The 72,089-nt window shown below is 40.6% G+C and overlaps 1 protein-coding gene, 1 long non-coding RNA gene and 1 other non-coding gene across 11 annotated transcripts; 1 reads left to right on the plus strand and 2 right to left on the minus strand.

Annotated features, from left to right (window-relative positions):
* Positions 1–9,544: 9,544 nt before the first annotated feature.
* trnav-aac (transfer RNA valine (anticodon AAC)) lies at positions 9,545–9,617 on the minus strand. The gene has a single exon. It is a non-coding gene; the product is annotated as a tRNA-Val (tRNA).
* Positions 9,618–9,843: 226 nt separating this feature from the next.
* On the minus strand, positions 9,844–22,454 carry LOC128629738 (E3 ubiquitin-protein ligase UBR2-like). Of its 3 annotated transcripts, none has more exons than XM_053678490.1 (6): positions 21,464–22,453; positions 21,125–21,297; positions 20,510–20,713; positions 20,324–20,417; positions 19,284–19,328; positions 9,844–10,925 (listed from the first exon to the last, which is right to left on the minus strand). In XM_053678490.1, exons 2-6 carry the CDS (start codon positions 21,126–21,128, stop codon positions 10,865–10,867), a joined length of 408 nt encoding a protein of 135 aa, XP_053534465.1. In that variant the 5' UTR covers positions 21,129–21,297; positions 21,464–22,453; the 3' UTR covers positions 9,844–10,864. The 3 variants fall into 3 exon arrangements, with proteins under 3 accessions (XP_053534465.1, XP_053534464.1, XP_053534466.1); XM_053678489.1 differs by lacking the exon at positions 9,844–10,925 and adding an exon at positions 13,263–13,370 and having other exon boundaries at positions 21,464–22,454; XM_053678491.1 differs by lacking the exon at positions 9,844–10,925 and adding an exon at positions 14,905–14,937 and having other exon boundaries at positions 21,464–22,451.
* Positions 22,455–47,053: 24,599 nt separating this feature from the next.
* LOC128629752 (uncharacterized) lies at positions 47,054–65,432 on the plus strand. Of its 7 annotated transcripts, none has more exons than XR_008394128.1 (17): positions 47,054–47,155; positions 47,251–47,385; positions 48,301–48,354; positions 48,458–48,573; positions 51,528–51,606; positions 51,706–51,805; positions 51,889–52,062; positions 52,306–52,417; positions 52,616–52,833; positions 52,939–53,098; positions 53,561–53,616; positions 58,147–61,699; positions 61,835–61,918; positions 62,007–62,099; positions 62,743–63,071; positions 63,199–63,677; positions 64,436–65,432. It is a non-coding gene; the product is annotated as an uncharacterized LOC128629752 (long non-coding RNA). The 7 variants fall into 7 exon arrangements; XR_008394126.1 differs by lacking the exon at positions 53,561–53,616 and having other exon boundaries at positions 58,147–58,296; positions 61,591–61,699; XR_008394125.1 differs by lacking the exon at positions 53,561–53,616.
* Positions 65,433–72,089: the final 6,657 nt, after the last annotated feature.

Raw genomic sequence — 72,089 nt, forward strand, 5'->3', positions numbered from 1 at the left:
ACATCAGAGTGACTTGCAAATTGAGAGTGTCTTGCAAATTCTTAATTCTCTCCATCGATTTTTGACGGATATCTCCGAAGGTTGCGTTTGATTTGGTAAGAGGATGCGGGGTCATTGAGGGAAAACACACATTTATCCTCATAAGACTTTGATTAAGTTCGTGTATCATATCATGAGAACATAACGGTCTAGGTTCCTGAGCGTTTTCTGGAGTCGAGACGATATTCTGAACGGGAGATAATGACATATTTTCATTGATTTGATTCACCACGTCTATTAAACATGGATTTATCTGCATAGATTCTCTTTGTTCAATTAGGTTATTTTGTAGCTCTAACAGACGTTGATTTAATTCGAAAAATATGTCGTGCGACGTCACCGGCGTACTTGATAAAGTTTGAATGGAATTTCGACTGGGGTTTTCATTTTGAGTATTGCTCTGTTCTGACGATCTTAAATTTTCATTCAACTGATTGACTGCATCGATTAGATCAGGGTTTATTTGTACTGAATGACCGTGTTCATTTAGGTTATTATGTAACTCTAACAGACATTGATTTAATTCAGAAAATATATCATTTGGCGTCACCGTTGTGTTTGATACGACGTGATTTGGACTCTGATAAGGTCTCTCACTAACGACTTGGTGTGACGGAATTAAACTTTCGTTCAGCCAGTTGATCGCTTCAGTTAAACATGGGTTCAGGGGTGTGTGCGAATCATTTGAAAAACTCTGGTTTCTGCCATAAAAGAAATCATGCGATAATGGAGATTTTTCGGTTCTCTTTTTTTTAGTCTCCATATCCGAACTGCATTTCAGTCGTTTCTGCGCCATATCTATCATACAATTTTCTAATCAACTTTATGCTCACTGAGAGACATCTATTCACATTTTCAAGCGTGCTGTACAGTAAAGGGATAAAATCTGTACCTCGACCAGATTCAAGTGTATAATCAATCTGTCCAAAGTTTTCCAATAAATCAGTCTTTGCTTCGAAGAATTCACACCACACTGCAAAGATATGTTGTAGTTCGATGTCTTGTTGAATGTCGGTTTCTGAGATGATTTCCTCTTGGTCTTCTATTGCATCACTCGTATCTATAAGTCACAGAACATGTGAAAGTGCTTTTATTTATTTATTTTTTGTGCTGTGTAAATAGAATGTAAATATACTACAACTCACCTGAAATATCTCCGTCATAATCACTGTTAGTCACGTTTCCCTCAAATTCTGAATATGATGCAAACAATGTTATATTCACGTATGAAAGACTTTTACAGCATGAAACATTCACAATTTTATGTTGTGACTTACGTGTGGAGCTCAGATTCAAAAGGTCCTGAGTGGTTGTTTCGGGAATTAACTCGGTCTTGCACTGTAATATAAATGTAATGAATATTTACATTTTAGATAAAGTATCGTACCAGATTACATAATGACCAGATAAGGATGATGATTTTTGTACTCAGAATGATTAGTTCTAAGTTTATATCAATATCATTGCCTACTGGATAATTACATAAACATTGTATTTCAATTTATATTTAACTATTAATTGATTAAAATACAAATTTTTACCTGCCGAGAAATCCATGGTGTCTGGAAGTAGTGAAGGATAGACTCTGGAAATTCTGTTGAACTTTGCCGATGTTCAAACTTTTGAAGTAGTGAAGAACTGACTCTGGAAATTCGGTCGAACCTTTTCCGATGTTAAAACTTTCGAAGTGCTCGACTTTATAAACAGGTTCGTATGCATTCGAGTGTGTGTGTGTGTGTGTGTGTGGGGGTGTGTTTGTGCTCGGGAATGCATCAGAACGGGGGTTTTACGTTGTTGACCTTTTGACCTAGGCCTGACTCGGAGTGCTTCATATTCTACGTGAAAGGAAAAGATCGTGTGTTCCCGGGACCGAGAACTTGAAAAGCAAAACGGTTCCTTTTTCTGCATCGAAAAAAACCCGGCTGTACATCCGTTTGACATTACCCAATATTGAATCTTTTCATGTTCTAACATTTTTTCTATTCTTCCCAAAAAAGGGTGAGCTTTTTTCGGCGCGTTAGGACAAACATCAGCCATGTTGTAAGATCGCACACATTGTTCTAAGTACAGAGTATTATAAAGCCTAGAGGGATGCTCGACTTTTATAAGCAGGTTCGTATGCATGCGTTTGTCTGTACATGCACGTGTATGTTTGTGTGTGTGTGTGTGTGTGTGTGTGTGTGTGTGTGTGTGTATGTGTGTGTGTGTGTGATATTTTTGTTTGGATGTGGGATACACATGGCCGTACCATGTATGGTAACGTTTCTGTCACGAATGGATGTGAACCAGATTTAACATAACTATATATATTTTTATGACCTACCACAGAGAGTGTTAGAAAAAAACATGAGTGTGCAACTTGTGTGTGTGTGTGTGTGTGTGGTGGGGTGGGGTGGGGTGGGGGGGGGGGACACATGGCTGTACCAGGTATGGTCACGATTTGGATGTGAACCAGATTTAACATAACTATATATATTTTTATGACCTACCACAGAGAGTTTCATATTCTATGTGAAAAGAAAGAATATGTGTGCAACGTGTGTGGGGCGGAAAAACACATGGCCACACCATGTATGGTCACGAATGGATGTGAACCAGATTTAACATAACTATTAATATTTTTATGATCATGACCTTTGATCTAGATATAGAGAGTTAGAATGTGTATCTTTTTGACCTTTGACCTATACCTGTCAAAACTACGGTTACAATATATACAAACTATCTCTCTCTTGTGTGAAATGTCAGAATGAGTGGACTGTCCTCTCACCAGGTGAGGAGGTTGATTACCAGGCACTAGATATATACAATGTTGTTGACAATTTACTTATTAGCACTAGGTATTCTTGCTGAAGATAAAACAGCCCCACTTTATATTGATTTTACTCCTCACCGTTTAATCTATCTTTCCTCTTCTCCTTATTATTATTATTATAGAAGTAGTAGTAGCCTAGTAGTATTCATCTTAGCATAGGATTAGGAAGTGATTTCTAAAAACTGTCAATCACACCTTCATGCTAACTCTGTACATGGTGTCAATGGTTCACTGTTCCTCTACCCCCCCCCCCCCCCCCCCCCCCCGTAGATACTTACAGGGATCCTCAACTTTAAGTCTTTTTATTGCAAAAGCAGCTGCTAAAATAATTTTGTGCAGATGGAAAAAAACATATTAGGCTAAGCAAATGTTCTGAGTTTTTTTTCCCTAGCAGTTTTTGTTATGTATATGTATTTCGTCAGCGCTGTACGAGTTTCTTTTTTTTCCCCCCGGTAACAATAATATAGCCTTATTCTGTTTACTCAGAAAGACTATAACTTTATTTACAGTTCCTCTCCTTAACTTCAGTCACTTCCTCACTGAAACCTATAATCAGAATAACTCCAAAGCTCAGGTCTAAGCCTAAGTCTCCACTATAAATCATGTGTCTAGAACACAGGCTCTGAACTCTTATCTAACACATTTGGTGTTTTATCTGCTCTAAAGCACCCACCTCAGCTCGTGCAGGCCGCTTAATTAGCTGATGACTTGAATCAGGTGAGTTTGGTGCAGGTTCTAATTGAACATCCTCAGGAGTGTAAGGAAGCCTCTCTCTAATATCTTTCTTACCAGTTCAATTTCAACTTCAGCACCACCCCAAGAAAGCACTGCATGTTAGTAGTGTTCTGGGTCAGTATCTAAACTGACAGTCTATTCACACACACTAGCACTACTACACTTAACATCCAGTATTTCCTTCTCTAATGTAGTGGGTTCACTGGTAACAGATTTGTCTGATTAGTATTCTGGAAAAGGTTAACAATGTCGGTGTGTTGGTTCGGAGTTGTAGTTTGTGTTTGCCATGTTTGTAGTCTGAGGTGCATTCTGGGTAACGGAGTCGCTGGTTTGCTGTGACATGACAATGACACTTGAGAGTTTACTGTTCAAGTCTCAGAATTACTATACATTACTATAATTACCATCAAGCTGCACATGACATTTTATGAAAGTAGTACTATGTTTTTTCTCATTTACGGGTACCTCATACAGTCAAAAGGTTATTGAATTTTAATTATTTTTCTTAAAAATAAAATGAAAAAATTTAAAAACTGAGTTGTGTCGTGGAAATTAGACAACACTTGCAGACTCGTCCTCTGAGGTGAAAAAGGTTTATTACAGAAAGATGGTTAATACAGCATAGAAGAAGTATCCCAGAAGACAAAACAATTTACATGATCATTCTGTTTACAACGTTTACAGCCAGGCTCTTAATGCATGCTGTTACCTTCTTCAGCATCAGTGAATGTTTGCACCTTTTGGAATAGTCGTGTACGAGTCCTTCGATTGTCCTCAGTGTGAAAAGATGGATCGGAACATCATATAACCGCTACTGGAAAGGGCTAAAATATGCAGGAAAAGCAAAGTATGTGAAGGACCTGGAGGATTTTTCTGAAGAACAGTGGGCAGTTTAACTGCTCAGGACAAACAAGGGACTCATGAACAACTATCATAACACATAAAAAGAGTCCTGGATCATTCAGGTAACGACACACAATATTAAGAATCAAACGTGTGTAAACTTTTGAATGGGGTAATTTTGATTAATTCAGCTATTGTGGACTATATGTAAACATCTGTTATGTGAAATAGCTTATTCATGGCAGTACTAAATAAGAAACTTAGGATTTTTATGATCAATCTTATTTTGTTAAGAGTATTAAGATTTTGTAGATTCTGCAAGGGGTATGTAAACTTCCGACCGCAACTGTATACCCACCCAGCCACACACACACACACACACACACACACACACACACACACACACACACACACACACACACACACACACACACACACACACACACACACACACACACACACACACACACACACACACACACACACACACACACACACACACACACAAAAATTCAACCATTTAAAAACAGCAAGGACTTTTATAGACAATCAAAAATAGACTATAATATGTACATTTTAACAAATTAACAAAGAGTCCACAGTTAAAACACTCTAAATACCTTCTTTTTGCAAAAGTTTTCAAAAGTCTCCTCTTGCACCCGCACTCTCGATCTGATGCCAGCTGGAGCCACCTCTTCATGGTCCCCTCAACCTCCATCTCTGCAGCATTAGCCGTGAAGAGGTTTCTATGAACATTGGAAGAAAGCAATACATATCATAAGGTTATTATGAATCTTAAGCATTAATTACGTTTATACCATGGTCAGTGTGAATATTGGATTCTGATTTTCTGGAAGGTGTGCATTATAACCGTTTATTGCACAGGTAGTTCCAGTCAGTTTGATCACTGTGAACATTTCTAAATCAACGCGCAGCCTACATGCACACACAAACACACACACACGCACAGACACTCGAGCATACAGAGACATTTGTGAACACACATTCGTACACACAGACACTTCTTGCCGGCGCTGTCTGCAACTTTAAAAAAAATATATCTTTGCTGGTGAAAAGTTACATTATATTTCTCAGCAATGAGGTGTTACCATCACTGTTTGTGAAGTAATTCAACTCACAGTTTTACTACACTACTGCTGCGCAACACTGACTATGTTTACATGGACAGCAGTAATCTAATTATTGACCTTACTCTGAGTAAGATAATAATGTGATTAAAGTGTTTACATGCGTCGCTTTTAGAATACTCCTGTCATGTTCCCATTTTACATGTTATAGAACATAATTAGATTAACAGCCCACATCATTACGTCACCGCGCCACGCCGTCCGACGTCCCTCCAGAATTTCACGCATCAACATACAGTTCGTCTTCGTTATGGTATAGTATACAGTTTTGGGTGTTTTTATTTAATTTTTTTATGAACGCTTTAAGCGCAGTTTTTTTTTGTCATGCTGTACGTGCAAATAGACGACTGCTTGAAGCCGTGAGCTGCATCCCAAACCGTGCACTTAGCGTCTCTATAGTAGCCGAGATAGATGTATTTTCCCAACTACAGGCCTATAGTCGGCAAGTATGCAGTTTGGGACGCAGCAGTGCTCTCTTGTTCGGCGTAAAATGTTGAGCACTGCCATGTGTGTACATGTCCTGTCGCAAAATGAGGTGAAAACTCACACGACGTTAATAATGTGATTCAGGTGTTTACATGTCTGTAATACACGTTGATAATGCGACTGAAACAGGAGTACTACATGTCTTAATTCGATTAGTGCTTACTTCGAGTAATGACTTTAATCAGATTAAGGTAATTAAAAATTGCTGTTTACATGGTAGTTTCTTAATCAAAGTATCGTCTTAATCGGGTTAACAGTGGATTATTGTTGTCCATGTAAACGCACTGACTGACTGCTGAGAGGCACATGATGCAGGAAATTCATACATGATTAATCTCTCTGTCTCTGATAGATATCTGTCAATTCATTCAAATAAATGTAATCTCATCACACTACTTTATCTCTGTGTCTGATTTATATCGGGCAAAATTCCAGATCTAACGACCTAACTAATAGAAATTAACTGTCATTTTAAACTTCTAATCAAAGTTTGAGCTTCTAAAATCAATGACAGCTTTAACGTTATTAATTGTGGAAAGACCATGGTATAGGTGGGGTAATCCATGGCTAGGTGTGAATTAAACGATTTGAACGAGTGGTTCATTTCCTCCACATCATGCACTAAGATCGTTTAATGTACATCTAGCCGTGGATTACCCCTTACATATCATCTGAGAGAGACAGCTAATTCTGTATGTAAACAGATATACTTACCAATCACGACCTCTCCGAGTTGGAGAGCGGACAGTGAAGTCTTTCCATTGACTCCCCTCCAATTGAGATTCTTTGCCAGGGAGTTAGCAGTCACCCTCTTCAATATGCGCCAGGTGCAGTCACGCACATACACCCCGTCAATAAGCGCCAACCAGTTTACCCGAAACCGATGATTTTTAAAACAATAATATAATATAAAATATAAATAATTAATAAGCATGTATTGCCTTGTCAACTGTGTCAGTGCTTCTCACTACTCCTGCAGGTACCCTGCCCTGTGTGCTTTCCATGTTTTGCTCCTCTAACAAAGATTAGGTCATAACTGTTCCCTCATTTCAAAGTGGTGTTGAATGTTGTGCTTTGAGTACGAGTGTGTCACCTTGAGAAAACAAACACTCTCAGTAGCTGTGTAATTGTGCAAGCAATTGTTAACAAAAAAAGAAAAAAAATTCTCACCAGTTTTTGCTTGTAATCTGGGCTCTGTTGCATCCTTCGCTCCAGACTATGCAGTTGAGGAAGATCTTGCAGGGCAGTAAATCTTCATCAGTATCCAAAGACTGCACCTGGAACACCTGTAGTTGAAGCAAGCTCAGTGGTTTGTTGGTCCAGCACCATCTCTAATTTAGTCAACACCTCCCTCAGCATGGCTATGGTAAAGAAGTTAACAATATTTACAAATGATACACACTACAAAATTGTACAATTCCATCCTCAGTCTTATTCCTAACCTACACAAATTCCAGTAAGATGGCTGAGTGGAAATCACGGTTAATTAATACCTACAAAAGAAGTCAATCAGAAAGCAGGAGAATACTTGGTACTGCCGGTACTGAAAAAAAAACTTATCGTATCATTCTTTTTAAAATTTTAGTATCAACTTGATACAGATACTTTTGACATCACAACTTACCAATTACAACATCCTTGAATTGCAGGGATGCCAAGGATATTTTCCCATTCATTTGTAACAGATAGCTGCACAGTGACAGGGGCGGCTGTGGATCAGGTGGTAGAGGGGGTTGTCCACTAATCGTAGGGTTGGCGGTTCCCAGCCAGCATGACTCCACATGCCAAAGTGTCCTTGGGCAAGACACTGAACCCCAAGTTGCTCCCGATGGCAAGTTAGCGCCTTGCATGCCAGCTCTGCTACCATTGGTGTGCGAATGGGTAAATGAGACACAGTGTAAAGCGCTTTGGCTATAACTGCGCCATTTACCATTTTACCATTTAGTGACGCAGAAGCGGAGTCCGTTCCATTCCGTGGTGTTTTAATTAACGGAAGGAAAAAAAAGAGATGAAGAGAAGGGTGGGGTATTAGGAAGCAATAAAAAGAACAGGTGACTAGATGAGAGAAAGCGGGACGCGGAAATGAGAGCCAGGTGGGAATGGCGGAACTGATGGTGTGCATTTGCCAAGGACCATGCTAATGCTCTTACTGTGGATTATAACCTTGTGGATATTGATTCAGGAGGCTGACGAACACTTCGGGAATATTCTGCCAAGGTGAATAAACGAGTGAGCGGAGTTTTGAGGGTTCGGAGGCACATCATGGGTTTGAGATCCTTTCTTTAATACTTTTGTGGAGAACCAGTATGTTTAAATCGTTGGATGTTACTGTCTGTAAAGAACTCCGAGTGTTAAGCGGAATCTGACTGCCGGTTTCCCATGCTTTCGGGTTCACGAACTCCCGTACGCCTAAATCACCGCCATTGAAGTGCAGCTTTTAAAGTGAACAACTTTTTTGTTTTGGTTAAGAATTATTTTGGGGTTAAATGTTTATTTTCTGCCTTTTGTGTGTGAAAATTTTCTTTTATGAATAGAGCCTTGTTTCCTTATGGGTGCGTTTATTAATCCCACGTAGGGGAACATTTTGGTTTTCATTATTTCGGTTTCTATGACTGATATTTTCTTATGTTTATTGCATAAATAATAATAAACTTATTTTGTAAGAATTGAGTAACCTTATTCTGAGTGATGTCCAAATTATAAGTTATAAGTGACTGTTAATTTGAACTGTCTGGCATCCAAACCCCATAAGGTACCACGCTACAGAGTGGCGCCCAAATGGGGACCGAACCGTAAGATTTAGAAAGTTTAGTTGGGGTACTGAACTTAACAGACTTGGACATTTGCGTTATTGATGGACTTGACCATTGTTAATTATTGTGAAATACAGTGTGTACATATATTTTCAGTTTTTCTGGTTGATGTGTACATGAAATGTATGGTTATGGAGAACATTCAGGAGTCTGTGTAACTACTTGCTGCTCTGTATTGTTTCTCTTCTTCCCTGGCCATGTCTACCCCTACCCCTCAAATCAAGCGCATCATTACTCTTGTCTTCTTGATGAAGGAAAGAGCCAGGCTCCCACAATCAGTGGAAAAGCAGAAACTGCCTGTGATTTTGCAAGCAGCTGTTATCTGCCTTGCTACAAAAGGCTCAATGGAAGGGAAACCGCTCCCAGCCTTTTTCGGGCGTAGACCTCTTGCTGATAGGTGAACTTGGTGACCAGTACTTTACGGAAAATTTCCCAGTCACGTTCAGAGTCTTATTGAGCAACGAAAGAGCCAGGCTTCCACTTTCTGTGGAAAACCAGAGACTCCCTTTCATTTCGTAAGCAAATGTTAACTGCTTTGCTACAAAAGCACAAAAAAAGGAAATCTGCTCTGTCCAAGGTCTCGCTTTCCAGCTGTTCCTAGAGGACCTGATCCTACGGTGATGACAACCGGTCAGTTATTAAAGCAAAATTCAAAATTTCTAACTTGTTTCTGCCCGGTCTCAAACCAGGGACTTTTTGCGTGTTAGGCAAACGTGATAACCACTACACTACAGAAACCACGACAGAATCTCCCTTTAGCTGTTGCCTATGGTCTGCTGATGAGAAGAGCACATAATTAAACTTTGCTCAGCAGCGTTGCATTGCCCAGCATGGCATAGGTGGTATAGAGGTGAGCATAGCTGCCTTCCAAACAGTTGACCTGGGTTCGATTCCCGGCCAAAGCACGGATTGTAACTTGGAGGTGCTTTATGGTAGTTGGCACAAAAGGAAGGCATCACCTGCCTGAAAATAAATGGGTCAACCTAATGTGCCTTAGGCCTCCCACAACTCTTTCTGCTTCCCACTTGAATTCTTAGTGCTTCTTTGCTGTTTGTAAACACAGAATATCCAATATGACATGAAGTGCATTCACACTTATTTACAGTTAATGAGCTGACTGACACTGCATTGATTCCACAAGGGAGGTATATGCTGGTGTGTATGCACTTAGGTTCACTCTTATGCAATTATTTAAATGTTCATCTGTCAGTCTTGTTCTGAATTTAGATTCTATCACGTTCATATCAGAACACGCTGCTTCACAAAGGTCTGTAGATCCAAATAAAGCAGATGCTTTGAGGGCAGCTTGGTGAATGTTCTTGTAGTTTCCTGGGTCTACAAGTCTCCAGAAATGTTGTGAATGTTGCTGAGATTTCAGCTGGATATGATTTTGGAGATTAATAACCTCCAAGTCCATCTCTACAGCATTGACATTGAACAGTTCAGCCATCTGCTTTGAAATGTGATCCATGTCTATCTCCATGAAAGACTTGGCAACAAATGCCACACATATCTCAAGATTTTCAAAATCACTGAACCTTTCCTCAGATTCCTGCCCAAGCCTGGACAGGAGGTCACAATACTTGAGTACATCCAAAACTTTGGTTGCATTTGCATGGCTTTCTTTCTATCTTTACCAATGAGGGGAAGTGTTGCAATCTTTTGTTTTTCAATTGCTGAAGGTAAAATGACAGTTTTGCTTTAAATACCTTCACAGCACTGATCATATCACATATGGTTTTGTCTTTACCTTGTAACTGAAGATTGAGCTGATTCAGTTTCTCTGTCACATCAGCCAAGAATGCAAGATCAAGCAGCCATCAGACAACAGGTTAGTGTCCTCCCCCCCCTGGTTCCATTAAAGCCTTAATTTCACTCACCAAGGAAATAAAACAGTGAAATACCTTACTCCTACTCAACCATCTGACTTCTGTATGAAGGAGATCGCCGTACTCTGCAGAAATTTTGAATACAAATTCTTACATTCAGCCATAATCCAGTCCAGACATTCCGTCATCTGCTCCGTGCAGCACTGCTTCATACACGCTGTAGGAGAAAATAAAGACTTCAGATCATCATCACCATCATCATCATCATCGTCCTCATAATCGTCATCATCGTCGTCATTGTCATCATTGCCATCATTGTCACCCTCATTGCCGTCATCATCATAGTCACCGTCATATCATCGCCATTGTCATCATCATCACCATCGTTATCATCATCGTCGCCGTCATCATCATCTTCATCGTCATCATCATAATAATCATGTCATCAACATTGTCATCATCATGGTCATAGTCATCATCTATCGTCATCATCATCATCGTCAACATTGTCACCATGATCATCACACTCCAATGCCCTCCAAAACCCTAAAAAAAATAATTTAAAAAAAAAACTCAGAAAACCTCTGAAACCCTCCGAAATGCTAAAAAACTCAAAACCCAAAAAACCCGCCAAAACAGTCCAAAAAACCCATCAAACCCTCCAAACCTGAAAAAACTCTCCAAAAAAAAAAAAAAAAACCTCAAAACCCCAAAAGTTGCAGCTTTATTACAGATGTGTTGAAAATGTTTAATTTCTCAAGGGTTTACATTGGAGATCCCCTAATGGTCAAAAGAATAAAGACATGTAGAACTGCAGCACAGTAAACCTTTACTGTGTGTAAAGGCCAAGAAGAAATAAGCAGCTGATATACACATCAGATAAAGTAGTTCCTGAAGGAGCCGGGCCAGACTGGGACAGAAATTGGGACAGAAACTGGGTCTCACACCCACCCGGTCCTCCCCATACACAATAATACATGTTTGATGTGAACATTAATAAAGCTATTGACCTGTAGCTGCATGATTTCATGTACAGTGCTGCTGTCACATGATTAGCTGAGTGTATATGGGCCATTGTTCCAGTGATACAATAGAGACTATAATAATTAGAAAATATATTTATAATTAAAATCTACAAGTTAATATAGGAAATTTAAGTAAGACTAGTGAATTTAAATTCAATTTGCATATCCCTCATCAAAAAAAAGTTGAGCAGACACGACAGTACGTTTTTTTATTCATGAACACATATGTACATAAAATTAATCAGATCTCTACACTTAAAGGTCGTAAACCCTGTTACCTCAGTGTCAAGCCTGTTACCCTTGTGTAACCAGTGTTACCTCAGTGTCAAGCCTGTTACCCTTGTGTAAACAGTGTTACCTCAGTGTCAAGCCTGTTACCCTTGTGTAACCAGTGTTACCTCAGTGTCAAGCCTGTTACCCTTGTGTAAACAGTGTTACCCTCATGTCAACTATAAAGTTTGTATCTCCATGTGCTCCATGTACTGTGAAGTATCTGGTGTTAAATTTTGGGAAAATGAAGAAAACTAAAGTACAAGTTACACTCTAAACACAAGCTCCATTAAATCATCTTCAGAGAAATGCTGTTACTACAGACTTCATATAGTAACTGATACTCTAGATAAATATCCCCGCTCATGCCAAGGGACCAAGTGGACACACACATTCATGATAAAAAGAGACTTTATTTACAGTTTACATTTTCATATCACTATAATTTGATTAAAATTACACCTCTTATTTAACAGTTCAGATCAGTAGTTCATAGAGTACAGAAGATACCAATAAGGCCACGTTGTGAAGCACACACACATAAAAGGACACATTTTGATATTTTGTAAAATAGTTAGTAAAATTAGAATAATTTTAAGAATTTATTTATTTATTTATTTATTTTTAAATAGCAAGCTTTTTGTGCCAATTGACAGGCGTGTCTGAGTCAGTGAGGGCAGAGCTTAAGTATAATCTGAACTGTATAACATTACCACTAGCTTCTGTTTTTATTTCTTTAGTATTTGTGGGCATAAAAGCCTGCCTATAATTAAACAGTATAATAGTTTAGTAATATCAGCTGTGCTAGCCCGTCACCTACCCACAGCACTAGTTAACATAGCGAACATTAACGTTACCTCCCCAGCAGTCGCTATACAGCATTAAATAGATGATCAAGCTGAACAAGTGGAAAGAAAAGCTAACGGATGTCACATGATTAAGTTGAAAAAAAATTCACATAAGCTCCACCCATACTGAACCAGGAACACCCGTCACATGGCAAATTCAGTATATACTGACTGTGTGTGCGAGAAAGAGAGAGGTAATGCAACACATGTCCAGCAGAGGGAGCTGGTGAACTGTGTGTTTCTCCAGTACACACACCCCAGAGATAAAAGAGAAGAGAGATTTTCCTCCCATTAACCACAGCATGAGGTCATTAAATAACACAGAAATGAAATAAAATGCATTTTTAAATCCAAACCTGTGACTGTAAATGTATGTATAGTGTATGTGAACATGTACGCGTGTGTGTGTGTGTGTGTTTACAGTCACAGTGTGTTTTGCTGGTCTCCTAGCTGCGAGTTTCACTCTCAAAGGCGGGCTTATCGTAGTGCAGTGGCACTTCAAACACACTGCCTCCAAACCTGCAAGCCAATCACAGCACAGCGTACAGTCATTGAATAGAGCCTCCATATGGAAGCGTACCTCTGCACTGAGGAGCACGCCCTCCTAAACAGTTAGGGCAGCTACGAGAAAACAGGTTCCCAGTCCATCACTGAATGCAGAAATACATAACCAGAGCCATCTCTCCCTACAGCTCTTGCCTGGCGTCCCACTGAAGATAAGCAGGGTTGAGCCTGGCCAGTACTGGGAGACCTCCTGGGGAAAACTAAGCTTGCTGATGGAAGTGGTAATAGTGAGACCAGCAGGGGGGGCTCACCCTGTGGTCTGTGTGGGGTCTAATGGCCCAATATAGTGACGGGGACACTACTGTATAAACAGCACTGTCTTTTGGATGAGACATTAAACTGAGGTCCTGACTCTCTGTGGTCATTAAAAATATAAAACATAAATAAAAATAAATAAAAATAAAATAAAATAAAAAAAAGAGTAGGGGTATAACCCCAGTGTCCTGCCCAAATTCCCTCATTGGCCTTCTCGATCACCCCCTAATAATCCCCATCTCTGAATTGGCTACATCACTCTCTCCTCTCCACTAATAGCTGGTGTGTGGTGGGAGATCTGGAGCACTATGACTGCTGTCCCATCATCCATGTGGAGGATACGCACTAGTGGTCTCCTCCCAGTGTAAAGCACTTTGAGTGTCTAGAAAAGTGCTATAGAAATATAACTGTAACCAAGTAACTTGAAGATGCCCCACCTGCCAGAGAAAATCACCATGAAACCTGCCCTGGATCTCCACAGGTCAACTCAGTGACAAGACCAAGACCAAAAACTGTCAGCCACTGTGAAGAACACCGCTGCTGAGCTATTCCCATTAGATGGAGAAAAGTATTAGAACAGCAAGGGCAATTATTTTGGTTTGCTATATACTGGAAACATTTGGGCTTGAGATCAAACGATGAATAGGAGTTGATTAACAAATTTAGATGTAAATATTAGGAAATTAAATTCTGGTCAAACAACTTAAGATATGGCACCTTGTGTTTAAACCTACCCATTTTTCAAATGATCGAAAATATTGGAACATGTTTGGAATGTCCTAAAAATGACCGACATATCTCAAACCCAAATGTCTTCAGTGTATAGTAAAACCAAATCCTGGGCTTCAGAGGAAACTGTATTGAGAGACCAGCGCACGTCCTGACACCATGTTTCCATCGAACCATACAGGTGTGTGCTTCCAAAATAATACCCCCCCCCCCCCCCCCCCCACACACACACACACAGTGAACAAACTAGCTTATTAGCAGCAGCTTCTGGAATTCAGCAAGGCAGGCTGAAATACAGTGTGTGTGTGTGTGTGTGTGCGCACTTCTCACCTTCATGTGTGTGGTCAGCAGGACCCAGCTGCTCTGTTGCATGCAGAGATTCATATCCAGAAAAGGCAGCATCGCTGTGTGAGAGACTCGGAGTTGGGGTGTATGCTGGAGACTGAGTCACAGTGTGTGTGAAAGTACTCAGTGCTGCTGGGAAATGAATGCAAAGCAGAAGTGACCGTCTACATGTGCTGCTCCTCAACATCCGTCTCTAGAGAGATGAGAAACTCTCATGAATCCATTTACGCACACACCTCACCTCTACTCTGAGGGATTTGAGGATGTCACACGTACATCGGGCAGGTCCTATGATCCATCAGCCATGGCTCAACACATGCCTTTTGGAAGAAGTGACCACACAGACAGACAGACAGACAGACAGACACACACAGGGTAAGACTGATAATGTGCTATGGACACAATTCTGTCTTGCAGGGTTTCAGAATGTAAAGTTTCGAGTCCAGAGCTCTGAGGTGTACACTGGCACTGCAGAGAATCCTGTACCCTCCTCACTCTCATCTCATGCAGTGCATTCTGGGAATTACAGTCTTACTGATAATCCACAAACTCCACATTTCAAGTCCACCAGCACTGTAACAGAGGTAATTTCCTACTGCCTAACTCATATTCTCTACCCCTAACCCCTTAACTCCAAAAGCCTAACCCCTAGCCCATTAGCACCAAGTGCTTGTGATCAGGGTGTGGTTCAGGAGGTATGGAGAGTTCAGTTCCTCGTTCTAAAGATATTGAGACCACAGTGTCAGAAACTGAAACTCCTCCACCTGGATTTTCTGCTGTCTGTGTTGTAAACAACATTAATCTGAATTTGACTAAACCAGAAGAAATAAATGTCACAGCGTCTCATCAGATTGTTTCCAAATAAGCAATCAGACCTCCCCACCAAACAATCAGCTTTAGGGGTACGGTACACTTTAGTATTTTTACTTTTAACTATATGTTTTCTTACTCTTCCTCAAATAGAGATGTTCTATGCGTAGTAAAAGGTCGGTTGTACCGGAGCTGAAGTTTCTCTTTTCTTTTTCTTGCTGAGTAAGAAAAGTCCAGAAAGCAGGAGGGCAGTTCTCAATAGAGGAATTGTTTTTGAAAGTTTTTGCTAGAATGCTTGCAATTTCTTTTTTGAAGTCAGGAGTGTGCCGTGCTGTTGTATTTGTATGTGTTGTATTTACAGTGACCAGCGTGTGCAGAAAGCGCAGGACCTGGTCCAGGCCGAGTCACAGCTGCACAGCCTCATGATGGACAGCGTTAATCAGAACTCAGGACCCAGTTGGCTCCCGCTGTCATGGCAACAGGGCCCAGACCAACACACGACGATGGATGATGTCAAAACCACGCCACCCTGCCATAACCTCAGCCCACCTGCCGTGGTGGATCTCACCCAATCAGGATCGGACGAGATGGAGATGATGAGAATGGATGGAGGGATGGAGGTGAAGGATGAGCATGTGATGGATTTATCTACACAGGTGACAGGACAGTTATTTTGGACAAGTGTTTAAGAGCATAAATGATGAGGAGCGTTTAATCATAGAGGAGAAATCCGATCATACACACTCACTCAAATCAGACCTTGCACATTTCTCCTTTCATGCAATCAGATTCATCTGTAGTTCTGTTGGGAATTGAGTCAAACTTACCAAAAGCATTATCAGAGGTGGACTTTGATTCAAAAGCCTGCATCGAGTTTGATGCTGATGCATCTAAACCTCTGCCATTGGAGCTATAGATGAATCTGACCCCACACCCAACAATGATAGTGGTAGGCAGAAATCAGTATATTTCACTGCAGCAGACGAGTCCTTGCTCTGCCCCACCAAGAAGAAAAAACTGAAAGTCATCTATGATGGTGAGGAAGAGGGGCATGAAGAAGAAGAGGTGGAGAAACCTGTTTTGGCTAGCAGTCCATTAGCTCGCAGCTTCATGGGCCTCAGATCTTCCACACCCGAATCCATGCTGAATAATGGCACCAACCGCAGATGCAGCATGAACACATCAATCGCATCACGACACTCATGAGTAGAGTCACAGCTGCAGGATATGGAGGAGGAAGAGGAGGAACCAGAGATGAAAGAGGAAAAATTAGAGGAGTGGGAGGAGCCAGAGGACGAGCCAGAGCCTAGTGAACACATGGTTGAGTGCGAGGAGGAAGAGGAAGGTGATGGTAAAGAGCTTCACTGACGTTCAACTGGCCTCTAGTGAAGTTGTGCATCAGTGTGCAGCCACTGAAGTGCAGAGTCCAAATGATGTCAAACATCAAGAGGAATCGTTTGATTCACTGGTGCATTCTGGGAAACAGTGTTTGTCTGAAGGGAGGAAACAGGAAGCACTGGACTTTTTTCTGAAGGCCATTGACATTAACACTGGAGACAGTGAGATACAACTGCTCATCAGCTTACTGTACAGACACCCGAGTCACTGACACACACACACACACACACACCTGCTCATAATCCAACCATACAGACACAGGCACTGACACACACAGTGTGTGGGTGGGTCTTCCAGCTAAAGTGGTTTAGAATTAGGCCTTGATTTGAGGAATGCTGTATGGTGCGTGCTCTATGCCATATGAGGAGTTTTGTACATCAAAGCAAGCACTGATCATGTTTGGGGACACAAGCTCCGCCTGCTTGCCCTTTATGTATGTTATACAACATGGCTAAATTTTTTTGACTTTTTCTTCAATTAAAGCACTGAGATGAACAGCCACATCTGTTTCAGATTCATATTTACACTTACTCTTGCACTATTAACACTAAATCCCATTACCTGTATTTATGAATATTAACATTTGCTATTTTCATTACTTATGCTACTCCAATTAATAATCTTGCTGTTCATATTGTTATTTAATAATATAACTGTCAATCCAGCATCTAAAATTTTCACACTCCAACCAGACATCCCAAATAGCAAGTACGTTTGGGCCACATGTGGGTATTATCCGTCACATATGGCCTAGATATAGCACCGCTGAACAGATATGGGCCAAATTGTGACCATATTTGTCCTCGTCCTGCAGAGTATCCTCATTAGAGAACAGCAAGTCATGACGGGACACGCCAAACACATTCATGCCCTTCAGAGAGGAGATGTGGCACTGCAGCTCAGGGTCGGAGCGGCACGCAGATGAGTGGAGCGACTGCAGCTGCAGCCGAGTGGAGGACGAGTACGTGTCCTCCAGTGTGAAAAGCTCCTTCAGCTCCTGCTTAGAGAAGTACCGAAATGGGTCCTTAAACACCTATAGTAGGAAAACACACACGTGCACATACATGTGCAAATACACACACAAGCACACACATGACGAAAATATATCGTATAGATGTACCGGTTCAAGTAAGAATTTTAAATACGCAACCAGGAAAAAAAAAACAAAAACATTTGTACACCCTGGCACATGTGTTTTTTTTTTTTTTTTAAGTTTTAAAATAATAATAAGAACATTAATACTGAAATAACATACACACAAATATGCTGTGAAATCTTAAACTTTTTAAATGTTATATTTCAATTTTTTGCACATACTCAACATCTCCCAGATTCATCAAGAGCTTCACCCAGGTTACTTTTCTTAAAGTTCTCAAATGAACAGAGCTCCTTACTGCTTCCCCTGAGGTCCACAGGAACACTGCTCTTTTTAGGGCTTCAACAATTAGTTTTATAAACAAATACTCTCGACTATTTTTAATCAACTACTCCTGGGTAGCTGGAATACTACTCCACTAAGCTTTTGTGGAGTGCCTTAAGCAGAATGAACTTAAGAATGCATTTAGGCGACTTATTAGAAGGAATGTAAAAAGTGAGTTCTTAAAAAAAAAAATTAAAAATAAATGAAGATAAATAAATAAAACCTGAGATGTATCTTGATCTCAGGTTTCCCTTATCGATGGCTTGTAACTTGCTTATCCAAGTCGATGGATGTAACTACCACCCCAAAGTGACAGAGAAAGGATACATGGCGTAATGGACTATCAAAAATCAACAGATATTAAATGAAAACCTGACTGCCTCTGACAGAAAGCTTCAAATGTGCCGTGGTTGGATCTTCCAGCAGGACAGTGATCCAAAACATACATCAAGATCAACACAAAAATGGTTTACTGCTACTTTATTTGTTACACAAATACAAACACACACACACACACACACACACACACACACACACACACACGCACACACGTTTGTAGTGCTTGTGTAGTTTCAGTTTGAATGTGTAAGCTCTGGGAGATTCACACACTAGAGGGTTTGAGTGGTTTCCCCCTGCAGTGTCTCCAGTTTTACAAATGCAGTAAAAATGGGAGACAGGAGTTAAGTGGTGCAGAGACACACACACATATACACACATATACACACATATACACACATATACACACATATACACACATATACACACACATATACACACATATACACACATATACACACACATATACACACATATACACACACACACACACACACACACACACACACACACACACACACACACACACACACACACACACACACACACACACATACTGACTGGTATGTAAATACCTGTTATATTTCTCCTCCCTGTTTGCATCATTGATATTCAAAGACCTGCAAATAAACCAGACACAAACACACATAAGCTCAATGATACACACCTCTCAGCTCAGGGGTGCATTAACACAGCAGCCTGCACTCTGACCCCCACCTCATTATACTTTAATAATGTCCAGTGGATATATTCTGATGTATATATATAACAAGTTCAATCACCTGATTTCTTTAGCTTTTGATACTCTCTGGCTGCTCCTAAGGTCATACAGACTTCATATGAATCCATAATGAACTTTTTCCACACTATCTGTTGTTACCCAGATGAGGATGGGTTCCCTTCTGAGTCGGGTTCCTCTCAAGGTTTCTTCCTCTTAAAACATCTTAGGGAGTTTTTCCTTGCCACCGTCGCCACTCAGTGGCTTGCTCAGTTGGGATAAATTCACACCTTTAATATCTGTATACCGTGTTGATATTTCTGTAAAGCTGCTTTGAAACAGTGTCTATTGTAAAAAGCGCTATACAAATAAAATTGAACTGAACTGCACTTACTCCTAAGGTCATATCAGGTTAACGTTCTTTGCTTCCCCATGAGGCGCAATAAGTTTACAGACTATGAAAGTAACACTGGCTTGATCTAAGACAGTGAAAAATAGTCAAGTGCACATAGCAAGCTTTGTTTCATGCTTTGTGTCGATGATCAGCTCACTGTATTGGGTCAAAAAATAAATAAATATCTGCAGATCGCATATTTAAGCCAAACACATCCAATTTCTATCTACATCTTATCGATCACCACACATCCATGAAGACTTTCCTGTACATCACAGATTAGATTTTTGACTTTTCAGTCACAAAACATCCAGACTGATTGATTAATATTAGCTAATTTATTGTGATTGCTCATATAGAGGTCATATTATTTTCTAGACAAACTATTTACTGTTAGCTGCTGATCTATTGCCTATATCCACAAACATTTGAAAGCAGCAAAACTTTTTATTTGGGATTAAGTAGAAGGCTGTCTAGAAGTAACATTTTGCCCAACTCCTCACCTCTGCCAGCAGTGAGAGTGCATGATGTGGCCACAGCTGCCGGTATGGGTACCAAAGGACAGGTCAGGGTGCATGAAGAGGGGATCATAGCTCTCTGGAACACACATGTATCCTCCAGAAATAAGCACACTGGCTACTCAAACCTATCCAATTACTGGACTTGCACACTGTAAACCATAAGCTTACCTGGATTGTGAGGGGGTCTTTTGCGGTTCTTGGACATGACCGTAGAGCGTTGGACAAAGGCAGCGAGCACCATGGCGGTGCCATCAGGTAGGATCTCCTGCGCTTCGTGACACAGGATACACATCTCCATCTGCCTCCTCTCTCCTCCTCTGGCACGCCAACGACGAGGTCCCACACACCAGAGCACCATCACATGAACTGGGGCTGTACCAAGCAGAGACGGATGGTTACAAGTACACTATAACCTTAATTTTATGTTAAGGTACTTCTGAATTTGTTAAAATAATCAATGTTGAATAAATGGGTTCATCTTTTTTTAATCACCAGGAAATTGCTAAAAATGGCCTAGGATCCTCTCTACTCATTTACCCCAACAGAAAATGCTCGAAATGAATATGCAAGATAAAGAGTTTAAGGATGGGAATTTACTTATGTTATGTGAAGACCACCATTATATGCAAGAACTTTTAGGACAAAGAACAGACAACTGCTCAGCAAAGTCAAGGAAGTGTTGATGCATGGATTTACTGACATAAATGTACTGATTGGATATTGAGAATACAATACAAGTTGACTTATTAAAAACACTGCGTCACTACGAGCATGCTTAGGTACCCATGCTCTGCTGATGTAGAGGCTGAGGCGTCCAGATCCTCTGAATCCTGCGTGAGCAGATCTATGTACTTATTGATAAAATGACTCTGGCTCTGTAATGTTTGAGCCATGGTCTTTTTCCAGCACAGTTCAGCTTTCCTTTTTCTCTCTGCTTTGTCTTTGTCCCACACAGTCTGCAACACACACACACACACACACACTCACACACACACACACACACACACACACACACACACACACACACACACACGCACGCACGCACGTAGATTTAAGCTCTTCAACACTTTAAATGGTAATGTTTAATATGTTAGTGGAATAGAAAGTTGCTCAAAGTCTGACCTCCTTGTGACAGTGCCCTGTTCCTTCACAGGGAGGTGCAGCAGCTGTGCACTCGCGCATCGTTTTAATGCTAACCACCATCTGTGTAGAAAAAGACACATAATTTAGGAAAATACTTCTACAAGAAAACGATACAGCAGTGCAGTTAGAACTACATGCACACACAATCAAAGTCTGCAAAACTAAGCAGATGTTCAATAGAACACATTTGTGTACTAAAAAGTATACACACACACCATACCATTAAATACTGAAGATGCATTACAATTTTACTAACATTTAATTTGCCTGTTTCTCTTCAAAGTACATACTGCAATACATCATTAGCCTTGGCCTACACCATGGCCTTCATATGTACATGTTCTGCCTGGTGCAGGTGTCCTGACAGTTTTCATTATATGGAAAATAAAATGCATACATCACAGTGCATGGAAATTCAGTTTGTGTAGTAAGCATTCCTTACATGTCATTTAAATATTCATGTTGACATACAGCTTTTAATAATACGCACAATAAGCCACATCAAAACACCCCTAGGGCCACCTACAGATGATCAGCAGCAAAACCGCTTTGGGACAGTGAAGCATTTGTGCTTCTCCGTGGTGAGAGGTGCTGCTTTGCCTACCGGCCACGCCACCTTGAGTGGTGTTGCACTGCTTGGATTTCAAACAGGTCTTGATGCAGCACTGCTTTAAACTTCATGGTAAAAACGCTCATCTTTTGTATGTTGCACCTACCTTCAGTGAGCGAATTGTAAAACATGCTAGGCTGCCACCTGCTGGACATATTAGGTGCACGCATAGAGAGAGTAAGGCAAATTGCAAACTTAATCAAGATGTAATTTTACTTTAAGGATCCAGCGAATCATGTCTTTGTGCACTTCCAAGTGAGGCGCGCACTGCAAGGTCTCTAACAGAGCCAGGATGCTTGTAGTGTTGCCGGGGGCTTCACCGGGACCTGTGATACAAGAACCACAGATCTAACTACAGGCTTGAGACTTTCTATTGTGTGAGATGATGTACAAAACTTACGGGAGATTTTGAGGGTGAAGTTGAAAGTAACTTCATCGTCATCCCCAATGTTCTCTAGCTGTTGCTGCTCCTCCAGCAGAGCCATGCCTATCAAGTGCAGCACCTGTAGCAACACACACATACAGAACTGTGAGCACTACTCAGTCATTAAAAAGTGATGCTCATGAACACTGCATAGCAAGTGGAATTTTGTTGAATTTACTACACTATCATGTCATTTTAACAAAACATCCAAACATTTACCCTCTGCAGCATGGACTCAGACCAGTGTCCTCCACTGCGCTCCATAGCCCACTGCAGCACAGCTCCCAGCATGCCAAGCAGCACGTCACACTGCAGAATGTTTCCCAAGCTGGCAAACAGTGGGCAGAATGGAGGCAGGGCTACGACACACACAGACACTCATACTTTAGCAATCTGCATTCAACTGACCAATCATTTTCAGATATGACTACAATCACTGAAGAAATAGCTTACCTGGGTCCTCTCCATTCTGTCTCTTAAGCTTTCGCTGAGCTTCCTCTGCCTGTATCCAAAATAAACTACATAAAAATTTAGAAAAACCATTAGTGCTCAAGTGACTAAAGAGAATTACTAAATCTGCCAAAAGCAGCACATCACCTTAAGGACATCCTCAGCACTAACAGCCAAATCAAAATGCAAATGGATAAGTGCATATATTGAGCTTCCAAAGAGCATTTCCTCATTAGACCACTAGGCACTCAAGCTGGTATTTTGTCATTTATGTGCTTTTCTTTATCAATCACACAAACTGACAGAGGCTCTACACTTAAGAGAAGGAACTAAAGAATGAAGTAACACGTGAGTTGCAGACAGTTTTAGTTACTGCATAGCAGGAGCTCGGGTACATGCTTTAAGTAGTGAATTATTATTTACAAAAACTGTTTTCAGCATTGTAATGCTGTTCTCTCCAGGGAAGGGGTCACAATGTTAACTGATGTCTGCCCCAGAGACAATAACAGCACCGAGACTCTTCCCGTAATGTCTAACCTGAAATCTTCCTGTAATGCTGCAGACCGAGGGGTCCTGGTCCAGGATTTAAGAGAAATTAAGAGAAAAATCAAAATGCTGACTTCCTGTTGAGTTTAGGGTTGTAAACATACAGTACACTGCAGCTCTCCTTCACTAACTCTAATTCACTCCATTTAAACTCACGGTTGCCAGATATCACTAGAAAAGTCAACTCCAGTTTCCATGTTTTGATTTATCCCCCCAAAACACAATATTATCAGCAGACATGGACACTGTACTGGGGAAACGATCTAAAACTGATAAACAAAAATAAAACTACTAAAATGTAAAGACAGAAAATGTGCTTAGTTATAAATAAATCATTTAATATATAAAAAAACTGATATTATAATAACTTCATAAAATATGAATAAAATGAGAAATGAAATAATGTTTAATTACTATGGGTTGCATTTAATATCAATTTGACCTTAACCTTAGATCACTATTTCCTTAGAAAGCTATCAGCCTTTTTCCTAATATGGATCATTTTTGTGTTAGTCTACTCTTAATTAGGACTCTTTATTGTTTAAGATATTTAAAAATAAATATTTTATACTGTATATTTATCAATTAACCAACAGTATTTCTCATTGCTATTATTTTATTCAGTTAACAGTGACCATGAGCAGAGAGGTAACATTTAACTGTTTATGACAGAATTCCTGATTAAAGTTTAAATAAAAAAAGATTGGTATCTGGATCGTATCGGCTGTAAAAATCCTGATCGGAGCATCCCTAATGAACACCATTAAACTAAAGCGCTTTGCATCTGACGGGTAAATGAACTCACCCAATCACATCCTATATGAGATTATTCAGATATACACACACAATACACACAGAGCGGTTTCGAGAACTGACTCCAGCCCAGAACCAGGAGAGTGGAAATGTCTAATAGTGCAGCTTTAAATATATTTAAGAGGAGCAGACTTCAAACAGGTTAACAGTTGTTTTGTGCATACAGTCTGTAAAATGAACTGAAAATATTACATTTAGTTCATCAGAAGGTAAATTAATGTCATGACTCACACGATGTTCCTAAATTCTGTCATAATTGACCAGCTCAAGTTCTCATGCCTACTTGTGTTATATTGTGGCATGAGAAAACTTAAATGTGAAAGTGCAATAAAAAATGTTGTCACTAAAATCAATTAATAATCGTGATAAATAATCGAGATCTCAATATTGATCAAAATATCGGGATTATCATTTTGGCCATAATCGTGCAGCCCTAGTGCACATGAACACCTATAACTTACACAATGTCTGGGGTAACTGTTCTGCTAGAACTGACCAGATTTTCTCATTGACTTCATGGCAATAAAGGGTACAATCAATACCCAGACATCTGAATATTCGAATAATATGCTCCTTTGACAGTGGGACAATCGAGAGCGTCCTGACCAGCTGTCTCACGGTGTAGTACGGGAACTGCACCGTCTCCAACCGCCAGACCCTACAGCGAATTGTGAGGACAGCTGGAAAGATCATCGGGTCTCTCTACCCACCACACACCTCCTTCAACTACCGGTGCATCCGCAAAGCCACCAGTATTGTGGACGACCCCTTTCACAGACTATTCACCCTCCTGCCATCTGGCAGAAGGTACAGGAGCGTCCGTGCCACCACCAGCAGACTCTGCAACAGTTTCTTCCCTGAGACAGTCAGATTACAGTGCTCACCTGGGCTAGTCAAAGACCTCACCCAGTAAGACTCATACCACTGCACACCGCACTAACCCAGTAAGACTTTACATAGCTGCATCAGTCACTTTATACTAGGGAACTATTTCTGCTGCCAGTATTGCTGCAATACATGTGCTGCTACATTACACAGTAGCTTACAGTGTACAGTCCATGTCCTGTGTATCTACTGTCCTGTGTATTTGCTGTTTTGTGTTTTTATTGTGTTGCACTCGTCTCACACAGAACAGTACGCAAGACTACATAAAGTGTGTTGCAGCATGGTCCGGAAGGAATGTCACTTTGTTCCAGTGTATACAAGCTATATAGAGGAATGACAATAAAAACCCACTTGACTTAACTAATGGCACCTCAAAAGGTTAAATGTGTATTCGAATACCGGGCACATCCCTAATGAGAAAGACTATTAACTACTAAACTCGAAGTGTAATACATTCTGCACTAGGAAAGAATAAGGATTCTTGTTAAATGAACTTCACTTAGTGTTGTGGTTTTAGCACATGGAGCCCTTGCTTATTATAAAACTGAACAGCTATGAGAGTAAAAGCACTGCAAACCCACATAAAAATTAAAGCATATTTCTAATTCTGAAAAAAAATGACATACTGCTGTACCTGCAGTGAAGATTTTCCCGGCACCCGAGACCACACGGCACTCTGAGTCTTCAGCAATCTGATTAAAGCATTCGATCATTTCACCGTAGGGAAAAAAAGCACTAATGGTGTTATTATGCAAAGTTGCCTATAACGGAGTATAAAGCCAACGCCTTATATAACAAAACAAAGACGTCCAATGCAACAAAGCAGAATTATACATGGGGGAAATGAACCTTTTTTTTTTTAACCTAAATGTCTTCCAAAAACATTTTTTTTTTTCATATCTTCATTTTTTCCCCCCCAGATAGCCTTTAAGAACGCTTATGACAAGAGAAGAACGTATTGAAATCATTCTCATGCCTGTATCAGGAAGCTGTGGCAAGGTTGCGATGGACTAACAGGAAACATGGCGAACACAGCAAACATACAACACAGTTTCCAAACTTATTAACAAATTCAAAAAAACTGCAAGTGTTGCAGACCAACCGAGAAGTGCACGTCACTGACGAAGGCACAACCAACCTGGTACTGGCAGACATGGTCCCTTATGTATGGAGACTTTTGGAAAACCCAGTAGTTATGTCCTTTATTTGATGGAAAAACATACCTCCAGTAGGCCTAGTTCATGGCGTTGTGTTGCTCTGGTCGGAGCAGCTCTACAGGAGTGATGTGATTGGCCGGGTGGGTGACTGACAGGGTGGTGAACGGTGGAGTGGGGCCTCCTGAAGTCGACATGGCTCGAACAGCGTTCAGAGTAGGAAACCACAGGCTCCTGTCTGATAAACACCAGTCAACAGGTTAATATGATGACTGTTTACGGAGATGAATAAAGGACACAAGACTATGGCCCCATACACAGTGATGGACAATTTACAGACAGACAAGTGAGAACAGGAATGTGTTTTCATTCTACAACATTAAATGCAACTATACACCGATCAGCTACAACAGTAAAACCACTGACAGGTGAAGTGAAGAACATTGATTATCTCGTTACAACAGCACCAGTGAAGGGGTGGGGTATATCAGGCACCAAGCAAACATTTGGGGAAAAATGGGCAAGTGTAAGGATCTAAGCAACCTCGATAAGGGCCAAACTGTGACGTCTAGATAACTGGGTCTGAGCATTGCCAAAACGGCAGGTCTTGTACCTACCAAAAGTGGCCCATGGAAGGACAACTGGTGAACTGGTGACAGGGTCAAGGGCGCCCAAGGCTCACTGATGCGAGTGGGGAGCAAAAGCTGGCAGAAGCAGTGTGATGTTCTGGGCAATGTTCTGCTGGAAAACCTTGGGTCCTGGTTTTTGTGTGGATGTTAATATACTTTTACAAGTACCACCTACCAAACACTGTTGCAGACCACGTACACCTCTTCATGGTAACAAAATTCCCTAATGGTAGTGGTCTCCTTCAGCCGAATAATGTTCGCTGACACACTACAAAACATGGTTCAGGAATGGTTTGAGGAACATGACGGAGTTCAAGGAGTTGACTGCCAACAAATTCTTTGAGCAATTGAGCATCTGTGGGATGTTCTGGACAAACAAGTCTGATCCACGGAGGCCCACCTTGCATCTTACAGGACTTAAAGGAACTATGGTCTTGGTGCCAGAAACCACAACACTCCTTCAGAGGTCTTGTGGCGTCCATGCCTCGACGAGTAAGAGCTGTTTTAGCGGCACAAGGAGGACCTGCACTACATTAGTCAGGTGGTTTTAAAGTTATGGCTGATTTTTATTAATTTTTTTAAACAAATTGTTAGTGCTGCCAAGCTGCGGTTTTGCAAGTGGAATAAAACACTTTTGCATGTGCTGTTAACTCCACGTTGAGCTGAAGAACAGGCCACCCCATCAGTAAATATATTTTCCTAGAACAACTCTGTGGTGTTTTATTCATTTGATGATTTTGTGGTCAGTAAACCATTTGTGTGTTGATTTTGATGTATGTTTTGGATCGTTGTCCTGCTGGAAGATCCAACCACAGCCCATATTAATCTTTCTGGCAGAGGCGGTCAGGTTTTCATTTAATATCTGTTGATATTTGATAGAGTCCATGATGCCAGGAAGTGATGGACTTTTAACAGCTTGACCACACCACATCGCTCTTATGCCAGTTGACTTTTGCAGATGAAGCTCTTCCATAACATTCCAGAGCGTATTTTACCACCTTAACATCACCTCTAATTAAAACTGTGAGATCATCCGCACATGCAGATAATTTGGCGGGTTGTTGACAGTTTAGAGTGTCAATTTGTAGACCTGTTAATTCTTTCATAAGCTTATATAGCAGGGGTTAAATAATTATGCCGTAAAGTTGGCCCAACAGGGGGCAGCCCTGCCTGATACCCCTCTGAGCCTTCACAGCAGTACTTAAGCTACCGGCCACTTTTATCATAAATGTAGCTTCAGAGTATAATAGCCTCATCATTGAGATAAAATTTTCACCAAAACCAAAAGCCTTTAGGGTGTTTAAAAGAAAAACATCTTCGACCCGGTCAAAAGCTTTCTCCTGATCTAATGGTAAAAACCCCATTTCAATCTTGTCGTCATACGCATGGTCATACAAGTGCCTTACTAGATGCAGATTCTCTGTAATAGAGCTGTCTTTTATACCGTATGATTGGTCTTTGTGCAGTACATCATTTGCTCTGTTTACCAAACATTTTGAAAAGATTTTGTCTCAGAACCGCGCTCTGTCCTCCCCACGCACGCACTCCCAGAGAGAGAGAGAGAGAGAGAGAGAGAGAGAGAGAGAGAGAGGGGCACAGATCAATAGAGACAGAAAGGCAGTCAGACAGAAAGAAAGTGGGAGAGAATAGAAATTGAGAGAGAATGACAGACAGAAAGTGAGAGACCGAAGATAGAAACGACAGTGAGACACACATACACAGAGAGTGAGACAAAGACAGATCAAGAGAGAGATGGAAAGACAATCAGGCAGTCAGAAAGAGAAAGAAATAGAGAGAGAGAGAGAGAGAAAGAGAGAGAGAGAGAGAGAGAGAGAGAGAGAGAGAGAGAGAGAGACTTGTTTCTCTCAGGCTCTCATAGTGATTCAGGGCTCAGCTGGTGCTGTCCTTGGTGCTGAAATCAGTCACCAGCCTGCAGTTCACTGAATCTTCATTGCAGCATAAACATGATATGGGATGTTCAACAAGTATATACTGTACATGTGTGATGGTCAGGTGTCCACAAACTTTTGGCCATATAGTGTGTTCTTGAAAAAAAAGGAAGCTGGGTTCTAATGTTCAGACTTGATGACAATTTTAATAGAGCTGTGATGGTTTAGCCCGAGACGGGACTGAGAACACTCACTCCACCCTTGCACAGAAAGTGATAGGGGGCAAAAAAATAAAAAAAATTTAAAATAAAATAAAAAAAGACACTTCCAGCAGGGTTTACTGACTGCTTGGTAAACAGCTCCCCAGTGCAATACATTATAATAATGCAGATACAATGAGGGCCTCAGAAATCATAAACTATTACGGGAATGGTCACTTAAAGCGTTCCCGTATTATGTACACACGCATAACAATAACAGGTGGTCATGGTAACGCATCACACAACCCCATCCTTGATTATCAGCTACTATAGGAACGATAACATATTAGAACAAGTGCAATAATATACGAGGGTGTATCAAAGAAATGAAAACCTTATAAAAACACATTTGTTTTTTCTTTACAGACTTTTCTCAGCATTATAACTCTATAACTCTGATTTTCCACCAGATCTCTTCCCTTTAGCACACAAACACTTTGTACTCGATCAGCCTGACTCCCCTGGAGGTGTCCATCCTAGAACATCCTGCCAGACCTGAACGTCAGCACGTCTCGGAGCCACGGACGGGAGAAAAGGAAAGACACATGACGGTGTGGAGAGAAGACGAAACGCTGAGTGACTCAGAGAGAGCCTCAGAGAGAGCCTCAGAGAGAGCCTCAGAGAGAGCCTCAGAGAGAGCCTCAGAGAGAGCCTCAGAGAGAGCCTCAGAGAGAGCCTCAGAGAGAGCCTCAGAGAGAGCCTCAGAGAGAGCCTCATCGATCCACTGATCACATCATACCACTTATTATTATTATTACTGATGTGCCGAAGCTCGGTTTCCATTTTTAATCCCTTATAAGATTAGAGGTATAATCTGCTTATAATCACATATACGATCTGATCATAATATACATCATGCATGTTATTGTTTTACACACACACACACCCCTTCGTTGCCAGAGATCTAATTAAAGACTGAGATTGAACGTGTCTCTCCTTCTGATAGCGTAAAATTACATGTTACAGATTTGGAATTGCATTCTCGCTGTGATGTCTCACACTCTTTACTCTGGGAAGTGAGAGAGAGAGAGAGAGAGAGAGAGAGAGAGAGAAAGTGTCAGAGAGAGAGAGAGGGAGAGTTGGAGAGATAGAGAGCAAATTTAATAATATTATTATTAATAATTTAAAAAATGGAGCAGATCCAATAGGGCTTCACAGCAGCAGTACTTTACCTCAAATGCTTTGTAACACACACAGTGGAAATGGTGTAGCAAAAGTCATGCAACCGTTGTGGGGGGAAAAAAAAGTGTGTGTGTGTGTGGGGGGGGGGGTCTGATACTTTGTACCTGATGCTTCCGAGCTTCCATCTTTTATAATTGTGATTAATGGTCCATTAGAGAAGAAAAAATTCAGTTCCATTCTTTGATTACTTATTTGGCATACAGTGAATATTCACACTTTAAGGCCATGTGGAACAATTTCCAAAATGCATTTAAATGGGGTAAATTGTGTACATTGAACCGAGAGTACTAGACATGTTTGCTAAAAGCAACACAAAGGCTTTATTCACACTGCAGGAATTTTATATTGTGTGTTTAGATTTTTTCTTTTAGACAGACTGTTCAACTGCAAATTTGTTCTGGTGAATGAAAGGCATTCAAAATCTTTCTGCAGAACTCTGTTGAAGATTCTGTACATCAGAGATTCATCTGTACTTCAACAAAACATTTCACATGTATAGAGTTTTGTCTACGTTCATCAAGTAATCACATTTATAAGTGTATTTATTATCTCTCCCCTCCCTGATGGATATTTACACCCCCCGTTGCCTCAGCAGAGGAAAAACCATCATTAAGGACAGCTCTCACCCTGGCTCTGATCAGTTTAATCTGCTGCCCTCAGGGAGACGTTACAGGTGCATCAGAACAAGGACTAATAGATTCAAGAATAGTTTTTTTTTCCCCAAAAGCTATAACCATTCTAAACACACACATGTACTGATTTCACAGTATAGGTATATAGTGTCTCAGAACTGTGCATTTTATAGTACCCCCCACCTCCCATAGTTAAGACCCAAATCTCCACCATTCTGAAGGCATAAAGTACGTATTCATGTGTAAGCAAACATTTGTTTTATCTATGGAAAATAAATGAACATTAGAACAGATTTACTTGTCTCTGACTGAACAAAGCAGGCCATATTAAACTGGGTTAAATATACAAATCCACACAGTTCACCAGTCCAATAGAATCTGTACAACACATTAGCAATACTTCTGCTCTGTTTAGACCCAGAAAATATAAAATACTTACTTTAGTATGAAATTTCTGTCGAGTGTCTACCATGGGGTCGGGATTTATGGTCTGTGAACACGTGCTGATTACACGTGCAGGAAAAGCAACCCACACGTGCAACCCTGACCGAGTGAGAACGACTCAAACGATTCAAGAAGAGGATTCTGAATCGGTTCATTTAAAGAATCATTACCAAAGCTGCTTATCCTACTTGAATGAATTAACTGAATCAGTTGAACCGACTCTTCATCGCTCAGTAAGCCAACGCCGATGAGAATTTCAGGATTATTTTAAAACATTTATATTTTTTGAGAGAAGTTTAACGGCTTGAGAAGTGACTCAAGCAGCCTTTTTATTCACAAATCTCACACAAACAAACAAGAACACGACAAACAAGAACACGATACTCGCTAAATATATATATATATATATATATATATATATATATATATATATATATATATATATATATATATATCAATTTTGTTTCTCCTGCTGACATTGTTGTGGATAAAAAATGTCATAAAATAAACATAAGGGAGAAGAAGGAAAAACGGGCACCTTGACACGTAGAAGCGGGATTAGGCAGACATTGACAGATTGGAATTACGAGCAATTTAAGAGCAGTAATAGTCAAAAAAGTCAAAAAGAAGTGTACGAGCTGAGGAGTGCTAAAAACACACACACGCTCGTACAGTCAAGGGCGGGCAAGTAGACACAACATACATACACACACACTCTCTCTTCCTCATACACACACATGAATAACTTTAATAGAATCTTATAGTAATAGAGAAACTCTATGAAAAACAGAATTGTAGGATATGCAGGACAGTAGAACTGTAATGATATTAAGAAGTTGGAAGTACAGTAAACCGCTTTTCAAGTAGTATAAATATATATAAACTAAGAAATATAGTGCGAATATGAAAATAAATTATAAACGAGAAATACAGGAAAAAAAGGAAAATATAACTTACTCATGATTCAGATGGTGAAGATTCTCGTCTCGCAAGGAAAGCCTTAATTTTTAGAGAACCATGAAGAAAGCCAGTTATAAGGGTGGCTGCCCCCCCCCTCGAGATAACGATAAGACCAAGGTCCCTCCCGGTTGTTTAGTCGTCTTGCTTACGTCATTTTTATTACCTAGGGAAATGGGAATCATGGTTTCTGAAGACCTAGGTAAGGGAGAACCCTGGTTTTTGAAGACCTAGGTAAAAGAGAACCCTGGTTTTTGAAAACCTAGGTAAATAGAAACACTGGGTTTTTGTTTCCTGGGTTGTTGGAAATGCCTGAGTTCTGATTTATGTGTAAAGTAAAACCCCGGGTTTCAATTCTATGGGTAAGTGAAATAGGCCTTTTCTGGAAACCTATGGGTTATCTAGTGTGTAAATACAGTATAAATACTGGAGCTTAAGCTCAGGGTATGGGGGATCACTTCTGAGAATTCTCATCGGTGTGGATCTCGTGTGGTGGAATGGAACAATAAAGCTGGACCCTTGCTTCTTCTCACTCACGGCTGGTGTATTTTTTCTATCTCCAACTGGTCTCAGAGGTAGATGTGAGTATTGGCTTCTAAGTTGAGTTTTAAATGTTTTTGGGTAATAGGCTAAATTCGAGCCAACATTTGGCACCCCAGATGGGACTGGGCTAAGATCTATATGTCTGGAATCTCTCCCGTGGGACTTCGCTCTCTAAGCAACAGACAGGCCGTATAGGAAAAGGCATTGCAGACGCCTGTTATTTCAAAGCTCTGTTTTAGTGGTCTGTTGTTACGATTGAGAAGCCCCGGGGTGGGAAGAAAGACTAAGTGGGTCTCCAAAAGAACCTGGAGTGAGTGAGAAGAGGTAAGAGAAGTATAGATTATAGAATGTACTTTTTAATTGTAATAAAGAAATGGTATATGTGTTGTGTGAGTGAAAGTCCTGCAATACCGCTGGAGGAGGTAGAAAAAAAGGTAGAAAAAAGAGAAATAGAGAAATTCTCCAGGGCTGGGATAGAAAGCAGGTGGAAAAATGAGGCCTCAGACCCCAGATACCGGCTACTAGACTAGACTAGCAGTCTAGTGGCGGCTGCATTGGTGGGGACCCCTAATACCGCTGGAAAAGGATTAGATAAAAGATAGATAGATTAGATTCCAGGGCTGGATAGAGAGGGGAATAAATCCTGGGCCCAGGTCCGGGTCGTGCAATACAGCATGCCCGGTGTATGAATGGAATATGTACTAACAAATGTGTGTGCTTAAAATATATGTGCTTATAATATGTATAATATGAGTGTGGTGTGAGAGCGTGTGAGTTTTGGAGACAGGGAAAATGTATTTATTAGTGCTCTGAACATGAGCTCCATACCTGTATTGGATAAGTGGGATAAGATTCAGAGAAAAGAATTTTTTTTTTTTTTGGAGAAAGTTGGATTTAATTTGTATGACTGTAAGCTTCATGCATACGGAGCTGGTTTGGAGGTGCTTTATACTTTGAAAACTTCATGTAGTAAAATAAGTGTAATAATGTGGAATACAATGTGTGTATGTGAGCTTGCCTGCGTTGTTGATAGAAAGGGGGGGTGTATGTGTGTGTGTTCCTGTCCGTTCTTATCTGTGCGTCTGTGTGGAAGGACAAGGGAAAAAAAAAAAAAAAAAAAAAAAGGGGGAAAAAGGTAAGACAATTCGGTGTGTGTGAATTCTTCAGAGTAATGCGGAGCATTGTGAGATATCTTGCGGACTTTGAATATTTCAAATCCTGTACATACGTTCGGTGAGTCGCTAGACTGTGTGTGTGTTATAATTAATTTAATATCCATAACTGCTGTATAGTGGACAAAAATAAAAATAAAAATGATATTAATATGTAAGTATATATATATATATATAAATATATGCATATTTTAGAGCATGCACGCCAATGGTACATATTTTAGACATCTGTACGACTGCCCATTGGGTAAATAGGAATGACTAGACCTGTAATATATAACAACATATTCCCAGATTGTGTGATCCAGGAACAGGAAAACTGAAGGTGGGAGAAAAGTGTATATTGTCGGGCCATTATTGAGAAATGAGTGAGTTAGTCCATTTGGACCCTTTATTTTTATGCTATAAATTACGAATGTGATGTCTAGGTAAAAGCCCCAAAAATGAGAATAATAATATATTGTTTTTGCGGAAGCTGCCACAGGGCCTAGACGGGGGAGGAGGTTCCTAACTCAGGACGGAGAAAGTAGGCGGCTACGGCATCCACAGGGACACAATGGAGCCCGCGTGAAAGAGATACAAAACGATGCAGGAGCAAGTGAAATTTTGTCCTGGTTAAAACGGGGGGCTCAAACAGACGGTGCGGGGATATGGCGCAGTGTGGAAGGGTTGTGTATAGCCCCAGTCAGCCTACTCCCACGCTTGATCAAAGACGCCCATGGCGTGGAACATGTCAATAAGACTGAAATTATCCGGAAAATCCGTCAGGAATGGTGGTCCCCTCAGCTGGCCTCACAAGTGGACCAAGTGGTAAATGTATGTGCTGTGTGCATCAACCACAACGTGCAAAAGAACCTCACCACCCCCTTAGGACATATTCCCCCGCCGACGGGACCGTTTCGGCATCTAATGATGACTCATATAGACATGGGAGCGGAGTTACAGGTGGAGGGGAAACGCTTCCTTCTGGTAATAGTGGACCGCTTCAGTCGGTGGATGGAGGCGACTGCTACTTCTGGGGAAGATGTGGAGTCCGCCGCTAAATTTTTATGTTGTGAGGTCATACCTCGATTCGGTATCCCTGATTTTTTGAGTTCAGACAAGGGCAAACGCTTCGTAAATAACGTACTTAAGAATGTTGCATCGGCCTTGGAGAGTGATCATAAGCTAGGATGTGTATATCTTCCTGAGTCCCAAAGCGCGATGGATCCAGGGTACCGCACCCTAACTAATAATTTGGCAAAAATATGCGATGAATCACACCTAAACTGGGTCCAAGCCTTACCACTGGCTTTGATGAAGATACGATCACAAACCAATCGTATGACGCACTTGACTCCTCATGAAATGCTCACTGGGCGCCCACTGCCTATGGCATACACCGAAGGTCCATACACAGAGCCGTCTGAGGCTCAATCGGAGGGCGACATGCAGGATTATGTGCGTATCCTCACTCAAATTCACAGACAGTTATATCCACAGGTTAGAGAAGCGATCCATGGTGGGGACGGGGTACAGGAGGATGTACGTTTGGTGGCACCCGGGGATAAAATACACATTCGTATGTATAAGGGAAAAAGCCCCCTCGGGGCACGTCGGGAAGGACCCTTCACTGTGGTCGCTGCAATAGCCTCGGCTGTGAGAGTTGAAGAAAGAGATCATTGGTACCACCTGAACCAGTGCGACCGTGCCGGAGCAGGTACGGGACAGGGAGAACCAACAACCCCAGGCCCTGCCACTACAGGGCAGCCCATGGAGGCGGAGGTGGTAACCAACAGCGACTCGGATACCTCACGTATTGGTTCTGCCTACGGCACTCGAGCCCAGGCTAAACGACGGGCTGTGAAAAGGCTGGATAGACCGGCCCAGTCGGATGCCGGTAGCTCAACAGGCTCTTCGTTCCTCCCCCCATATGGTGAAATTGACCCTGTTACCTCCCGCCGAGCTGAAGTGGGAGACGTAGCTGCCGTCCCGCTGGTAACCCCACCAGAGGCAGAATTGTTATCAACACTCGCCACTCTCTGGCAATTTGATAACCTTGATGACCCCATGCCTATGAGCACTATTGATTTGGGTATACTGCAGGACCTTGAGGTACAGTTAAGCACACCTCCCCCCGTCCCCGTGCCCCCTGAGCTCCGGTCTCCGCAGGGATCTTTACACACTCCCCTACCATTGGGTCGAGAGAACACTGGTTCAGTAGAGTAGCTGGGGTGGGGGCGTCTTATACCACAGGGCTAAAGAGTTCCTGTTTAGACCAGAGGGTGATGTTCGGAAGAACACACCGTCATTGGATAATTTACTGATCATAATCTAGACTGCGTACAGTCCTATATATAGATTGTGACGGGTCAATAGCTTGCGTACCTTTAACGGTAATTGGAAGTCGGTATGATTCCATGTTTGTAAACTGTATGAGAACGTTATCTAAACCACCGAGCGCGCGAGAGAGGGAGAGAGCGCGTGCGAGAGATTTCTGTTTTTACCCCTTTTTTCCAATCCTTTATCTTACGCTCTACATTAAAATCGAAGTGATTCAATATATATATATACGTGGATATATTCCTGTAAAAATTAAAATCAATCAGCATGTCTTGATGTTAACAGTCCGAAGAGAACTTTAATAATAGTTTATGTGGTGTGTATTGTGCCACTTAGTTTCTTCTGCACAGACATCTTTATCTTTGCCTGACTAATGATAAAATTGATCAGCTGACATGTGAACCTGTTTGTTTTGAGTGATATTAATAAAAAAAAAAACCCTGAAAAGTAAAACCGACCCGAGGTAACAGTCTCAGGCTGATCACAATGTGGTCCGTATCAGGCTAGGTCACGTCCTCCCTGTTGAGATAATGTTGAGCCTAAACATTTGGTTTCAGCGAGCAGTCTACCTTCATGAACTGACTCGCTAACAAGAGCTGGAGTAACCATAATTAATTTGTATCGGTGATTCCTATATGGGTACGTGTCTATACAATATCTTAAGCAGTGTAAGTGCGAATTCTTCTGGCGAATTCTATTCCCTGAATAATTTCTGCATGTTTTCTCTTTAAATGCTGTGTATATGTCCAATGATAAGTAATTAGTAAGATCAGATGGCAGTAGTAGTCTGCACATTTTAAATTCTTTATAATGTGTTGTATGCCTGTTACAGATGTGATATCTGGATCAGTAACATTAAAATAAGGTGATGATTTGATTACTTACTTTTGCAGACATGTTGTGCCGATATGAGTTTGGGAGGTAGTTTAATTACGGTCCCTTTACAATAGTGTAGTTTGAAGTGTTTTTTCCTGAACCGTAGATTGGTAAATGGAGTAGTTATGCAAATATATATATATGTGTGGGTGTGTATATGTATACACATATGTGCTATATGGTGTGCTATGGATATGTCATATAAAGTATACGAGTTACAATATTTAAATAATACAAAGCAGTGGTCACAAACTCGAGAACCTGTGAAGTGAATTGAATTGACAATATGTTATACAGCAGCTGAAAACTGATAAAAACTGAGAGCTGTGAACTGAATGCAGGTGTGGTATTTTTATGTGTGTGTGGTCTGGGAATTGCGGTCCATGGCAGCCAGCCATGTTTGTGGACCGCAGTGAAGGATGGGAAATGTGGTTTGTGATATGAGTAGATTTAACACTACCTCAATATGGTCAAATACAGTTTAAATGAAATGGATAAAATTATAGGGCGAATCTTATGCTTCTTACAATTGTGCATTCAGCCAAGATGATAAATTTTATTAGACTAAGTTAAGTACATATTCACATTCCTCGAGAGTGAGCAACATTTAAATGTCATGTATGAAGGATCTGAGTGATATTTTGAGTACAGTATTTTGATACAGTTATAAATTAATAAGAAACAAAATGCATGTACATGCATGTATACCATTTAGACTACAGACTAGTGCTGTACACATAGAACCAACTTCACTAGGTTGTTTTGAATGTAAATTAGTGGGATAAAAGTGGTTAGAGGACTGTAAATGCATATCTAGATCTCAACCTCAGTTACTCTATATTAGTTCTATCTTATTGGGATTATCACTCGTTAGCACAGATGGAATATTAATATGTTCGGGTAGTGTGCACCACAAATTTTCAGACTAAAGGAATTTTGTTTTCCTTTCTCAATATCTTTCTGGTAAATGAAAAACAGGAAGGGATAAGAATGTATCCTTGTCAATTGGGTTTGTACTTTTAAAAATAAAAGGACTAGAACTATTTTACAAGGATAACTATACATGAGAGTGGAAAACCCCTTTAAGAGAGGTGTTATTCGTTTGATTAGAGCAGTGGAGATTACTTTAGTAAATTTTTTAAATGATTCGATAGACCAACTTTATTTAGTCTCTGCAGCAATATTTCCTGATTCACTGTGTTGAGAGCCTCTTCTAAATCAACAGACAGGGAAGTGCAGAGGGAACCGTGACATTGTTTTAAGACTTTCAAAACAACAGTTGTGCTGATATGTTTGTATGACCTTAGACTTCTTGCAGACTGATAACATGTGAACGGTTTACTGAAAAAAGCTTTCTACAAGGGACATAGGCGAGGAGGCCGTGTTATTGGATTGTAATGATCTAATATAGTTGGATGTCCCCGATTTAATGTAATAAATAAATAAGAAAACTGATTTCCAAATTTCTGGTATAACCCCATTGTCTAATGAAAGATTAAAATGATAAATTGAAAGAGATGAAATAATATCAACTGCTAAGTCGGTTAGAAATACAGACTCCACACAGTCATGGCCTTGTGATGTGTTTATATCGAACTTGAGTGATCTGTAAGCATCAGAAGTCGTAACACGTTAAAAACTGAACTCCTCATGTCGAATTGTTTTAATAGCTTCCTGCTTTATTAAAATCAGGGTATAGTAAATCACGATAAATATTCCCCGTTTTAAGGCCTAGATCTGATGCATAAATTGAACATTTAATGATGGGTTTTGCAGTTGTGTGTTCCCAGTTGTCTGTCTCCAGTTTCCAGTACTATTGTCCTGTAAACAATATCTTGAAAGGACATGCCCACTTAGTCTAGCATTATTACAGCAAGCTGTGATAACAAAAGCGATAAGTTTTGCGATACAACCAACCCACCCAGTAACCATTATTTATAGTATGATGTATATAGAATATATATATATATATATATATATATATATATATATATATATATATATATATATATATATATATATATATATATATAAGATGTCCCAATTGTAACCTGTAACTGTAATTCCATTCCACATGATATTATTATGGATCAGCGCTTTTTCCAAGTGACTGCATGTGAGAGCTCAAGGTCATTATTCCTCTTAACAATTCCTAGATAGGTAGTACACCTGGAAGCGTCTCCTTCGCGGGGCTGTGGGCTCCCCTGTGGTGTACTCCTCTGTGGTCATAGACTCCCTTGCACGCTCCCAAGGCCGTCAGGACATGATTGGGGTCATCCTCCGCCCCATAAAAGCACAACAAATGTTCCTGGACGTTATCAAGTATGGTCTGCAGTGGATCACTGATTGCTCACTAAAGGACAACATCCTGAGATCCGGGTGTTCTTTGGACAAGCCTGACATTGAATGAACTTATGCTTTGCACCTGAACTATGGCTAGCAAACAATAACAAAGACTGTGTCTTACATGTGACTGAAGGGGTTGGGTGCTGCTGGGGGGGGGTCCCGGCTCAGGAGAATGGGGCGCTTACAGGGCTGAAATTTATGTATTGAAAACATTGGATTTGGTGGCACAAGGATTGCCAGGCTGGAGATGCTCTCTTAATGCGGATCATTGGGAAAATTGCTCTCTCACACATCGATCTTACGTTTATCCCACCAGGTCATTTCTATTTTGAAAGAACAGGATATGGGGATATGGGGTTAATCTATGTACCACCCGAACTAAAATTCTTACATTCTTAAACCTGTTAGTGTGCCTAACTCACCAACTGTAGTGTTGTAATGGTGTAATTAATTCTGTGGAGCCAGTCACTGAGAACACTCACGATTGCCCAGCCGAAATTCGTATTTCCTTGAGCTTAGAAGTTTTGGGTCTGAAATTTCACAAACATTATGAACACCCTGTTCTGCCCAATTGGCTGAATTGAAGTCTATCACTAAAGAATGCAACCTGGTTAAGGGTAGAATTGTTAAAAAAAAATATATATAAAAAATAATATAAATACGGACGTTTAGGCCCATGGATTGTGTCGTCTGTTTGGAGTTGTTTGAATGCAATGAGGTTCTAGGAAAAAATTGGAACGCCACTTATCGAACAAATAGTTTAATTGAATTCTGACTGCGCTTCTTGCTGTATGTATTACAGCTGCCCATGATCTTAGCCAGTGTGCGAGGGGGAAGGTAGAGGAATGATCTCTGTACTTGCAGGCAACGGTGGAGGATCACCTGAAGTGTGCTCAAAATTATTTATTTTTTTCCTTGACCAGGGATAGGTCTGGCACACCCCGATTTGTGTTTGATGTAATTTGTGCTGATACTAAACGTAGTTTGGTAGATGCTCTACCTCTTGCACTAATGACCTATCACATGCAGACTTACAGCAATATGTATCTAACACCGCATGAAATGCTTACGGGTCGACCCATGTCTGTGTCTGTTCCTTATGATGGACGGCCGCTGGAGTAATTGCAGATGAATCATAAACATATATAAGACCACTAACTATTATGTATGGAGCTATATATTCACAGAAACACAGCTGAGTGCAGTGTTATGTGTGAGGCGTCACCGCCTCAACGGGGGGAGGTGTTCAGAGGTGTTCACCCGGAGGTGGGAGTCCCGGAGGTGTTCACCCGGAGGTGGGAGTCCCGGAGGTGTTCACCCGGAGGTGGGAGTCCCGGAGCCGCGAGAAAATGCTGACTATGAGAATGCTGCCTACAGGGCAGCAGCGGACTAGAACATGCAACCCCTGGAGGATGCTCAATCCTCCAATGACGAGATGGTGGGGAACACGTGAAGGTCCGGTCAACGGGGGGTCTGCTCTGTGGCAGACAGGATGAGAAGATGTGAAGATCCATACCCTGGGTGTACGTGCTAGCCTAACCTCTCCCCAAAGGGTGGCTCTCTACAGTACGTAAAGTGCTTGAGCTGAAGACAACCAGCATGCAGAGAGATACAGATACTGCATACAACAGACTGTCAAGTATTGTTATAAAATGTTATAACATGTTTGTGATGTGACGCAATCAGGCACAGAAAAGTATAATGGTGCTGCCGAGCACATAGTGCTGGCAGGGTGGGAATTTTTCCCTTGTAGGAGGTTTTTTCGCCCACCCCTGACTGCGAAAGACTGGGGTTTGGTTTTTGAGGGGAAGCAAGAATCTGCAGGTCCCGACAAATACAAAACGTACGGCGGTAGTAGTAGTAATGAATGATTAGGGAAACTCAGTTAATCACACTTATAATCAATGTATGGTATAATCAAAGTAGTTAGATTCAAAATGAGATATATATATATATAAAAGGAGAAGTAAGTTAAAGAGTTATAACGAGGTACATCTACGCTTAATTAAAGTATTGTATGAGGCTTCATAGCCTCAGAGGGGGGAAATGTTGTGGATAAAAATGACATGAAATAAACACGAGGGAGATTGAGTATGAGTAAAAATGTAATTTTATTGGTAATTCACAGGACGGGTGGGAGAGTAATCTGGAGGAGAGTAAGAGGGGGAGGAAAATGGGGTGCGTCCCGGGGACATGGGGAATTCAGGGGGGGTGAAGTGAGCGGACCACTGAGAGTCGGGACTGGTGGGTGAGAAGAGGGACGGATGGTCGGGGCCCGGATCGGAGAAGACAACATCATCATCCTCGGATTGGAAGCTGGAGGGGGGTTCTGGGTCTGACTGGGTAGAAGCGTCAACACGCACGTTCGTGGGGCAGATTCTGTACCGAAGAAGATGGGGGAACCCCGGATCTCCATTCTTAGGGGGGGTGCGGCGAAGATAGTTAAGTAGCATCATGATATCAGCAGTGAGATGCACAAGCTGGTAATGAGTATCCAGATCCAGGTCCAAACCCTGATCCAGGTCCAGTAACGGAGAGAGAGGGGACTGACGACGGGCACCGGCACCTAGACACATAGAAGCGGGATTAGGCGGATTGGAATTACGAGCAATTTAAGAGCAGTAATAGGAAAAAAGTCAAAAAGAAGTGTACGAGCTGAGGAGTGCTAAAAACACACACCCACACACACACTCGTACAGTCAAGACACAACATACATAAACACACACGAATAACTTTAATAATATCTTATAGTGATAGAGAAACTCTATAAAAAACAGAATAGTAGGATATGCAGGACAGTAGAACTGTAATGATATTAAGAAGTTGGAAGTACAGTAAACCGCTTTTCAAGCAGTATAAATATATATAAAATAAGAAATATAGTGCAAATATGAAAATAAATTATAAATGAGAAGTACGGGAAAAAAAGGAAAATATAACTTACTCATGATTCAGATGGTGAAGATTCTCGTCTCGCAAGGAAAGCCTTAATTTTTAGAGAACCATGAAGAAAGCCAGTTATAAGGGTGGCTGCCCCCCCCTCGAGATAACGATAAGACCAAGGTCCCTCCCGGTTGTTTAGTCGTCTTGCTTACGTCATTTTTATTACCTAGGGAAATGGGAATCATGGTTTCTGAAGACCTAGGTAAGGGAGAACCCTGGTTTTTGAAGACCTAGGTAAAAGAGAACCCTGGTTTTTGAAAACCTAGGTAAATAGAAACACTGGGTTTTTGTTTCCTGGGTTGTTGGAAATGCCTGAGTTCTGATTTTATGTGTAAAGTAAAACCCCGGGTTTCAATTCTATGGGTAAGTGAAATAGGCCTTTTCTGGAAACCTATGGGTTATCTAGTGTGTAAATACAGTATAAATACTGGAGCTTAAGCTCAGGGTATGGGGGATCACTTCTGAGAATTCTCATCGGTGTGAATCTCGTGTGGTGGAATGGAACAATAAAGCTGGACCCTTGCTTCTTCTCACTCACGGCTGGTGTATTTTTTCTATCTCCAACTGGTCTCAGAGGTAGATGTGAGTATTGGCTTCTAAGTTGAATTTTAAATGTTTTTGGGTAATAGGCTAAATTCGAGCCAACAGAAGGCTGAACCATGGTTCTATCGCATAGGCAGTTGAGTCCCTGAGTTGCGCTTCAGGTATAAGTTGTCCACGCTTCACTCTCACGCACTGGGGTGAGATCTACCATTTGATCTTGAAAATCTCCCTTAATGTCCAGGGAAGGGAAACCAGCCAGGTTATGCCTTTAAAGGGCTCGTGCCTTGTCCTCTGAAAGAGCTCTTGCCCAGATGTCAGACACTAGTCGCAACAGTCACAGCCCACCACCTGTCTCCGAGTTCCAATGCGTCTTGATCGCCACGCCGATGAACAAGTATGCCTTGCACCATGATGCGCCATAGGCTTTGAGCTGGGACCTCGTGGCGCAACGGTAGTGCGTCTGACTCCAGCTCAGAAGGTTCAAAGCACGTCGGGGTCATTCAATGTGCTCTTTTTCACACAGACCCATGATTTTCTGCGCAGTCTAATAAGGATGCTGTTATATGGACTCCAATCTCTATGATGACCACCCATGTCTTTGTCAACTTCATGCTAAAAGGTAACAAAGCTTAGGTAGCAACACTCTCACCTAGTAACCATTAGTAACTTGACAACCTGCTGAATGTTTACCCTTAGTTTGCCCATTTTGCTTGCTGAACAAAACATGCTGGAAAGAGGCACCTTAGATGGTTTCACTGGACCTCTCAGAGGAGAGAGGTTACACAGGTTACACAGAGGTTCTCACAGACATAAATGGTGCTCAGCCCTTGGCTTGGAAAGGGCCCATCCCATCTGGTTCTCATGGCTTTCTACAAACTATTAACACAGCTCAGCACCACTATTCAAGGACACAAAACAACAGGGTTCAACCACGGCTCTGTCCTTCATACTTCTTTACCCACAGTTAATTTCTGTGATCACAAAAAGGTGAAATTCTGGACTGACACATGGAAGATATGGAATGATAACAGAAGAATGTGACTTTGGGTTGTACCGTGTATTTTTTTCATGTAGCTTTATTATTTAGTATAAATGAAGGCAAGTGTGTGTTCTGTTCTTCATCTCTGCAGTCGTGTGTTCCCTGATAGTCAATGATTGCTGGAGCTCTGGAAATAGCAGGTGAGATTGCAGGCCGGAGTCGCGTCACTGTCCAAGGAACCAAAATCAACCTCCTCTACTCCTGAGACCACAGTGTGACTGAGAGCCTAGACTACATGGTAAGAATCTGCTTAAGACATGAATAGCATTTTTAGCCTCAAGGTAGACCCATGCACACACAGTATGGCCACAAACACAAAGTAGAGCGGTCGAAATCTGAGATTTCTCCTCTGCGTCTCCAGGCTACTTGGAACATGAACATGTTGCAGACACAGGATCTTATGAAGTCAGCGCAGGCAGCCCTGGAAAAGAAGAGTCCGAAAGACGTGCCCTTCTCCAAGCTTTAAAGGAGAAGATCCAGGGCTGTTGAAGCTGCGGTGGAACTGAGACATCATCATCATCCGCATATCTTTAGTTCTTCTTGCTAAGTCTGTTTCTTTTTAGTCTTTTTATTTTTAGACTGGTCAAAAGACTGATTAGTGGAAGTGAAATGATAGATGAACTTTTAATTACTTGCTTTATTATTTGCAGGTGCCTTGTACAGTAAGACAGGGTAACTAATACTCAAAAGCTTGTTTTGTGTGTTAACATGTAAAGTAGATGTACATATTTCTTCTGGTCCTGTGTGACTGCAGAATGTAGTGCAGTTAACACATTAAATTTACTTGGATGCTCACTTTTAACTTGTGGAGGTCACAGTTTGCCCAGACATCTTTTTTTAAATCCGTCAATCCGTCACCCACACGTCATTCTGGGGGACGAAGAGGAGGAAGCTGGACAGATAAATTTATTTATTTATTTATCATTGCTGTGTTTCCTCAATCGAGTGCAGAAAGAAGAAAAACAACACAACTGATTTAAAATAAAAATATAGAAAACAATCTAATGTAAGGTTCTGATCCGGTTTGCTTTCAGCAGGAAGGCTGTCCTCTTTCCTGTTGCTCTTTCTCTTCTATTAGTCCATTTGTCCAGTCTGAATCGGTTTTGATTCGTTTCGAGACGATTCGGAGTCGAATAATTTTCTAGTGAGAGTCGCACACTTCCAAACGAACTAGACTGAGATGAGTATTTGATTCTCACTAGAAAGTGATTCGACTCTGAATAAACTCGAAATGAATCAGTCAAACTGATTCAGACTCTATAAAAGGACTATGAGATGTGATTAAGATATATATTCCAATGTTTTGCTTTACAATTCCATTGTGTGTGTGTGTGTGTGTGTGTGTGTGTGTGTGTGTGTGTGTGTGTGTGTGTGTATATGTGTGTGCGTGCGCGCGCACGTGTGTTTTTCAGGAGAACGAGAAACTCGGACACAACAGTACATCCTGACCATTGGTACTGTGTACACATCAACATACACACACGTCTCCATGCTGGACATCTCAGGAGCTTTCACACACAGTGCTAGGAATATCCCGGGACAGAGAAACGCACCTTCTAAGTGAGCGAGTTTAGCGTCAACCGGTGAAATTTGCTGTAGCGTGAACACTTTGCCTCTGTGAGCTTCACTCTCCGTAGGGTTCACTGTAATTAGACATAAAATGTACATAGTTTATTTTTCATGCATTTAGGATTTCATGTTTTTTTTTTTTTTTTTTTACTCTTCGAGGAAAAGAAATGATCTTTCGAGGCAGCTTCTTCATCACTACCTGCTCCGTTTGACTCAAAAATGTAACGACCGGTTTCAAAAAGTCACGATGTCTTCAGTTCATGTGATTTTACTGTTGAATTTAAACAGGAAATGTGAAATATTTTTCCCTTTGTTTCCTCTACTGTCTTTTTGCTGTGATCTTGAACACAGTTGTAATTTAAAAAAATAAAAATAAATAAATGATCATTCTAGTTCTCTCACTTTCCTTGTCCTAATTGTCCTGTATCTGTTAAATCCGTTTCATCTCTGGTCTTTCTGTCTGTATGAACACTTGTAGAAATGACTTGTAGTCCATATTTTTAAATGATTCGTGATTTTGAATTTAAATAAAGATATTCTTTAATTCTGTATTTTGTCATTTAATTATCATTAGAAATCAGAAGATCAGATTAAAGCCATGGCTTCTTTACCTGCCGAAGCTGTAAAACTTTCAATAAACCAGTCAATAGATCAGCTGGATAAATGTAGATTTTTATTTACTGATGAGATGTATTGATGGTGTTGATAGATTATTTGAAGATTTTTATTGATATTGAACAATCATTCAGTTCAATATTGAAAAAAACTTGATAAATAGTTGATTAAATAAATGTGGTGTAATGTACTGAGTCAAATATGAAAACTACAAATAAACAACATCTATTTATATCTGTGTATAATTAAAAACCTCTCTCAATACAAGAAATTCATATCCTAAATGTTGCAAGTGATTAATCTGATCATTTTATTCAGCTGTTTAATTATTACTTTCTAAATAATAAACAAATGAATGTTCTGGATTCATGAGGAATGTTTACATTTTGTGTCCAAACTCAAAAGTTTAAACAAAGTGTATATTTATGATAATAAAGCACAAAGAACGTGAAACCTCAACACGTCTACAATCATCGATGAATTAAATATTAATTTAAAAAATTTAATTAAACAAGAGTAAGATGAAGTATATTTTAATTAAAATGTAATTAGGAGCACTTTTAAAGTGGATTTGATTTAAAATAATGATAAAGCTGTTTTTTTTATGTATTTGTATATCTTATCCTCTATCGTGTTTAAGAAGAAGAGAATAATGAAGCTTTTTATGAAATAATATTTGGGTTTATTTTATTTTATTTTCTCCTCAAAGATTCAAATTTACGTCAACGTCCGTTACGTTGGTGACGTCACCACGAGCGCGAGAAGTCGAAGGTAGGAGCAGAAAGCGGTGCTAGTGTTAGTTCTGGCCCGTTTGGACCCAAACTAAAGTGAGTTTATTCGGTTCTGTGTAACCGAACCCGTTCTGTTTTGTGCTGTATTGTGTGTATGTGTGTAGTTAACGGTGTTAACACCTGTGTTTCAGGTGTATCAGTATGAAGCAAGCGGTGACGGCGCACTGATTCACTCTCGGAGCTCGGTTCACTAATGACCGAATCACCGAGGAACCGACCAAAGATAACTCACACCCGCACGGAGAAGAAGAACAAGAGGAGGAGAAGTGAGAAATAACATTTTAAAACTGTTTTTATTCACTCTGGTTCAGTATTAATGTTAATATTATACAAATATACTAGCGGTGCTAGCTTTTGAGGAGGCAGTCCAGTCCACGCATGCGCAGTGTAATTAATGAGCAAGCTATTCGAAATGTGATTAGCAAATAGGTCGATGTTATTTTTGATTCTATTTAAAACGATGAATTCACTCTGTCAATAACTGCCCAGTCTGAGAATATTGCATGATTTACTTTTATAAGTGGACGTGGCAGAACGACATTTAGCTTCACTGGCTAATTAGAGCTCTTTTACTAGTTTAATGGCTGAGTCATCCGGCTTCGCGCATGCGCAGTGTGGGTTAAGGAGCTATAGTTCTCTTCTTTTGAATTATTATTATTATTATTATTATTATTATTATTATTATTATTATTATTATTGAGACCATTTGGGGTGAATTTGTAGCATGTGGGGGGTTTGAGTGACCCCAGAATGACCTATAAATATTATTTTAATATCTCCAGAACTGAAGCAGCACAAACGAATATTTTTACGGCACAAACCAGCACAAACTATTCTGCCGATGTTTTGTGTTGGTGGGGGGGCAACTTCACGCAGGTTGTGTGTGTGTGTGTGTGTGTGTGTGTGTGTGTGTGTGTGTGTGTGTGTGTGTGCGCTCTTCAAATATCCAGGTGTTAGATGGTCAAGTGTGTAGTGTACAGATAGAGTGCACAATTTAAGAAATAGGAACCAGTCAGAGAGAGGACATCGAAATAAGAACAGAAAGCACTGACCAAATAAGGAAATAGATTAAACTGGTACACGGCGTATGGGAGGCAGGAGATCGTGACAGTTATGTTGAATTATAACGTGTTGGATTATAGAAATAAATAAAGTGGTACTGATGTGTGTGTGTGTTTTAGGATGAGCTGGAGTGGGGCAAAGAGAACTGCATTCAGATCAAACGGATACAAGAGGTTATGACTCTCACTCACTCACTCACTCACTCACTCGCACACATCTATACACACACTTCTCGACACAGATCCCTAACTATCATTTCTGGTGTGTGTGTGTTAGAGGTGGCCGAGTTGTTTGAGGATCTAAAGAATTGAGTGTTACAATTCAACATGCACATCAGCGAAACTTTTCCCTCTGACTACACCAGCACGCACGCACAGAAATTCATAGTGCAGGTAACACACACACACACACACACACACGAGAGTAGAGCAGGTGTAGTTTAACAGCATATGTGTATAAAGAGGCTTTTTTCTTCAGGTCAAAATATATACAGCAGGGGTGCCCAATATGTCGATCGCGATCGACTGGTCGATCGCAAAGGAAGTGCAGGTAGATCGCTAGTTGACGTAGTTAGTTGACGTACAGGGCAGCCAGTCTGAGATCTCGTCTTTTCTCTCACCACGCGTGTGCGATCAAGCACGCCAGTGCTAAAGGCTAGCAAGCGAAATCGTGGGGAGAGGACATTTTTCAGTCTTTTAAAGAATTCATTGACAAAACCCAGCTCCAGTGTGCAAATTGATATCAGTCAATGGTTGAGCAGTGCAAGTGGATTCATTGCCAAGTGCAGGGAAGACGATGCTTTCCCTGACTTCTTTAACTACCACTGTGTTGTGGATAAAAAATGTCATAAAATAAACATAAGGGAGACCTAGCATCCAGCAAAAGGGAGAAGAAGAAAAAAACGGGCACCTAGACACATAGAAGCGGGATTAGGCGGACATTGACGGATTGGAATTACACTTTAAAGATCTTTAAGAGCAGTAGTAGTCAAAAAAAGCCAAAAAGAGGTATACGAGCTGAGCTGAGGAGCGCTAATACACACACACACACGCTCGTACAGTCAAGGGCGGGCAAGTAGACACAACATACACACACACTCTCTCGCTCTCATACACACACATGAATAACTTTAATAATATCTTATAGTAATAGAGAAACTATAAAAAGACAGAATAGTAGGATATGCAGGACAGTAGAACTGTAATGATGTTAAGAAGTTGGAAGTACAGTAAACCGCTTTTCAAGTAGTATAAATATATATAAAATAAGAAATATAGTGCAAATATGAAAATAAATTATAAACTAGAAATACAGGAAAATGTAAACTTACTCATGACTCAAATGGTGAGGGTTCTTGGCTCGCAAGGAAGGCCTTAATTTTACGAAAGAACCATGAGGAGCCAGTTATAAGGGTGGCTGGGTCAAACTGCCCCCCCGAGATAACGATAAGACCAAGGTCCCTCCCGGTTGTTTAGTCGTCTTGTCTACGTCATTTTATTTACCTAGGTAATTGAGAATCCTGGTTTCTGACCACCTAGGTAAATGAGAATCCTGGTTTCTGATTCTCTATGTAATTCAAAACGCTGGGTTTTTATTTTCTGGGTTATTAGAAATGCCTGGGTTCTGATTCTGTGTAAGTGAAATAGGCCTTTTCTGGAAACATATGGGTTATCTAGTGTGTAAATACAGTATAAATACTGGAGCTTAAGCTCAGGGTAGGGGGATCACTTCTGAGAATTCTCATCGGTGTGGATCTCGTGTGGTGGAATGGAACAATAAAGCTGGACCCTTGCTTCTTCTCACTCACGGCTGGTGTATTTTTTCCATCTCCAACTGGTCTCAGAGGTAGATGTGAGTATTTATTGGCTTTTAAGTTGAGTTTTAAATGTTTTTGGGTAATAGGCTAAATTTGAGCCAACAACTGCATAATACACCAACAAGCCTTATGCACAAGAATGCTAGACGTGAAAGAGATCATGGATGTTGAAACAAAGATCGCCTGTTCTATACGTGCTAGTTCACTTCAAAGACGGCTGTTCTGTGCGCATCTGGAGAAGGCAGACTACGACCAATCAGCTCCTGCTACACACTGACGTGAGACGGCTTAGTAGGGGTAAATTCCTGCAGAGATTTCGAGAGCTCTGTCCGGAGATAAGCGAGTTTCTTTTTGCTGTTAAACACGCAGAATACACCCAGGTCAATGATGATCAGTGGTTGCTGGACTTTTTTAACCGATCTGACCAACTTAATTTGGAGCTGCAAGGAAAAGACAAAAATTAAAGGCAGTTAATGCCTTTAAACAGAAAATGCAACTTCTGTTTTCAAAGCTGCAGCACCATGTTTTTGGGAACTTCCAAAACCTCGCGTCAGATCTGGAGACGCAGCGGAAGGCTTGTGCGCAGTTTAACATTGCACGCTACACGGAGCAGATTGACAGCTGTCGGTCAGAGTTTGACAGACGCTTTCAAGACTTTGCTTTATTGGAGGCATTCGCCACATTCATGTGCTACCCGTTTAGGGACAATGTTGAGGTTGATTCACTCGCATCGAAAATTGCAGCGCTGTTTCACCTGAACTCGTCTGAAGTGGAGGATGAGATTTTTTGAAACTACAGACTGACATTCAGCTGAAGTCCAGGGCTCATGGACAGTTCTGGAACTTACTCACAGGGGAAAAGTACCCAAACATGAGGAAATGTGCCACCTCCTTGACTGCATTATTTGGCTCTACTTATTTATGTGAGTCAGCCTTTTCCCACATGAAGATCATTAAGTCCAAATACCGTTCCACAATGACTGATCATCATTTGGAGGCCTGCTTGAGGCTGGCTACCAGCAGCTACTGTCCGGACTATGCAACCCTGGCTGATTCTATTCAGTGCACGTCGTCAGAGTAAGGTAATGACCAAAAATGTACTGAATTGTATCGTGCCATAAGGGTTCATGCAGTTATGCAAGGTACATGAACATATATTGTATGTATGTGTGTGTGTGTATGTGTGTGTGTATGTGTATATATATATATATATATATATTGTACACACACACACACAAGTATACGCAGTATATAAATAAATATGTTTAGCATTTTTAGTGTAGGTAGATCTCTTTGACTGGTCATGTTAAAAGTAGCTCGCAAGTCAAAAAAGTGTGGGCACCCCTGAAGTACAGTAAATATAAATATTAGTCATAATTCACAGCCTTAGAAGCACAAGCATCCAAAGTAAAATTGCAAATGCAGAGTTTAAAATTGTCACCATGACGACAAAGTCCAAGAAGTGTAACTTACTCCTGCAGAAAATAAATAATAATTATTATTAAGTATCAGTGATGTTTCCGTTGTTCAGGTGGTGATTGCAGGCGCATTTTATCCGAACTGCTTCCTCCAGGGAACTCTATGGAAACGACCCCAGGACCACCATAGTGGTATTCAGTCAGCTTCCATTTAACTAGGGGATTATTATTATTATTATTATTATTATTAATAATATTTCTCTCTCTCCCTCCCTCCCTCTCTCTCTCAAGTGTGTAATCTCCCTCCATTTGCATTCCTCTACTATAAACAGCTCCAGTCTCTCTTCAGACACTGTGGTTAAATCAAATCCATCTCCTTTGACAGCTCCAGGTGTGTGTGACACCACTGTGTGTGTGTGTGTGTGTTTAATTGTGATTTTCTATAAACATGTATTGTGGGTCTGTGTGTATCAGGGCCTATGTAGAGTTCTACCGCTCGTCAATGAGAGGTTCTGGCGTTCTCCCAGAGGTCTCTCTGTCTCTCCTCCTCACGCAGCAGAGACTTCCTCTCCATCTCAACGTTTAACCCGCTGGAGAGGTGGAGACTTGGGCAGGGGGGTAGTGTATCTCACACCTCAGATATACACGGTACACACACACACACACACACACGCACACCGCAGCGAGCATCATCAGATGAGTCATAGTTACATTTTAAGTGAGAGTAGTCATGTGACCACATCCCCTAGACAGTGTGATGTTTAGATGATGTTCTGTACATTAGTGCTGTTCTGTTACAGGTCTCTCTCTCTGTGTCTCTCTCACTCACTGTGTGTGTGTGTGTGTGTGTGTGTGTGTGTGTGTGTGTGTGTGTGTGTGTGTCTCTCTCAGGGTGAATGTGGATTTTCAGAATCAGTCAGTGAGCCCTGTCGGGGTTCTGAGCAGCTCCGTTGAGCTGGAGAATCTTCCGTCTAACCCTGTCTTTATCGTCAATATCACCGAGGTGTCTGTTCCGCCTCTTTCACTTTCAGTGCACAAATAAAAAAAAAAAGCAATGGCTCCTGTGTGTGTGTGTGTGTGTGTGTGTGCGCGCGTGTGTGCGCACACACTAACAGGATTTCAATGTGTGTCTGTCTGTCTGTCTGTGTGTGTGTGTGTGTGTGTGCGTGCACTAACAGGATTTGTGTGTGTGTGTGTGTAGGTCATCAAAGTCGGGCATTTCTGGGGTTTCCAGGCTCACTCGGCAAGTCTGGAGAAACAGAGGTGGCTGACAGTGGCCGTTAATACACGGGTGCTCTGCCCACTTCCTGTCTCACTTTATTCAAATCTTCTGTGTCTCGCCCCTTTCTCTGAAACTCACACCAAACCTGGGAATTACTACAGAGCCAAAATACTGCATGTCATGGGGAGTAATGTAAGGTAACTGCAGGAGTAGTGAGAAGCACTGACACAGTTGACGAGGCAATACATGCTTATTAATTTTGTTTTTATACTAGTGTATATTATTTTTTAAATCGGTTTCAGGTAAACTGGTTGGCGCTTATTGACGGGGTGTATGTGCGTGACTGCACCTGGCGCATATTGAAGAGGGTGATTGCTAACTCCCTGGAAAAGAATCTCAATTGGAGGGGAGTCGATGGAAAGACTTCACTGTCCGCTCTCCAACTCGGAGAGGTCGTGATTGGTAAGTATATCTGTTTACATACAGAATTAGCTGTCTCTCTCAGATGATATGTAAGGGGTAATCCACGGCTAGATGTGCATTAAACGATTTAATGCATGATGTGGAGGAAAAGAATCACTCGTTCAAATCGTTTAATGCACACCTAGCCATGGATTACCCGCCTATACCATGGTCTTTCCACAATTAATAACGTTAAAGCTGTCATTGGTTTAGAAGTGCAAACTTTGATTAGAAGTTTAAAATAAACTTTGGGAGGTCCCACTTCGGCTCTAATTGGCTATTTATATTTCTCTGGTTTACTTTATTTAAATGGTTAGTAGTCATATGGATCCCAGCATAGCTGGGACAGGCACGCCTTTAAGATTTATTAGTTGGAACGTCAGAGGTATGGGTAATCCTGTCAAGACATGTAAGGATTTTAAACATTTGAAACATTTAAACTTCAATATAGTATTTTTACAGGAGACGCACCTACGTCTTAAAGTATTAAAGATCATCAAAGGTTACTCTGCCCTTGGGTGAGTCAAGTCTTCCACTCGAACTTTAATTCGAAAGCAAGAGGGGTCGCTATTTTAATTGACAAAAGGTCACAGTTTTCCTCCACTAACGTTGTTGCTGATGTGAACGGTAGATATATTATAGTTGCTGGTACTCTGATGCAAAGACAGGTGTTGTTGGTAAATGTACACGCTCCAAACTTTGATGATGTGGAATTTGCTAATAGATTGTTGAGCAATCTCCCTTTTTAAATACTCACCTGTAGATTTTCGGTGGAGATTTAAACTGTGTAATTCACCAAAACTTTGATCGGTCTAATCCCCGTACTCTGAATCAATCTGCTATGTCTAAAACATTTTCCGATTTTATGGGTCGAACGGTCTCGTTGATCCCTGGAGATCCCGTAACTCTGCTCTTAAAAAGTTTTCTTTCTTCTCCCAGGTGCTATAATATTGAAATCCTATTCGAGGATTGATTATTTTTTATAGACAGCACTCTTGATTCTTGTGTAGTTTCTTCTGACTATTTGGGTATTGTAATTTCTGACCATGCGATCATGAATTAGATATTCATCTTTCTATTTATAAACGTAGCCCACCGCCTTGGAGATTTAATTCTCTTCTTTTAGCAGACAGTGAATTCTGTGAGTTCATTTCTACTTCTATGGATGACTTTCTTTTCTTCAGTCAGAATGACTCCACCTCTTATTCATTGTTATGGGAGACACTTAAATCCTATATCAGAGGGCAGATTATTTCTTACTCCACTCTCTGTAATTTAAAGCGCACTGCTAGGGTTAATGAACTTACATCTGCGATCAGTAGTCTCGATCAAAGATGTACGTTGAACCCCTCTCCAGAACTTCTTAAACAGCGAATCGACTTACAGGCAGAATTCAATCTTATTTCGACTAAAGAGGCAGAACGCTTGTTGTTACGTACTCCTGGTTCATATTATGAACATGGCGACGAGCCGAGTCGTTTACTGGCACGTCAGCTACGGCGACAGGCCGCTTCCCGTCTCATACCTAGTGTTAAAAACACTCATAATATCGTCACTACAGAGCCCATGGAAATTAATGCTACTTTTAAATGGTTTTACTCTTCACCTTATAAATCTGAATTTCCTGCAGACGATACTAAAGTGAATGCATTTCTTCAAGACCTTTGTAACCCTGTTAGTGATTCGAATACTGCCATGCAACTGGACTCCCCACTCTCTTCAAGAAATTTGAATTCAGTTAAAACTATGCAATCTAACAAAGCTCCTGGCTCGGACGGGTTTCCAGTTGAATTTTTTAAAATGTTTATTGGAAAATTAGCTCCATTGCTTTTATCTGTGTTCAACGAATCCTTGGAATGTGTCTTTGCCTCTGACTCTGACACAAGCCACGATAGCTCTGCTTCTTAAGGAGGGTAAGGATCCAACCTCCTGTGGTTCTTATAGGCCGCTGTCTCTGCTTAATGCAGATGTAAAGGTGTTGGTGAAAGTAATGGCATCTCGTTTAGAGGACATTATCCCTTATATTATATGTGAAGAGCAGAAGGGTTTTATAAAGGGACGTCAGATGTTTTTCAGTACCCGTACGCTCTTTAATATAATTTATTCAAAGCATTCGGCAGTGCTTCCTGAGATTGTGATTTCATTAGATGCTGAAAAAAGCATTTGATAGGGTTGAGTGGGAGTATTTGTTTGCAGTCTTGAGGAAGTTCGGATTTGGGGATGAGTTTATTTCTTGGATTAGCCTCCTTTACTCAACCCCTAATGCCAGGGTTCAGACAAACGATCTCGTCAAGGTTGTCCTTTATCCCCTCTGCTTTTTGCTGTCGCTATCGAACCTCTGTCCATCGCATTAAGATCTTCTCCCTTGTTTAAAGGAATAGTTCTATACGGTGTAGAATACAAATTGTCGCTATATGCTGATGATTTGTTATTGTATGTAACCGATCCTGTTGCCTCTATGCCAGCTGTCTTGGCTGTTCTGGAATCCTTCGGTGTTGTCTCTGGTTATAAATTAAACTTGGATAAAAGCGACTGTTTTCCTGTCAATACTGCAGCATTTTCTCTCCAACAGTCAGATTTACCGTTTCGATTTAGTCAGTAAGGGTTTAAATACCTAGGTATCAACGTGACACGTTCTCTATCTAATCTTTCATCAGCTAACTTCACTCCCCTTATCTCAAAGGTTAAATCTAACATTCAGATTTGGGTAACTTACCCCTTTCTCTAATTGTCAGGATCAATGTCGTCAAAATGAATATATTACCGAAGTTTCTTTTCTTGTTCCAGCAAGTGCCTCTTTCTCTGCCAAAATCATTCTTCGATTCATTGGATAAGATAATTAGTACTTTTATTTGGGGCGGGAAGCCACCAAGGGTTAGTAAATTATTGCAGAAATGTAGACTTAGTGGAGGACTTGCATTACCCAATTTTCAATTCTATTACTGGGCTGCGCACATCCATAAACTCTGCTACTGGGTTAAATCTCCTGGATCTTCTTGGTCTAAATTGGAACTATTGTCGTGTAGGGAATCCTCTTTACCTGCTTTACTTTACTCCTCTTTACCTACAAAACTCTCCCTATATACTGATAATATAGTTGTCCTCAACACTTATGACTTGGTATCAGTTTAGACGGCGCTTTAAATTTGTAGGTGCATCCTCTTTGTGTCCTTTAGTCAACAACCATCTATTTCCTCCATCGTGTTTGGACTCCGCATTCTCAGTGTGGGATGACAAGGGTATTGAACAAGTTAGAAATCTGTATCACGAAGGTGTGTTCGATAGCTTTGCCAATCTGGCATACACTTATGACCTCCCTGTGACTCATTTTTGTCGGTATTTTCAAATTTGGAATTTCGTTTCTAGATGTTTTCCTGATTTCCCCTCTGCGCCTCCTGAACAGGCTTGGGAAAGCTTGTTTTCAAACAATCCACATCAGAGAGGAATGATTTCTAGGATTTATGATTTCATTCTGGCGTTAGGTAGTGAGTCGTGTAACAAAGTTAGGAATGCGTGGGAAACGGAGTTAGGAGTACAGATAAGTGAGGGGTGTTGGGAACGTGCTATAGGGAGGGTACAGTCTACCACTTCCTGTGCTCGTCTTGGACTCATCCAGTTCAAAGTTTTACACAGAGTCCATCTGTCCAAGTCGAGACTTTCTGTGATGTATCCGGACGTAGAGGACAAGTGTGATAAATGCCATGGCTCTCCCTGTCATCTTGGCCATAGGTTTTTCTTCTGCCCTGATCTCCATGGTTTTTGGACTGTTTTTTTACCATCATGTCCACTATTCTCAGGGTAGATTTAAATCCTTGTCCATTGATTGCTGTATTTGGGATTCCTGATGCCTCAGTTCCATTGAGCTTGATACAAAAGGATGTTTTTGCTTTCACATCCCTTATAGCAAGACGTTCCCTACTGTTGCAGTGGAAGTCTGCTAAATACCCATCTATCTCCCAGCGGCTAAAGGGCGTGATGTTTTTTCTGAAACTCGAGAAAATAACATATAGGATGAATGGTTGTACGGACAAGTTTTTTTTATAAAGGGCATCCCTTTATTGTATACTTTATGGAGTTAGACACTTCCCACTTAAATTTTTGTGCCTGTTGTTGGATTTTACAATATCTTTATAACCAGCGACAGTTATTGGGTATCCATGATGAGGCGGGGGGCGGGTTTTCTGCATTTTTAATTTTGTTTTCCTTTGTTAGTGAAAAAAGAAGAAAAACCTGTGAATGTTTACTGCTGTGTGTTGCTCAATTTGTTTTCCTTGGGAAAGGGAGGGGAGGAGAGAAGAGAAAAGTTGATGTTCAGCTGACATGTAGACGTGTTCAGGAGAAATGTTCAATAAAAATGAAACTGGAAAGAAAAAAGTAGTTTAAAATAAACTTTAATTTCCATAAGTTAGGTGGTTAGATCTGGAATTTTGTCTGAAGTAAATCAGACACAGAGATAAAGTAGTGTGATAAGATTTAGGAATGATCACGGTGATCAAACTGGCTGGAACTACCTGTGCAATAAACAGTTACAGTGAGGGGGGAAAAAAGTATTTGATCCCCTGCTGATTTTGTACGTTTGCCCACTGACAAAGAAATGATCCGTCTATAACTTTAATGGTAGATTTATTTGAACAGTGAGAGACAGAATAACAACAAAAAAATCCAGAAAAACGCACGTCAAAAATGTTATAAATTAATTTGCATTTTAATGAGGTAAAAGTATTTGACCCCCTCTCAATCAGAAAGATTTCTGGCTCCCAGGTGTCTTTTATTTTTTAATTTTTGACATGCGTTTTTCTGGATTTTTTTTGTTGTTATTCTGTCTCTCACTGTTCAAATACAACTACCATTAAAATTATAGACTGATCATTTCTTTGTCAGTGGGCAAACGTACAAAATCAGCAGGGGAACAAATACTTTTTTCCCTCACTGTATAATGCACACCTTCCAGCCAATCAGAATCCAGTATTCACACTGACCGTGGTATAAGTGTAATTAATGCTTAAGATTCATAATGACTGTACGATATGTGTTGCTTTATTCCAAAGCTGCAGTTCATAGAAACCTCTTCACGGCTAAAGCTGCAGAGATGGAGGTCGAGGGGACCATGAAGAGGCGGCTCCAGCTGGCATCAGAGCGAGAGTGTGGGCGCAAGAGCAGACTTTTGATAAAGGAGGGTATTTACAGTGTTTTAACTGGTGTGTTTTTTGCGCTATTTATTAATTTGTTAAAATGTTCATATTATAGTCTATTTTTAATTGTTTATAAAAGTCCTTGCTGTTTTTAAGTGTCTGAATTAGTGTGTGTGCACGCGTGTGTGCGTGCGTGTTGGTAGCTGGGTGGGTATATAGTTCTGGTCGGAAGTTGACATACCCCTTGCAGGAAAAAGAGACCCTGTGTAATCTGTTTAAACGACTTTTACGCATGTTTTGCAGAGAGATCATTTTCACCTTGCTGTTTGGGTCTCTGTCCCACACTGTTACAGTGCAGTATTGAGAGCACGAGGGAGATCGATTTTCTATCAGAAACAGTAACTATATAAAATGGACGTCAACACGCACCACTCTGTGAGGTCATTTCTCGCTCTCAACAGAGTAGTTGTGATTGTTCAGTGTTTACGACAGGGCCAAAACATTCAAGGCCATGGTGTATTTTGACTGTTCCTGTAGCATAATCTCACCAAACTGTGTGTACACGAGTCCACAGACACTGAGTCTATTCACAGTTCCATGCTGTGTAGATGTTCTGCTCATCCTCACTGTACCGTAAAGGTCAGAACCTCACATCTGTAACCTTGTAGCTTTCCTTAATCAACACGACTGCGACCAAGCTTGTGTATCACTACTATTTTTAGATCTCCGCCTCTCAAAAGTATTGGCGCCCTGCGCGGCCGCCTCTCAAATCTTTTGCCGCCCTACGCGGCCGGCTCTCAAATCTGTTGGCGCCCTATGCGTCCGGCTGTCAAATCTATTGGCGCCCTATGCGTCCGGCTCTCAAAACTATTGGCGCCCTTCACGGGCAGTTCTCAAAAGTATTGGCACCCGATCTGAATTTTGCCACGGCAAGCACTACTCACATTTTCTTCAGGAAATGTACCTTAAAATAATAAAAAGTCTCTCACTAGGCTGTGTGTCGAGATAAACGTGAAAACATCTTGAGCTTGTGTTCACCACAGACCTTATTTCCGGCATTTAACCCAAAACCCCATTGACGGAAGTGCTAATACGCTGACTCGTTTCTGGGTTTCACGACTCATTCCTGCAGCACTCTGTAAGACGGGCTGTTGTTATCAAACCATCGAAGTAAGATAAGCGGCTTTGGTAATGATTCTTTAAATGAACCGATTCAGAATCCTCTTCTTGAATCGTTTGAGTCGTTCTCACTCGGTCAGGGTTGCACGTGTGGGTTGCTTTTCCTGCACGTGTAATCAGCACGTGTTCACAGACCGTAAATCCCGACCCCATGGTAGACACTCGACAGAAATTTCATACTAAAGTAAGTATTTTATATTTTCTGGGTCTAAACAGAGCAGAAGTAATGCTAACGTGTTGTACAGATTCTATTGGACTAGTGAACTGTGTGGATTTGTATATTTAACCCAGTTTAATATGGCCTGCTTTGTTCAGTCAGAGACAAGTAAATCTGTTCTAATGTTCATTTATTTTCCATAGATAAAACAAATGTTTGTTTACACATGAATACGTACTTTATGCCTTCAGAATGGTGGAGATTTGGCTCTTAACTATGGTTAAGTGGGGGGTACTATAAAATGCACAGTTCTGAGACACTATATACCTATACTGTGAAATCAGTACATGTGTGTGTTTAGAATGATTATAGCTTTTGGGGAAAAAACTATTCTTGAATCTATTAGTCCTTGTTCTGATGCACCTGTAACGTCTCCCTGAGGGCAACAGATCAGAGCCAGGGTGAGAGCTGTCCTCAATGATGGTTTTTCCTCTGCTGAGGCAACGGGGGGTGTAAATATCCATCAGGGAGGTGTTGTGGATAAAAAATGTCATAAAATAAACATAAGGGAGACCTAGCATCCAGCAAAGGGGAGAAGAAGAAAAGATGGGCACCTAGACACATAGAAGCGGGATTAGGCGGACATTGACAAATTGGAATTACACTTTAAAGATCTTTAAGAGCAGTAGTAGTCAAAAAAGTCAAAAAGAGGTATACGAGCTGAGCTGAGGAGTGCTAATACACACACACACACACACGCTCGTACAGTCAAGGGCGGGCAAGTAGACGCAACATACACACACATGAATAACTTTAATAATCTTATAGTAATAGAGAAACTCTCTATAAAAAAACAGAATAGTAGGATATGCAGGACAGTATGGAGGATATGCAGGAGCTTAAGCTCATCACTTCTGAGAATTCTCATCGGTGTGGATCTCGTGTGGTGGAACGGAACAATAAATCTGGACCCTTGCTTCTTCTCACTCACGGCTGGTGTCTTTTTTTTCTATCTCCAACTGGGCTCAGAGGTAGATGTGAGTGTTGGCTTCTATGTTGAATTTTAAGTGTTTTTGGGTAATAGGCTATATTTGAGCCAACAGAGGGGAGAGGTAATAAATAAACTTATAAATGTGATTACTTGATGACCGTAGACAGAACTCTATAAATGTGAAATGTTTTGTTGAAGTTCAGATGAATCTCTGATGTACAGAATCTTCAACAGAGTTCTGCAGAAAGATTTTAAATGCCTGTCATTCACCAGAACAAATTTGCAGTTGAACAGTCTGTCTAAAAGAAAAAATCTAAACACACAATATAAAATTCCTGCAGTATGAATAAAGCCTTTGTGTTGCTTTTAGCAAACATGTCTAGTACTCTCGGTTCAATGTACACAATTTACCCCATTTAAATGCATTTTAGAAATTGTTCCATATGGCCTTAAAGTGTGAATATTCACTGTATGCCAAATAAGTAATCAAAGAATGGAACTGAATTTTTTCTTCTCTAATGGACCATTAATCACAATTATAAAAGATGATGCATCAGGTACAAAGTATCAGGGTTTTTCCCCCCTCTTTTTCCCACAATAGTTGCATGATTTTTGCTACACCCTTTCCACCATGTGTGTGTGTGTGAGCGCGCGCGCTACAAATCACTTTGAGGTAAAAATATTTTAAGGCAGCCACTTTCACCTTCCTACAACAATTGGTGACTGGTCTGAGGTGAAGCTTCTTGTCATGTTACTGTGGTCATGGATCACATTGTGGGGATCTCTGTAATGTAACCGTTTCTGTAATTATCCTTACTTGCCTTTGCGCTTTTGTGCTTCTGCGTCTTCTGTTGGTGCTTTATTCTGCTTTTTAGGGCCCGAGCACCGCTGCTGTGAAGCCCTATTGGATCTGCTGTTTATTATTGGGGCAGAGCACCGAAGGTGCAGCGCTTCTGGTGACCACTGGAGGTGCAGGGCCCTATTGATTTTCTGGTGTTTATTGTTTATTTCATGCATTCTTGTCGTTTTTAAGGGCCTAAACATGGCTGAAAACTCCCAAAACTCGGTAGACGCGCCAGCACCAGTGAAAATGTAACTTGCATGGTCGAGGAGCTCCTTAGCACCCCTGAATGCAGACAAAGGTCGGGATGAAGTTGCTCCGATGTGCACGATTTACCATATATATATTAATTATATATATATATATATATATTAATTAGATAGATATGGGGTAATAAAGTGTAAAATATAGATAATTCACAATAATTTAATATCAGATATCAGTTAGATTCAGCTTCGGACACAAGTTCCAGGTACTGATCGAGAAGGAGTGGATCAGCTTCGGACTCAAGCTGGCCTCGGTGCGTATGAGCAGTGAGGGCGTGGTTGTGTGTGGGCGCGTGAACGCATGTATATTTAACCCCATCTTTCTCTCTGTGTGTTTCTCAGCGTGTCGGCCTTGGAGATGAGAATCACGCCAACTCGGAACGATCCCCTCTCTTTGTGCAGTTCATCGACTGTGTGTGGCAGATGATGAGACAGGTCAGCTACTGATGCTTTACACCACAACACTGTTGAATTCTCCAATCTGATTGGTCAGAAGGCGTTGGAGACATTTCTGTAACAGCAAGATTCTGATTCCAGCTGCAAGGGAAATTACAGCTTTACAGTGATGTGCTCGTTCCTATAGTAACAGCTCTTTCACAGGGTCTAGTATGGCGTACGCAATACATATTCTAAGCTTAATCGTAAACATATTATAAACATGTCACTTAAAGAAAAAGACGTATGATCATTGTGATCTAGTTAAGATTTATAAGTTATCTACTTATGGAAGTTTTATGGAAGTATTCTCCAGTGTCACGGCAGAGAGGACATTGCACTTTCCAGTTTCTCAGTAACATTGCAAGTCTTATTCATTTCAAGAGTTAGGGGGAAAAAAGAGAGGCTTGTGAGGGAACTATTGTTTTATTTTAATGTTATAAAGTAAGAGATCATAATGAGAACTAACTCTCTTTTCCAGGACATTCCAAATTGTTCTTTGGCTATGCCCCATGTTTGTGCAATATTTCAGACCGGTTTTTCCTCTTTTCGCAGCTTCAAAATGGCTTGCTTTTCTCCCATAGACAGCTCTCTGGTCTTCATGTCAGTTTATTCTTTTTAACAACAAATGCTGTCTCCACAGGTGAAACCCAGGGCTCAAACCAAGAGAAGACATTCAGAGCTATTCATTGTTTAAAGTCAATTTAACAAGGTACACCTGGCCAGCAAGAAAAAAACATCAGTCACTCGTTCCAGTATTTTTGAACAGTTAATGAATAGGATGGCTTCAAAAAAGCTGCCATATTTTAAGCTGTGTAACACGTCTAGATGTAAATATGAGGAAATGAAAGCTGAAATTCTGATCTATCGTCTCATATTCGTCTTTTATCTCAAACCCAAATGTCTTCAGTATACAGCAAAAGCAAGTGAATTGGCCTTGATGTTCCAATACTTTTGAAGAGGACTCTAATTGTAAGAATTAAATATAATTTCCGTACTGAACAAAGACTGATTATCTGTTCAGGCGTTATTGTGCAGATCCACATTTAAGCATCTTACTATACACTGTTAAACCCAGTGTCTGTGTTCTTTCTTTCAGTTTCCTTCTGCTTCTGAGTTCAAAGAGCTTTTTCTCATCCCCATCCTGGATCGCCCCTACAGCTGCCTGTTTGGTACATTCCTCTACAGCAGTGAGCAGGAGAGAATGGAAAAGATACGCTCCACATTTCTCCACTAATGGACGGAGGCTTTCCAGCCTGTTTGATTTTTCTGAATGGAAATGAATTTGTCTAAGTGTATTATGACTTGTCTCTCTCTCTCTCTTGCTCGCTCTCTCTCTCTCTCTCTCTCTCTCTCTCTCTCTCTCTCTCTCTCTCTCTCTCTCTGTCCCCTCTTTTGTTTTTAGGAAGTACAGGGTAAAACGGTCACTGTGGTCCTACATTAAGTCAGCCGGAGGACTTCACTAACCCGTTCTATGTGGACTGTAAAAACCAGGTGCTGTATCCACTGGCCAGTCTCGCACATCTGGAGCTCTGGGTGGGTTATTATGTGCGCTGGAACCCACGCATGAGACCTCAGGTGCTTATACTGCAAACCACACTCTGTGAAATTCTGGGGAAATGCTCAAAAATAGTGTTTCCAATATATACCAAAATACCCAGTTACTTGTATAACTGAACAGTGTCACTTCAGACACATGATGAATGTCACTTTTTATTACTAGATGTTTCTGGGTTTTAACACCAAGTTTGCTTTAAAAAAACAAAACCATTTCTATCAGCACAAAGCTAAAACAAACACAAAAGCTGGAGTAATGGGTCAGTAAGCATAAAAAGTGCCGTACACAGTGGAACTGGACACACGAGGATCTCTGACACTGTTGACTCTTCAGTGGTTCCATTTTCAGTTCTAGTTTGTAGGTACAGGTTTCAGTCTTCAAAAACATTGTAGTTTTCTTTTTAAAATGCACTCCTTGGTTGTGCTCACTGCATTACAAACTCAAATCCAACATTGTGAGATTATTTTTTTTTTAAGTGTGTTGAAATGGAGTTTTCTTGTGATTCCTCTATATTCCTGTATATTTCATGATTGCCTGGTTAGAAAACTACATGAACGTACAGGTGTTCCTAATAAAGTGGACGGTGAGTGAACATGACGTGGCTGAAACGATTTCCAAAACACTTCAGGAGCAGCTAGCGATAAAGATTAAGGTTACACCGGCTTGATGACTGATCTTTTAATAATGATACATAAATAAATAGAAAGCGAATGGAATGATTTAGAAAATCTGTGTCCCAGAACGAAACTGATGTTTGTGTGCTTTGTTGATTATGTAGATGCCGCTCCATCAGAATCTGAGAGAGTTACTGTTTTTGCGTGAAGAACGTGGAGGAGCTCCAGAGAGAGGCCACGTCATCCTGCTTCATCTCCTCATCCTCAGAGCATACTTCTCCCTCCTCACATAGTGGTACACCACTTCACACTGCTGTCTAAATACACACGCGCACACACACATACATACATTTAAGAGCACACACTGTCTTTACTCAATGAATACACTCGGGCACAAGTAGGGAGTGGATGAGTATGAAGCGGGCACACACACACACACACACACACACACACATTCCTGTTTGCAATTTTTTTAACTATAGAGAAGTAACCTAGTGTCACATTTTATAAATCCTTAATACTTAAAAATGGATCTTGGATCAATGAGGTTTTCTACTGTTCTCAAGGTTTGGCATGCTGTGCATCCTGAGATGCTTTTCTGCTCACCATGTATGTAAAGAGAGGTTATTTGATGTTACCATGGCCGTCCTATTAACTTGACCCAGTCTGGCCATTCTCCTTTCGCCAACAACGTGTTTCCACCCCGAGAACTGCCACTTACCGGATGTTTTTCACACAAGTGTGTGTGTGTGGGTGTGTGTGTGTGTGTGTGTGTGTGTGTGTGTGTGTGTGTGTGTGTGTGTAAATCCTAGGAGAGCCGCAGTTTCTGGAATACTCAAACCAGACCACTTAGAATCTACAACCATGCCGCGGATAAAATCACTGGATTGCATTCTGGTGTTTGATGTGAATATTGACTGAAGCTCTTCATCTGATCCTGCTTGATGTTGTACATTGTGGTGTTGCCATATGATTGGCTGATTGGATAATTGTATGAATGAGCACATGTACAAGTGATCAGTGAGCACATCCATCTACCATAGAGGTATTTTGGGGCAATACTTGACAATGTACCTGACTTTGTTAGATTTGTGGCCAAGTTGAAGAAGCTTTTGACAGCCGAATGGAAAAAAATTAATAAAACAATTCAAGACAAATTCACTTTCAGTCTTGTTTTTTGTTTTGTTTTTTTCCCCCTTAATGTTAATCTCTTTCTACAGAACCCGTCCAAACTTCATACGTCAATGCAGTAAGCAAGATAAACTGTCTATAGCTGAAGAATCTAAGCATGCATCTGTTTTCACCCTTATAGAAAAAGTTTTGCAGTTCCTATCCAAAAGACACCAAGAGCCCAGATGTCCTTAGAAACTAAATGTACCCTCCAACTCGTGGCCTTTTCAGTAACTCGATTCCCAGACGTCGCCACACTGATCACAGTGCATCCTTCAAATCCACCGTGCAGCGGAAATGGACCAGTCGATTTAAACGGATTGTTGAAAATGTACGTTGTTCAAGGCATTTGTGAATTTGAAATTTCGCTACAAACAGAGTCTGAACAGTCGCCAGAATCTGAGGCAAAAACACACGAAGGAATGAGATCACGTCGTCATTGCCTCGTCTCTGGTGTTCTACATTTTTGACGAAAGTAACACCAGAGATGCTGCGTTAAAATGGTCAAGAAAATTACACCAGAGTAAAAAAATCCCATTGGGTGAGATTATAAACATCGACTGAAACTCTCGATAGGACATTGTTGGAGAGTTGCATACGAGCGGACATTCAACAATATTTAGTAGAAGCCTTGTGGATGTTTTTGTCTGTGTTCGTCTGTAATATACTGGACTGTCCTACCAAGAGTTCGACCACATACACATTCAACTGAAGCTCATACAGTCAGCATACTGAACTCTCCTTTTTGCCATAGTGCGGCCGCTTAACAGGATAAGGCCTCAGAAGTCAAGCACCAGCAGCTTGTGGCTAAAAAACTGCAGCAGAATTGAGCTCGGCTAGGAGGTGACTGGTGACGGAAAAAGCCGGGGAACCCCGGAAAGGAAAACAGGGCTGTGTTCCAAATCTTTTATTGCCTCCTCTTCGAACTCCAAAAACCTCTGGGCCCTACAGCTAAATCCAGAGCTGAGGAAAACAACCGTTCAACTATGAAGGCCTTCTCAAACACAATGTTTGAGCGAAGGGAGGAAATGATCAAACACGGATCAATTGGAACACAGCCCATACAGCAAAACCGTAAAAAGGTGCCATAGAGTGTAAATGATTCAAAAAGACACAAATCTGAGCCCAAACACTTCATATGACCATTGATATGACTGCTAACGAAATCTATTGTACTCTAGCTACACTGCTACAAGTGTACATAAAGATACACCGATACAACCAGTTGAACATGAATAACACGCAAAGCACATTTCACAAATCACAAATTCCCTAATAAAGGAAAAAGACGTTTGTGCTAACATGTAAGACTCGAGTTTCTACATCTTCCAAACAAGTACACTTGAGCGTTTTCGTTACTGTAAGCTCGGCTCTGAAAATCTGCTACCACGGTTGTACCAGTAAACACACACACACAGAGCAAGTTAGCAAAGATCGGTCAACAAGGTTTCTTCAACACAACCACCTTTTGATACACGTACGCTCACTTCATATTGTCAGTCCCTTTTTAAAAGTGAATTAAACCATGAGCAGCTATCTTCTCAAAAGTCCGGTCAATTTCAGAGCACAAAAAAACTGCCTATATACACAACAATTCAGTCCCACGTCTCTGAAAGAAATGCAGAGCACAAATGTACAAATCACATTTATATTTTTCTTAAATGTGAAAAGGATGCTTGTAAAAAGATGATAAATCTTCACTGGGAATTACTTTAAGGTCATCAACAATTAATTTATAAATCAGGGGAGCCTGGCTCTGATCCTGAATTCCTGTGATCATGCACAGTGTGATGATTTCTCATCTAACACTCCTACCTAATGACCCGAGGACTTAAATCGGGTGTGATTCAGGAAAATTCCCAAACTGTACTGGACTGTAATCTTACAGGACTACAGTAAGGCTTCCCTGCTCTAAAGCGTTTCCTATAGAAATATTTATTTGAACATGATGTGGATAATCTAATCATAGACTCTGGATTAATAGTGCACACAGCGATGCTTTCACACAAAAGTGTGATGGACACTAAAAAGCTGGAGCAACACTAATGCATGAATAGTTTGTCTCAGAGTTTGTACTTTCAATTAGAAACACATTAAACCTCTGCACAGTTTCCAACTTCATATGAATAATATTGTAAACAGTCGTATTAGTGAGAATGAGGACAAACAGTTAAATATTCACAGAAAGTTTGACTTAGTCACAAAGCAGATGTCCCTCCCCTCCCCCCACTGAGAGCATGTATGCGTTGAGCAGTGCTCCCTCTTCAGGCTGGGAGATGTATCACAGGTTACACCACGTTGTCTTCTGTGGGCGGCTCATCACTGGGGGGCTGGAGGAGAGTTTGTTGAACTGTAAAATGACATTTTCACTTAGGGGTGTACTCACTTTTGTTGCCAACGGTTTAGACATTAATGGCTGTGTGTCGAGTTATTTTGAGGGGACAGCAAATTTACACTGTTCCACAAGCTGTACACTTTACATTGTAGCACAGTGTCATTTCTTCAGTGTTGTCACATGAAAAGATATCATCAAATAGTACCATAGCAGGCTGAGATACTCACATCAACAAAGGTCAAGCGTGGAAAGTTTTCAAATCGGTCTTATCAGTGTTTTTTTGCTCGCTCATTCACACTTTGCACTATGGTTACGATAACAGTCTATCCTTCTGCCCAACATGGATAAAACTGGCCACGTCAGCCATTTTGACAGTCTCTGGTGTTGTCTGGTTAAAAATGTGTGTAAGTTTATATTCTAGATTATATTTGTAGTACATCTCCTTGCACATGCACTTTTTCCCCTTAATAGTACAGGGACATACTTGTGCATGAAAAGCAGATAGAACAGTATAATCAAAAAGAGTGCGAAGAAGGGGAAAAAGGTAGAATACTCATGATCCCGCCCTCCTTTAAGCCAACCAATGAAAGCAAAGCTCGTTATCAAACAAATTCAAGTTCTACAAAATAACCTGTTGGGAGAACACCACATATAAACACTACACCTTAAAGTGACTAACATCCTATATAAGGTTTGCATAATTATTAGCTTCTCCAATTCAGGAAAATGGGCCAAAAAAAAAAAGGTCAGAAATTGTAAAATGCCTATCAGGGGGCTGCAGCACACTGACGATCCCAAAATTATTGAGGTGTGACCTCCCAACAAAAATGCTTACTGTTGTCATTCATTACTGTATCGGCACACTTGCAGTGTAAATTCTGTTGTTTATTATAACGGAAGTGATGTGTTAGTAATGAGGCCGCGTTGCGATCACGCGTGGTGTAGACGCGCTGATACAGAGTGTAGAGCGAGTAAGATCTGTAATGTCTAATTCAAACACAAAATTTTATATTTATTTTATAGTATTTATCCATTATTTTCATGGCTGCACAAAAAGCACTGAATTAAACTACAGTCCTAATTAATAATATACATTCTGGTGTGTGTGTGTGTGTGTGTGTGTGTGTGTGTGTATTGGGTTCTTTTCTGTTTTGGACAAACACTTGTGTAAAGTTTTAGTCTGAAGTAACACTCAGTTTGTGGATTTTATTTCAAATAAGATGAAATGGTACTGAAAGTTTGCCCCGCCCCATCCTATTAATCGAAAAAATAATCGGCCAACTAATCGATTATGAAAATAATGGTTAGTTGCAGCCCTAATAATTATTAATGAATGAATCATCCCCACTCCTTCCTCCAAGTGGATTTACCATATATTGTATATGAGTATGGTTCATGTAGACCAGTTTACCTCACAGCTCCATGTTCCCTGATTCGATCCTGAGCTCAGGATACTGTTTATGTGGAACTGCAGTTTCTCCCTGAGTCTGTGCAGGATTCCTCCAGGTTTTCTCCCACCACACAGACCTACTGGTTGGTGGATCTCCTATGCTATCTTGCCCCAGGGAGTGAATGAGTCTGTGATTCTGTGTGTGTGTGTGTCCGTGGTCTCCTGTGATGGACTGATGTAAGATATATTCTTGCCTCCTGCCCATTAATCCTGGATAAACTCTGGATCCTCCTCGACCCTGAGCAGGATGAAGTGGTTACTGATGATAAATAAATGAGCAAAGTTGACAAACTGCATCTGCTTTTTACTTGTATCTACTCTATGGGTCAATATCGTACACTCATATAATTGTCAGATTATTAGAAATCCATGGCTTCAATATGTGAAGGGGAAAATATTGTTAATATAAAATGATATCTAATTCCTTTAATGCAAATAGGTAGAGTACAAAGCCACCTACTAAGCCACTGCAGTGGAACTGCATGATAGAAGTAACAACTTCATTCATGTCATGTTCTGCGAAGGGATTACTACACACCTTTGTAAGATATATTCAGTTTCTTGTCTATTTCTGACATGGAACAGCCTTCATTTCTCAAAACAACAATAGACTGATGAGTTTCTGAAGAAAGCTGTTTCTTTCTGGCCATTTTGTGACTGTAATCAAACCCACAAATGCTGATGCTCCAGGTTCTCAAGTAGCCCAAAGAAGGCCAGTTGTAAGGCTTTCTTAAACAGCACAACGGTTTTCAGCTGTGCTAACATCATTGCACAAGGGTTTTCTAATGATGAATGAACTTTTTACCATGATAATGTCAGATTAGCTAACACAATGTGCCACAGGAACACAGGAGTTGCTGGTTGGTGAAAATGGGCCTTTCCATGCCTACATACATATTCCCTTAAAAATCCAGTTATAATAATGACTGTATTTCTGATCAATGTTATTTTAAAAATTCAGATTTTATTCAAAAGCAAGGCAATTTCTGAGTGACTCCAAACTTTTGAACTGTAGTGTTGCTAAAGTCATAAAGTTAATAGTAATTATCTCATGGTGGTGTTCTAGTTATAATATCAGTACAAGCTACTGTATAAGGTGTGCTACTGTAACAAAAGAGGCAGAACATTAGTTTGGTTTGGAAATTACCAGAGGGTTTGATCATTCTAGACAGCATGGCTCAGGTTAATTGTCAGTCATAAAATACAATAAGTGGAGAGAGGAAAAGTAAAAGGATATAATGGCTGCATGGTTAAATGATGCACTGATGGATTTTTCTGTGCATTACAGTGTGTGTTTTTATGAAACATTGTAAGAAGCAGTGGAATAAGGTGGACTGAGAAATATAGAACATTACTTAATAGGCCTAATACTGAATATACAATGAGTTTTATTTAGTGTACATACATTTTAAGAATTCATGCTGGTTTTATTTTCTAATTTATTTTACTTTTTTATTCTATGGTATGCTGGTATGGCAAGAAATAAATTATAAATGCTACTTACATTTTAATGGCGTTTTCTAACTCTGTGTGTGTGTTTTAACATAATCTGTTTACAGTGAATTCTATAAAAGATTGGGTATGAATGTGGATTTAAAAATAAACAGCTTTAATCTCTATGGTTACATGAACACAGTACACTAAGTAAAAATCTCTGCATACGGGTGGACTGAAAATGAGGAGATGGGAAGCAGGCTCAAAAATCAGTTCTTTATTTTCCTTCAATATTTCTGTCTCTTTTCAGGAATTTTATTTCACTATGCACAGATCTAGACACGTGGGTCTCCTGTGGTGTCTGTCCCCTCTCTCCCCCTTTTATCCTGCTCATTGAAACACAGAACACCTGTTACAAAATCCTGCACAGGTGTAGATCCTTACCACTCACTTTTCCCTGGCTCCGCCCTCCATTCACAAACTGGTGTTCAACCAAACCCCGCCTCCACAAATAAGTAGTAGGCAACTTCTATATTTCCCAGTCTACCTCATTTCCCTGCTTATTATGATGTTTCATAAAAACACCATTTAATACAGATAAAATCCATCAGTCCATCATTTAACCACCAACCCATCATTTACCCATAGGTGTGAGGTGTTTCATGCATCTCTTCCTGTAAATCCCTTCACTTTTCCTTTCTTCACTTACTGTATTCCCAGTCTTTCCCAATTAACCTGAACCATGTTGTCTAGAATTACCAAACCATGTCTGAAAATGATTCAACTATAAACATATGTACATGACAGATTATTAAAAGTTATGCTTAATGATTACAGTAATTACATACACTTTGTTAGTGTTTAGTGGTATTGCCTGTTCATTGATTGAACTTGGAGTAGCCTTCCACAAGCTTCTCATGATTTGCTGTAATTTGTGCTCATTCCTCCAGACAGAACTGTTTTGAGGGCCTCATTGCTCAGACATGCTTTTTCACTTCAGTCCACAAATTTTCTTTGGGAGTCAGGTCAGGGTGTTTTTGATGGCCACTCGAGTAGATTTACCTTGTTGTCTTTACAACTCGTTACAACTTTGGAGGTGTGCTTAGGAGCATTGCCTTGCTTTACATTTTATTTTTTCCCAATAACCTGTGTTCAATTTCCCTTACTCGCCCTACTAGGCCAAAACCAGTGTGCACTTGCAGCATGAGGAGACGAGTGTGTAGTAGGGTGTTGTTTTTTAAAACTACTATATTTTCTATAGTTGCTATCTAAAATGACCTTTAATACAGAGGAGGTGGACTATGGGGAGGTGCAATACCAGTACCCTGATACTAACATAACAGAGGTTCTCTTTTTTTGGTGTACAGACAATGCTAATGTTTCCTCTTCGTTACTTGACAAAGTTATTATTTTAGCTGTCGAACCCAGT

Source organism: Ictalurus punctatus, unplaced genomic scaffold (genome assembly GCF_001660625.3).
Source record: "Ictalurus punctatus breed USDA103 unplaced genomic scaffold, Coco_2.0 Super-Scaffold_100, whole genome shotgun sequence".
In the NCBI taxonomy this organism is placed as follows: Eukaryota; Metazoa; Chordata; class Actinopteri; order Siluriformes; family Ictaluridae; genus Ictalurus; species Ictalurus punctatus.

Bases quoted from the DNA above. Each gene is read 5' to 3' on its own strand.
- LOC128629738 (XM_053678489.1), bottom strand. The intron at 19,329-20,323 runs GTGAGGAGTTGG...GTTTATTTGCAG, and splicing joins CACTCTCACTGCTGGCAGAG to GTCTTTGAATATCAATGATG. The intron at 13,371-19,283 runs GTATTTACATAC...ATTGGCTTGCAG, and splicing joins AGGGAGGAGAAATATAACAG to GTTTGGAGGCAGTGTGTTTG.